General features: G+C 39.2%; 1 protein-coding gene across 1 annotated transcript; it reads right to left on the bottom strand.

Annotated features, from left to right (window-relative positions):
- Positions 1-14,105: 14,105 nt before the first annotated feature.
- On the bottom strand, positions 14,106-59,426 carry Ccnb3 (cyclin B3). The gene is made up of 12 exons (XM_041646159.1): positions 59,400-59,426; positions 56,352-56,435; positions 49,028-49,137; positions 37,714-38,035; positions 35,028-37,601; positions 32,363-32,476; positions 26,414-26,506; positions 23,749-23,886; positions 19,788-19,943; positions 18,275-18,424; positions 14,403-14,533; positions 14,106-14,181 (listed from the first exon to the last, which is right to left on the bottom strand). Exons 1-12 carry the CDS (start codon positions 59,424-59,426, stop codon positions 14,106-14,108), a joined length of 3,975 nt encoding a protein of 1,324 aa, XP_041502093.1.
- Between the last annotated feature and the right edge of the window lie 12,663 nt (positions 59,427-72,089).

The following is a 72,089-nucleotide window of genomic DNA, read 5'->3' as shown; positions in this document are numbered from 1 at the left end:
CTGAACCCCTTCCAGCCCACCTGACTAACAGAGCTGGCCATCCACCACTCTCGCTAACATATATCCTCCATCATATCTCCTTTTCTTATAAAACATTCACATTTTCTTCTCCCACATCTCTCTGTTTTGTTCTGACATAGTCTGACCTCTAGATAAGAGGCTAGTTCTCCACAGCTAACACAGAGCATACATCTAACACAGTCAAATGTCAGAACAAAGGAATTCGTGAAATGTCAGAACAAAGAAATTCGTGAAATGTCAGAACAAAGGAATCGTGGAACCTAACTTGAAAATGCCCTGGTTAGGTCTTGGTGGTGAGGGAGTTCCCCTCTGTCTTGTCTTGAGATTTGCTCGGGTCAGGGACTCCAAAAAAATCCCCCTCCATCTCACCATTAGATGTGCTCAATCAAGAGTTCCAGGAACTTTCCAGGGTCCCATGGTCTCTTGGCTTCAGGAAAGGATGACTTTAGGAATCCTACTCCTACTTTCCAGGCTTGTTTTGTCAATCCCAAACTCAAGGGATACCTCAAAAGTCCTGATTTGGGCCCTATGTCTTTATCTTGATTCCATACCTGCTATGGGTTCCAAACTGTCTATGCTAAGACACTCCTTAAACTGTTTGAGGGATAACTTAAAGGAACTCCAACTAGGAGAATTGAGAATGGCAACTTTGCTTCACCTTTCAATGTAAATCTTGTTGCCTGGAATTCAGAACTTTGTTTTAGTATCTTAATTGATATAGATAGCTTCATAAAACTGGATGGAAAATAGTCTGAAGCCCCTTATGTACATGGTTTGGTGCTCTCTGGACTGACCCTATCTGTGTAATTCTTGCTCTGCTTATCAACTATTCCTCTGCCACTGACTTAGTTGGGGTTTATATTGTTGTGAAGAGACACCATGACCATAGTAACTCTTATAAAGGAAAAATCTTTAATGGGGTCTCTTATAATTTCAGGGGTTTAGTCTATTATTATCATAGTGGGACATGGCGGCATGCAAGCAGACATCATGCTGGGGCAGAAAGTCCTACATCTTGATTGGCAACCAACAGGAAGTGGTCTGTCTCACTGGACATGGCTTGAGCATATATGAGACCTCAAATCTTGCCTCCACAGTGACATACTTCCTCCAACAAGACCACACCTATTCCAACAAGGTCACATCTCCTAATAGGGCTATTCCCTTTGGGGGCTATTTTCTTCCAAACTACCACAGCCACTGAAATCTTGGTTGTAACCACCCCCCTCCAAAATGCCCCTCCCCTCCAGTTCCAACCCTGCATATGATCCTACACCATATGAGCATCCTACAGATCTTCCACCAGTTCCACTGCTCCTTCCCAGTCCCCCATCTCCCTCTTCACTTCCATATCACCTGTACCTACTCCCTCTACTACTTCATGAGAATGTCCTTCTCCACCTCCATTCTTGACTCTCCCTATGTCCCCGGAGGCCTTGGTCCTTTTTCCTCCTACACACTTGGTCAGGACGCATGTCCCCCTTGAGGGAAGTGGTAAGAGGGATGGCTGTTCTGCCTACTTCCTTATTCTGTTCACCATAGCTGAGCTGGCCCACACTGAGGGAGATAGCAGCCCTTCTCAGAAAACCACTTCTCCACAGGCAGAACTGACAGCTCTAACAAGAGCCCTCACCCTAACCAAAAAATGAACAGATCAACATTTATACTGACTCCAAGCATACCTCTAACATTATCCACTCCAACATCCTAATCAGAAAACAGAGGGGCTCCTAACACAAAGAGGAACACCCATTGCCAATAGCACTCAGAAACTCCTAGAGGCAGTCTTGCTACCTACTACAGTCTCAATAGCAACCACCAAAAGGATAGACAATACATCTCTCTAGATAATAATATGGACCATGAAAGCTACTTTCCCACACCTGGATCTCAAGAGGTAGAAAGAACTAGAAACGCAGGCACCCCAAGCTCCTCCCCTTCTTCACAAAGTTTTTACCCACACGTGCTCCCTATTCCACCCAGACTGCTCGCATTCCGCAAACAATACTCTCCAGTCCTGCAACAGGTAAGTAGTTGTCCTGCTACTGGCAATTGTCAACACTTGCCTGACACAGCCCTTTCTGTAGCACCAATCTTGAGACACTTTTGCCTCCCACTGGTGCATGGTTCCACTGGTGGATGGATTAGGACCTCCAATACTGAATTGATAGCCAGAATCCCCTGGATATCTATCAGGATGCAGATCCGAAAAAGCAAGGGATAGTAGGCATAATCAAATTTCAAAACCTTCCAAACTGGGGAAAGCGAACTTGTGGCCTCAGATGGTTAGCTAATGGCAAGGGCCTCCCTCAAAAAGCCACCCTTCACCTGGAACTGAAGGCTGTAGACATTTCTGTTCCCATCCATACCTTAGATCCAAGGTCTCTTGATCCTTCTCCTCGATGATAAAAATATCCCCTCAGAAAAACCAAGCCAGCCAGAATGGGAGAAAATGCATGCCAACTATATATCTGATAGAGGATTAATACACAGAATATAAAAAAAACTAAAAGTCATGAAAAGAAACAATATAATCAAAAATGGGTTGCACAACTGAACAGTTTTAGAAAGAAGAAATATAAATAGATAGTAAAAACTTAAAAAATATTCACCACAATTAGCCATCAGGAAAATGCACATTTAAACTACGTGAGAGTCCATCTCACCCATATCAGAATAGCTGTCATCAAGAAAACAAATAACAACAAATGTAGGCATGGATGTAGGTAAGAAGAACACTTGGTATAACCATTATGGAAATCAAGTAGAGGTTTCTCAAAAAATAAAAAACAGTTGCCACATGATCCTTCTATATAAATCCTGGGCACATACCCAAGGACTCCATAACTTCCTGAACACATTGCTTCTCTATTCATAGTAGCCAGAAAATGGAATCAGCCTGGATGCCTATTAACTGATGAATGGATAATAAATATGTAGTACCTATACATTATGGACTTTTATTCAGTTGTAAAGAAGTATAAATTTATGAGATTTTCAAGAAATGGATAGAATTGCAAGACATACTAATGAGTTAATCCAGGCCCAGAAAGATAAATGTTCCATGTTATCCCTCATATACAAATGCTAGCATTGATTTTCCTTTTTAGATTTGTGTTTAATTTGGAGTGTCTGTAGAGGTTAAAAAGCTAGAAAGGGCCCATTAGCTAAGGTTTTATTAGAGGTGACACAATATCACCTCTCCGAGGCTCCATTCCTGACTACAATTTGGAAGAAGAGTTAGGCTTTATCAGAGGTCAGGTCAGATAGAGGGCCCCAAGGTAAGATGCCCCCTGCCACTGGCTAACACTCCTTAAAACCCGCCCAAGAATCTTAGACTGTACCACACTCCAGGCTCCATATCCCAGTCCACAGCCCCAACAGCTTCACTGGAGGCCAAGTTGGTTCTAGGGAGCCCAGGTAAAGCACCTCCCACTGCCCACTAACATTCCTTAAAGCCTACCCAACAACCCCAGACTGCACTCCCTCTCCTGTGGTCCATAATTCTGTCTACATCTTTGGAAGAAGATTTTGGCTTTACTAGAGGCCAGGCCTAACCTAGGGACCCATGATCCCCAAAGCCCCAGGGGAGATACACTACTGGACCTGAAGACTTGCTAGTCACTAGAACCCTTAGCCACTTAGGCCAGAAGACCAGACAGAAAACAGAAACAAAGGAACAAAATACCCACCCAACAAATACAAATACAAGAAGCAACACCTAGCCCTATAAGCATCACAAATTCAGATGCCTAAACATCAGTGTAAGAACACACACAATCAATAACAGAAAGGGCAATATGGCACCAGCAGAGTCCAGCTATCTTATGACAGCAAGGCAAGGCCTGAATAATCCAACACAGCTAAAACACAAGAAAATGGCCTTAAAAATAACTTTATGAAGGTGATATAGGACGTTAGAGAAGAAATGAAAAAAATGCCTTAAACAAATTGAAGAGAAGACAAACAAAAAATTGGAAGAAATTAATATAAATCCCTTAAAAGAAAGACCTGAAAGCAAAGAAAAAAAAGGTGATAGAAATGGTTCAAAACTTGAAAGTAGAAATAGAAGCAATAAAGAAAACACAGAGTCAGGGAATTATGGAAATGGAAAACCTGGCTAAGCAATCAGGAACTACAGATGCAAGCATCACCAACAGAATGCAAGAGATGGAAGATAGAATTTCAGGCATTGAAGACATGATAGAGGAAATAGAGTCATCAGTCAAAGAAAATGTTAAAACCAAAAAATTCCAAACACAAAATATCCAAGAAATATGAAACAATATGAAAAAAAATCCTAAGAATGATAGGAATTGAAGAAGAATCCCAGATCAAAGGCCCAGGAAATATATTCAACAAAATCATAGAAGAAAAAACTCTAAAACTAAAGAAGGAGATGACTGTAAAGATACATGAAACTTACAGAACACCAAATAGACTGGACCAGAAAAAATGTCCCCTCACCACATAATAATCAGAACACTAAACATACAGAATAAAGAATATTAAGAGCTGCAAAGGAAGAGGGTCAAGTAACATATAAGGGAAGACCTATCAAAATTACACCTGACTTTTCAATAGGGACGCTAAAAGCCAGAAGGGTCTAGATAGATGTTTTATAGTTCTAAGAGACAACAGATGCCAGCCCAGACTACAATATCCAGCAACTTTCAACCACAATAAATGGAAGAAAGAAACATTGTTTCACAACAAAGTAAAATTTAAACAATATCTATCCACAAATCCAATCTTATATAAGGTACTAGAAGGAAGACTCCAACTAAAGATGTTAGCTACATCCACGAAAACACAGGCAATAGAAAATCTCATACCTCACACCAGCAAAACCCAAAGAAGGGTCTCTCTCTCTCTCTCTCTCTCTCTCTCTCTCTCTCTCTCTCTCTCTCTCTCTCTCTCTCTCTCTCTCTCTCTCTCTCCCACCACCACCATCAATGACAACAAAATAACAGAAATTAGCAATAACTGGTCATTAATCTCTCTCAATATCAATGTACTCAGTTTGACAATAAAAAGACAAAGGCTAAGATAATTGATATGAAAAGAGGTTGGAAAAAGGTTTTCCAATCAAACAGACCTAAGAAGCAAGCTGGTGTAGCTATTCTAATATCTAACAAAATAGGCTTCAAGCCAAAATTAATCAAAAGAGATAGAAAAGGATATTTCATCAAAGGAAAAATCCACCAAGATGATGTCTCAATTCTGAACATCTGTTCCCCAAAAGTAACAGAACACATATTTGCAAAAGAAACATTACTAAAGCTTAAATCACACATAGAATCCCACACAATAATAGGGAGAGACTTTTAACACCCACTCTCACCATTAAACAGACTATGCAGACAGAAACTAAATGAACAAATAATGGAACTAACAGATGTTATGGCTTAAATGGACCTAATAGATATCTACAGGATATTTTACCCAAACACAAAAGAATATACTTTCTTCTCAGTGCCTCATGGAACCTTCTCCAAAATTGACCAATATACTCACAAAACAAGTCTCAACAGATACAAAGAATTGAAATAACCCCTTTATCTTATCAGTTTACCATGAATTAAAGCTGGAGTTCAACAACAGAAACTACAGAAAGCCTATAAACTCAAGGAAACTGAACAATTCTTAAAACGGAAATAACATTGTGTCAAGGAAGAAATAAGAAAGAAATTGAAGACTTCCTAGAAGTAATGGAAACCCGTGCACAACATACCTAAATGTATGAGACACAATGAAAGCAGTGCTAAGAGGAAAGTTCACAGCACTAAGGGCCTACCTACATAAAGAATTTGGAGACATCTCACACCAACAACTTAACAGCACACCTGCAAGCTCTAGGAAAAAAAGAAGCAAACTCACTCAAGAGGAGTACATGGCAGAAAATAATCAAACTGAGGGCTGAAATCAATGAAATAGAATCAAAGAGAACAATGCAAATAATAAATAAAACAGAGAGTTGATTCTTTCCAAAAAAATCAACAAAATAGATAAATGCCTATCCAAACTAACTAAAAGGCAGAGAGAGATAATATCCAAATTAACAAAATTAGAAACAAAAAGAGGAACATAACAACAGACATTGAGGAAATACAGAGAGTCATTAGGTCATACTTCAATAAACTATACTCCACAAAATTGGAAAATCTAAAAGGAATAGACATATACCAAAATTAAATCAAGATCAGATGAACAATTTAAATCTACCAAAACTCCTAAGGAAATAGAAGCAGTCATTAAAAGTCTCTCAACCAAAATAAGCCCAGGGCCAGACAGTTTTAACACAGAATTTTATCAGACTGTCAAAGAGGAACAATACTCCTCAAATTATTCCATCCACAAAATAGAAACAGAAAGAACATTGCCAAATTCATTTTATAAGGCCACAGCCACCTTGATACTCAAACTACACAGTGACTCAACAAAGAAAGAGAATTACAATCCAATTTCTCTCATGAACATTGATGTAAAAATGCTCAACAAAATACTGGCAAACTGAATCCAAGAAAACATCAAAAAGATCATCCACCATGACCAATCATGCTTCATAGGCTTCATGCCAGAGATAAATGGATGGCTCAGCATATGAAAATATGTCTATGTAATCTACCATATAAACAAACTGAAAGAAAAAGCCCACATGATCATCGCTTTAAATTCTGAAAAAGTCCTTGACAAAATCTAACATTCCTTCATGATAAGAATCTTGGGGAGATCAGGGATACAAGGGAAATATATAAAATAATAAAAGCAATATATAGCAAGCCAATATCAACAACCAATATCAAATTAAGTGAAGAGAAACAGAGCAATTCCACTAAAATCAGGAATAAGCAAGACCGTCCACTCTCTCCATATCTATTCAATATAGTACTTAAAGTTCTAGTTAGAGAAATAAGACAACTAAAGGAGATTAAAGGGCTACAAATTGGAAAGGAAGACCTCAAAGTTTCACTATTTGCAGATGATATGATAGTATACTAACAATTCTATCAGGGAACTACAGCTGATAAACAGCTTTAGTGAAGTGGCTAGATAGAAAAAATCAGTAGCCCTTTATATACAAACAATAAACGGGCTGAGAAAGAAATCAGGGAAATGATACCTTCACAATATCCACAAACAATATAAAATATCTTGGTGTAACTCTAACCAAACAAGCAAAAGCCCTGTATGACAATAACTTCAAGTCTTTGAAGAAGAAAATTGAAAAATGAAAAAGTTATCAGAAGATGGAAAGATCTCTCGTGCTCATGGATTGGTAAGATTAACAGTAAAAAATGGCCATCCTACTAAAACAATCTACATATTCAATACAATCCCCATCAAAATCATAACACAATTCTTTACAGACCTTGAAAGGACAATACTCAACTTCATATGGAAAAACAAACAAACAAAAACCCCAGGATAGCTAAAACAATCCTGTACAATAAAACAACTCCTGTATTCAATCTCTACTACAGAGCTATAGTAACAAAACAGCATCTTCTTAGCATAAAAACAGACAAGTGGATCAATGGAATTAAATCAAAGTCCATGGCACAAATCCACACACCTATGACTAACTGATTTTTGAAAGAAACCAAAATTATATAATGGCGAAAAAGGAAGCATCTTCAGCAAATGGTGCTGGCATAACTGGATGTCAGAATGTAGAAGAATGCAAATATATCCACATCTATCACCCTGCACAAAACTCAAGTTCAAGTGGGTCAAATACCTCAACATAAATCCAGTTACACTGAACCTGATGGAAGAGAAAGTGGGAAATAGCCTTGAACAGATTGATGCATGAGACAACTTCCTGAATAGAACACCAGTAGCACCAACACTAAGATAAACAGTTAATAAATGGGACCTTATTAAAATGTAAGGCAAAGGACGTTGTCAATAGGACAAAACTGCAGCCTACAGAATGGGAAAGGATCTTCACCAACCCCACATCAGACAGAGGGCTGATTTCCAAAATATATAAAGAACTCAATAAACTAGACATCAACAAACCAAATAATCCAATTAACAACAGAATACAGACCTAAACAGAATTCTCAGTAGTAGAATCTCAAATGGCTGAGAAACACTTAAAGAAGGTGTTCAATATCCTTAGCCATCAGGGAAATGCAAATCAAAATGACTCTGAGATTCCATCCTACACCTGTCAGAATGGCAAAGATTAAAAATACAAATGGCAGCTTATGCTGGAAAAAAATATGGAGCAAGGGGAATATTCCCTCTATTGCATGTGAGCCACTAGAGAAAACAATATGGCAGTCTTTCAGAAATTTGGGGAGAAGGGTACTAAAAGAAATGACTAGAAAGGGGGGCATTTTGGGGTCAGGGAGAAAGCTGGTGCAAGGGAAACTCCCAGGAATCTACAAGGATGACCTGGGCTAAGACTCCTAGAAATAGTGGATAGGTAGCCTGAACTGGCCATCTCTTGTGACCAGGCAAGACTTCCAGTGGAGGGACTGGAACACCAAGTCTGACACACAACCTCTGGCCTACAGTCTATACTGCCTATGGGATGTGCTGGGGTAAAGGTGGTGCAGAGATTGTGGGAGTGGCCAACCAATGACTGGTCCAGCCTGAGACTTATACCAAGAGAGTATCTACACACTGCTTGGAGTACCAGGACCCAGAAGCTGGATGGCCCAGAGACCTAAGAGTGAACTATACATGATTGGAGAATACAATATCAACATAATGATGCCTAATGATATTCTGCTATACTCATAGATTGGTACCTAGCCCAATTCTCTTCAAAGAGACTTCATCCAGCAACTAATAGAAACAGATGCAGGCCTGTTGTGATCTAGCTGCCCTCACTCCCCCTGACTGACAGCGGAACTTCCTTGTGGTCTGTAATTGACAAGGATGCTTGTGTTCTTTCTGGCTGGTGCTTTTCTACAGAAGCAGTAGAGGTATAAAAGGCTTTAGCTTGGGGCAAAATAAAGGTTGCTGTTCTTCCACCTGAAAAGAAGCCTCCATGTCTCAATCCCGGCACCCCCCACCAGTCTTGGCATTCAGGCTGAGAGACAAGTGGAGATTCTAACGAGATCTGGAAAGTGGGGATTTGTGAACAGGGTTGCTCCATCCACTGGCTAAATCAAGGAGTGTATTGGGGAAGGTAATGTGTTTTTTTTTAATCCCCAGAGATAGTCTGAGCAATACCCTCCAAAAGACTAGCAAGTATAAAGAAGAGGTTGGAGGGTGAATTGAAGGCCTCAAAACGTAACTGAAACTCTTAAAGCAACAAAGCACGGAAGTAACAAGGAAGATAGCGGAAGATTTTGTACAAACAATAGCTCAAGTTAGCCCCTGGTTTATTATGGGAGGGGGTTTAAATGTTCCAGACTAGGAACAAGCCAAGCCAGATTAAAAGGAGTGTTTCTTCATCCCAGAGACGCTCTGAGGGATGCCCTCTGAAAGACTGGCCAGTAGGGAAGTAATAAAGAGGAGGCAGGAGGGTGAATTGAGGGCCTCCAAAAGATAGAATATGTACAGATAAATGTATGTTAGTATGTTGATTGTGTTGTCTTTTGTGTTCTGGACTGGAGAAAGACATTTGATTCTGGGAACTGCTAAGAAAGGTATTTTGCCTTTAAAATATGGGGCTAAGGATTTGATGCTTTGGAAGAGGTTCTGCTTTTGTCTCCACAGAGGATGAGAACCTGTGGATTCATTGCAAATTTATGTGGTTTTGATTCACCGAGACCCCTGAAATGTTAATATAAAACACCCCCAAGAATGCAGCACCCCCGCTCAGCAGGAGACAGATTGATGATGCCCAAATTCCCTAAAGGATTGTTAAAGTGGGGCCCCTTCAGTGGTTCAGGATCAGGAGCAGCAAGCCTGCTTCCCTGAGTTCTGCTCTGCTCCACACAGCAGTTTGGACCCAGAGAGAGTGCATCTGGGGCCAGAGGGCAGCTGGAGCAGAGCTTTGATAGGTGGCATCGGTGAAAGGCATGTTGCCCTGGCCCAGTCAGTGCCCAGCCTGGGGGATACCACAGAGGTGTTGGGAGTATCAGCAAATATGGCAACCATAGAGGATAGGCAGAAGAGAGACCCTGGAATCACTGCAACTGTGATTGCCGTTATTGCTATCTCTGCCACGGCAGATACTGCTGCTGGAAATGCTCTCTCCCAGACTGTGCAGACGGCTGAGACTGTCAACTACCTGGCTGAAAGTCAGCAATGCTTTGGACATTCAAAATGATCTTAATGGACATATTCAATTGGGCATATTGACCTTGAACCAACAAGTGGCTCTGGTTCGGGAATAAGTGGACTATCTTTGGACTTTTCAACAGCTGACATGTTCTAGCTTTTATCATGTTATGTGCATTACTCCTGGCACTGTATTGCATGCTTCTGCTACTGTTACGGAACTCAACTGTCATATGAGAGGGCTTTGGAATACTGCTTTTGTTAATGTTACTACCCAGTTAGTGCATGCTAGATGGTTGCAGCACTGGTCTGGCTCATTGGTGCTGTCAGTCCTGGGGATACTTGGCTTAGGGCTATGTGTCTGGATAGCCACGAAAGGGCAATAATTGGGGGCAGGATGCCACCTAAGGCTGGGAATATTAGAAGGCTATTCTTCACGACAGACAAAGTATTCCACCCAAAATAACAAGACAGACACCATTTATTTTATAAAATAAAATGGGGGGAGGGAGTTGTTGTGATTTAGCTGCCCTCACTCCCCCTGACTGACAGTGGAACTTCCTTGTGGTCTGTAATTGACAAGGATGCTTGTGTTCTTTTTGGCCAGTGGTTTTCCACAGAAGCAGTAGAGGTATAAAAGGCTTTAGCTTGGGGCAAAATAAAGGTTGCTGTTCTTCCACCTGAAAAGAAGCCTCCATGTCTCAATCCCGGCACCCTGCCAGTCTCAGCATCCAGGCTGTGCTGGCATGGCACAGGCCCATAGTGAAACAGTAGGCAGAGCTCAGAAATCCTATTGAAGAGTGGGAGGAAGGAGTATATAAGCCAGAGGTGTCAAGGACATAACAAGAAAATCCAAAGAATCAACTAACCTCATAGTTTCTCATAGGAGCTCAGTTGTGTAGATTTGCCTACTTATGGAACTCCTAACAGTGGGAGCAGAAACTGTCCCTGGTATTTTGGCTGGATTTTGTGAACCCATTTTTATACTGGGTTGCCTTGCCCAGTCTTAATACAAGGGAGGTGCTTAGTCTTACTGCAGCTTGATATGCCATGCTTTGTTGATATCCATGGGAGGCCTGCCCCTTTCTGAACAGAAACAGAGGAAGGGGTACATTGGGGATGGCAAAATGGAAGTGGTGGGAGGGACTGGGAAGTGAGGAGGGAGGGAAAACTTTGGCTGGGATATAAAATTAAATAAATTTAATTAAGACAAAATAAAATAAATCATTTCAAAGTCAAAAATAGGTGACATGATAGTAGAACACATGTGATATGAAAGCTGGGATTAATAGTAAAGAGTTAAATGTTTAAATGGAGATTGGTGGTAGGATAGAGGAGAGTAGGAAGTAGGGTTGTTTGGGGCTGCAGATCCCTGGCCCCTTGACTTTCTTTGCCTGCCGGAGTAAATGGAGTAAACAACTTGTTTTCCTTTGCCTGCAGCTGCTCTGAGCACGAGACCCTGATGAGTTCCTGATGGCAGGGAAGTGAATTCTGGTGGGTTTTACAGGTGAAAATTCCAGGATCTGGGGTGTGGCTATCAGTTAAGGATCCCATATAAGCTTCCCTGGAGCACAATAAAGTTGGCGTCCTTGTTTCAAGGATGACCCATGTCCCTATGTCTCTGTGTGTGTATGTGTTTAAATCCCCAGCCCCTTTCCCGGCTTGCCTACCGTCCTGTAGTGCAGACGCCACAGGGTTGGGTTAACTAAACTATGGATGTAGGAAAACCTCTTATGGAAACACACTACTGTGAAAACTAATTTAAAATATAATGGAATGGAGGAGTTTGGAACACATGTTCCCTGTATGGATGGACAGTGCTTGCTCCAGAATATATAAATCATTAAATTAAAATCCCAGTGTCATGTGAAGGATGCCTACCTATGAGTTATTGTTCAGAGAGTCTCCAGAGCTATCTATACCAATACAGGTAATTGCTATCATTCTTGGTTACCTCTCATAACTAGATGTTGAGACTCTTTTGCTTAAGACACAACATACTTCAGTTGCATGGCATAGAGAAATAATTCTGGGACTGATCTGAAAACTTCCTCTCTGTTAGCTAACTTTCATAGTACTGGAAGATGACTAGAAAAGTCATCAATGGTATCACTGCTAAACCCTGAGTGCTACAATATCAACCATCCAGTCAATATGTGCTAACTAGCGCAATAGTGGCGTGACTGTTACCAGAATAAGCAACTACTTTCTGATTAAATTGGAGGTCTGATATACAGGAAGGAACTCACACTTAATATTATAAACCTCGTCAAAATTTCTGAGTGAGGGAGTCATAGTGCCTAGTGGGGAAACTTATTACTGTTACTTTGCTAGGTGTCAAAATGACTTCTAAACATTCATGCTTATAACAATAGTTTAGTGTTGCTCTTAACCTTAGGCAGAGAAGCTTCTTTCTGTCATAGATAGCAGTTCTTGCAGTGACTCACAACTGGTCAAAGTTCTAAGAATAAGTGACCACTAAATGTTCAGCTCTAAATGGGACATCTATCCCAAGTCTCTTAAGGCTCAGGGAACATTGCAGAAGAGAAAGTGAAACAAATATAAGAGCCAGAGGATGGAGAGGAGTGCTATGAGATGCTAACTTCTGAACATGACATGGCCATTACACTCCTGAACTTAGAGCAGCCGTAGTTATCTGCACAAACCTGGACAAAATTGAGCCAATACAATCAGTCAACAGTCCAATAGGCAAGACTAATTGGACTAACTGGGTTACAAAACAGAGAGAAGATATAAAGGTGGGAGGGGGATATGCGAGGACGTGTCTAGTATATATTCTCTAGGATAGGAGAGGGAAGTTGAAGTACTTATGTAGGAAATCAACAAAGCTTAAATAAAGGGCAAACAAAGCATAAAATAAGTGCTAGAAATATAGTTCAATGGTGGCACACTTGCCTGCCTTATATGAAACCTTAGATTCAATGCCTAGTACCACCAAAAAAGGAAAGAAAAAAAGATGAGAGTCCGAGTAGTCGTCTGCTGTGGCAGATACTTCTTGATAGACTTGGGAAAGTCCTAGAGACTGAGAAAAAGGCTCTTGGCATAGGGAGTTTTTAATTCCTTTCCTAGCAAATGAAGTAACTATTTCAGTACACATTACCTCAGAGATAAGGCAAGAGAAAAAAGAACTTCTTGCGGTTTTATGCAACAAAAAAAAAGATTGAAGAACTTGTTGGTGCTTGCATTCATGGAAAATCTTGATTTTATAACTAGAAATGTCTTCTTTTGGTAGACAATAAGGTTCAGAAAAGATTTCAATGAGCCTTACAAGTTGTTTTCATTTTCAAATTTAGACTGTCAAGAGCTGCCTTGCAGGGGGGCTTATTTCTTCATCTTTCACCATTGAAGAAAAAGTAAATAAAGAATCTGAGATTGGAATTGTTAAGAGTTTGTTCTATCTTCCTTATTAGCTGCTCTGGCTCTGCACTGCTGAGGCCTGCCTGGGGGAGAACCGGGGGCCCTTCTTGAACTAGGAGCATCCTGCCATAGACTCATTTATCAGCTTACACCAGATGAATTCCTCTTCTTCTAAGGAGAAAACCTCTAAAAAGACAAGGAAACTGGATAAGTTAGATCCTGAAATAGGCTTCACTGGGAGAACAGCCTTCTTGACACATGTGGGGTATCTCAGCAATGAAAGGGGACATGAGCCATTCTAGAAACCGTTGCATTTTTATTAATTTTTTAAAAAACAAATATAACAGTTTCTTTTCTTTCATAAAAAGCAGTTTAAAACATGTAAATATTCACAACACTATTAGTTCATGAAAATACAAAGAGAGAAAACATTAATGAAATTTTAAACATAAGAGAAACAAATGAATGCAGACTATGCATGTGCCTGCCCCAGCAGCTGCTCCCTGAGGGCTTCAGTTCTATAATGCACACTGTAAAATCTCCTCTAGATAGTTCATGTCCAAAGGAGGTATTTTGGCAACTTCAAAGAAGTTCCTGCAAAAGGAAACGCGGTCTGCTTAGAGGAAAATAAGCCAAAGCAAAAGAGGTTCCACAGAGGAAATGGCACATCAGAGCCCTTGGTTTCCTATCTGGCTTTAACTATAGAGTAGAGAAAGTTTCTGAATCCTCTTTTTTTTAAGTGAGATTTTTCTAGGCCCACTGTTTGAAAGATTTTCATGAATGAGCATAAACTCTAAGTGGAGTTTGGTACTTACTCTTCAGAATACTTCGCATATACATTCTTGAGGCAACAATTGGGTTGGAAAGCCACCAAACTGTTTAGCTTCAGGACCAAGGTGTAAAGTTCCCTAATCTTGTAGTGAGTCTGCTGTTCCAGTAAAGGAATCTGAAAAGAGAAGAATGACCAGCAACTTATATTATTGAAAATATATCCTTGCCTCCAACTATGCTACTCAAGTCCAAGCATCCCAGGGGAGATACTCAAAACATTTCAAAGACGAATGCAGTACAGATACTAATAATTATAGGGTAGCACCTAAAAGATTAGTTTCAAGTTTCAAACACAAACTTTTAAGATGATTATGTCCAAGTATTATCATTTATATGTTAGCCCTAGCTATAGGTGTTCATGTATGCTAAAATCCACTAAAGACCTGAGGAATAGGACTAGTTTTAGAATTTTACCCCAAATACACCGTACTCTTTCCTTTAGTACCTTCACATCTTTTCAGTTACTACTTTGCCCACATCTTAGAGAAATGACAAAGACAATCCAAGATTTGAAAGTAGACTTCAACAAAGACATAAATACTGAAGAAGACCCAAGCTGAAATGAAGATGGAATTGAAAAAACTCAATAAATCCACTAGAAAATTCAAAGGGAAAGCCTTAGAAATACAATGAATAAAGCAGAAAATAAAATATCAGACTTTAAGATAAAGTAGAACATATAGACCAAATAAACAAGGAGTATGAAAAAATACTTTGAACACAGGAAAGGAAGAGACAGAAAATGTGAAACAACATGAAAAATAAGACCTTTGAATTACAGGCATAATAAAGGAGAAGAATCCCAAGTCAATGGCATAGGCCAGCTCTTCAGCAAGATCACAGAAGAAAACACTCCCCAAATAAGGAAATCCATTCTCATATAGATATAAGAAACACACATAACAACAAATAGACAACATCAGAAAAGAAAGTCCTTACAGTTATCATAGCTAAAATACTAAGTATAAAGTACAAAGAATGAATATTAAAAGCTGCAAGGAAAACAAAAACTAAAGTCACATATAAAGGAAAACCCATGAGAGTAACAGCTGACTTCTCAGTGAAAATTTGAAAACAAGAAGAGCCTGGAGTAATACATTGCAATTCCTGAAAGACCATGACCAACCTTGATTAATACACCCAGAAAAAACATCTGCTATAGTTTAAGGAGATTGATAGATTTTCCAAGATATAAGTGTCTTAAATTTTTTTCAACAAACAAAATCTAAAGAAAACCTAGGAAGCAATGCTTTGGGGTGAAGAGAATAATGAGCATAGCCAAGAAACCAAGGAAACAAATAGAAAGGAATAAATAATAAGAAAGATACAAAGTAGCACTTAGAATACAAACAACAATGCCAAAATCAACGACACAATAATCACAATTAACTCATACACATTTCAAAAATAACTTTAAGTATTAATGGCTTCAATTTTCCAATTAAAAGAAACTGGCTTGCTGAACAGAAAAAGAAACTCCACCCATCTGTTGTTTTCAAGAAACACATTTTATATCGAAAGGCAGTCACCACCTTAAAGTAAAGATCGACAAAAGTACTCTAATCAAGTTGGGCCATAAAGCAAGGAGACATCGCTATCCTAATAGCTGAGAAAACAGTCTCCACACTAAAAGTAATCAGAAGAGATAAAGAGGGACAATTCATTCTAATTAAAGGAATAGTTAACTACAAAGGCATTACTTTCCTAAAAATATATGCACCAAACTCTGGGGTGTACAACTTCATTAAAAAATACTATTGGATGTAAAGACACAGATTAACTTCATCCTAATAATAATATGTACCTTCAATATTACACTTTCTCTAATAGACAAATCATCTGGACAAAAATTAAATAGAAAATAATTGGAAATAAGTGACATCACACATCAAAAACAGTTATCTACAGAATACTCTACCCAAACACAAAAGAATATCCATTCTACTTAGCAGCACACGGAAGCTTCTCTGAAATAGCCCACATCCTGAAACACAACACAAATCTTTAAAACTTCAAAAAGACTGAAATCACTCCTTGTAGCCTATCTGATCACAATGGAATAAAACATAAAATTTCCACAGCTCCAGCAGCTTACCGGAGGTCACAGTGGTCCTAGGGACCCCAGGTAAGACACTGCACACCACCTGCTAAACCTCTTTAAGTGGTCCAAGAACCCTAGACTGCACTCCCAATCCTGGGTTCCATATCCCAGGCTACTACTTTGGAAGACTATCAGTGGCCAAGTAGAATCTAGGAACCCTAGGTAAAGGCACCATCCACCACCTTGACCAAAATCTAACTCCAAATGGATCAAAGATCTAAACATGGAACCTAGAACACTGAAACTTCTAGAAGAAAACATACGTAGTACCTTACATGTTATAGGTGTGTAGGAAAGGATTTCCTAAATAGGACTGCATTTGCCAAAGAATTAAGGCCAACAATTGACAAGTGGTGCTTCAGAAAGCTAAAAAGCTTCTGCACAGCTAAAGAAATAATCACCTGAAAGGAGAGGAAGTCTACAGAATGGGAGAGAATCTTTGCCGGCTATACATCTAACAGAAGATTAATATCCAGAATATATAAAGAAGTCAAAAAACAAATAGTCAAAAACAAATGACTCATTCACAAATTGCACTTAGGACCTGAACAGAAGAGTTCTCAAAAGAAGAAAACATGGGTAAGAAATGCTTCCAAAAATGTTCAGCATCCCTAGTCATTAGGAAAATGCACACAAAACTTTGAGATTCCATCTTATCCAAGACAGAATGCAAAAGATCAACATAAACCTGAAATACTAAAACTGCTAGAAAAAATAAACACAAATAGCACAGGTTCACCTAAGTGTCTGTGTGGTACTTCCTCAATATTTAGGTTTGCTCATCAAGATTGGCTCAGAATTTCTAGATAAAGAGGCCTTAGAAATGGTTGTTTAACAAGGGCATTGTTACCACATTGTCTCTAATTTGATTATATGTTACACATCAGTAAGAATTAAATGTTGTCTACAGTTGCTTTTCTCTACACTATCTTACAAAATTGAGAAAAGTATCAAATATGAATTTTAATTATAGGAAACTTCTACTTCAGATGATAGCACTACAGACATGCCCTGTTACACACACAAACATATCCTTTCACTATTCTGTAGTCTCTGGGTCAGGTTTCTCAAACACTATCCAACAAGATCCTTAAGAGGTCACTTCTGCTAAGGAGACTGCAAGGGACAGGAATGGAATGGGGTAAAGGATAGGAAGTGATCCCGCAATAGCACTTATGATAACCAAAGTGACTTCATATTGGTCTGTTTTGCAATTTTGGATTTTCTGGGAGGCTTTCTTTAAAAACAAAAAGTGTTACAGTATTGTGTCTAAGAAAAACTAATCAATCACTGTAGAAAATCTTGTCCATACATTGTGCAAGTCATCAAGAAGCATAGGAACATAGCAATTTTGTTACAAGAACTTCCAACAGTCCTAATTTCCATCTCCACCCATCATGAATATCTACCCCAAGTAGTTTTGGGGTGTGTGCACATTCATGCACATGTGTGTATGTATGTATGTACCTGTACATGTACATGCACAGGCCAGAGGAAAATGTCTGGTTGTCTTGTGCTACCACTGTCTACCTTAGTCTTTGAGACAGAGTTTCTCACTGAACCTAGAGTCAGGTTGGCAGCCAGCAAGTTCCCAATGATTCTCTTGTATTGATAGCTCTGACCTCTCCCAGCCAGTCCACAGACTAGCGGTACAATCAAAAATGTCTATGCGTAGCTTTTTACATGAGTACTGGGGATTTGAACTTAGAACATCATGCTCTTAGCAACTGAGCAACCCCATCCCCATCCATTTACACAATTGTCGAGATTCCGCATATAGAGGGCCAAGGCAAGGCAGGCTGCAGCTAGCTTTGATGGCTTCTCTTTGATAAATTCGTATTCTGGTAGGGTTATCTCACAGATGAAGCGGGACAAAGTTAGTGTCTTCATGCTAGCATGGGCACACTAAAGGAAATAAGAAGATGGGTTAACAATCAATTCAGAAAAACAGTATCAGGCAGAAGAATCCCTTTCAAGCTATCTCATCCCTAATCCATATGGTTCTCTGCTTAAACAAAGTACTTCTTCTGCTTTCATGACCCCTTTTTTACAGACTCCTGCCTGTAAGCCCCTTGAGGCATGCAAGTAGCCAGGTCCCTCCCTTGAGGACCTCCAACTGCCAGGTCCTAACCCACAGAACACTCTTAATTGCCCTAATAGCCAGTCTCAGCCCCCGCACTATGAAGTAAAAAACCCAAGCTCTGTACTTGAAAACCCACCAATACCCACCCTGGAAAACTTCCCCTGACCAAGAAACGTTATATAAACCCTACCTTCTGCTCCATTTGCTGCTGCTTCTCACCTGAGTAGAGGCGGCCACCCTCTTGGGTTTTTCCCTCCCAATAAATCTCTTGTGTGAGGTTTGTTGTATGGTGTGACTTTGCAGTATTCCTTGGCTCCAGACTGCCAGGATACCTTTTCCTTCAAAACTGTAACACTTTGAGGAAAACCTTCCCCCACTAGAGCAGAGCTCTCACTGAGGAAGCCTTTCCCCTCAGAGCTCTAACACTTCTACTGCCTACAAAAGTGCAGGCACTCTGAGAGAAGATTATGATACTGGCATGGAGAATGGCTATCTTTAGGTCACCAAAGACCTAAAGTCATTCTAACTCACCATGCGTGTACCCTTTGACTCTTCACTGGAGTAATCATCCTTGGAAGGGTCAAAGTCTCCCAACTGTGAGCTGCACATAGTCATAGTCCTACTCTAGGAGATGCTTCATGTTCCAAAACATTCCCTTCTTTCTTTCTTTTTTTTTTTCCGAGACAGGGTTTCTCTGTAGCTTTTTGGTTCCTGTCCTGGAACTAGCTCTTGTAGACCAGGCTGGCCTCGAACTCACAGAGATCCGCCTGCCTCTGCCTCCTGAGTGCTGGGATTAAAGGCGTGCGCCACCACCGCCCGGCCATTCCCTTCTTTCTTATGTTCAACAATTTAACTTAAAACACACATAAAACATATACAAAACAATTGTAGGGAACAATGAATGATTAAAAGGTGATTTCCAGCATAATCATAACTAAGAAAAAGAATATTTGACATTTCCCCAAAGCATATGCATCTTCTCCTGATCAAAGAATATTTTTACCTCATCCCTACATTGCTCTTATCCCAAAATCTTAAAGGTAATCCACAGAAATTTATAACTTGTCCCACCTCAGGTATCTAATAAACAACCTTTCACCAAGAAGTCTGTCAGCTACTCTGGATAAAAGATTAATCTAGAAGTTAAAATAACTAAGCTTTGTTCCTCCACCCCAGTCCTGTTACCGTAGTATATCTACGCAGAAAATGATATGCAGTGGGAATATTGATGTCAAAGTTGAGAGTTTTTAGGATCTTCATTTCCAAGGAAGTCATATCACGCGGTTCATAAGGATCTTCACAAATATAAAGGAACTCTCGCAGAGGAGGTGGATAGGATTCCTGTGAATAAAAAGGAAACACGATCATCCATGTAGACATCTGTTTCATCTCTGCTTATGATAAAAGGATGGTGGGGAGGAAAGTGAAAGAAGGAGAAGTAGGAGTCAGCCACATTTCCAGACAGAGACTTTCAGGGCAGATCTGAGAGTCAGTGTTAGTTTATTTGAATTTCTCAACAGAAAGAAAAAACAAAATAGAAAAAGAATAGTTGCTTGTCCCTAAACTGTATCAACATCAGGCAGATGAAGGGTCTAAATGTTTTGATCTCTTACAATGCAAAAAGCAGCCTAACATGACACAACTTCTGAGATCAGGATGGGTGGGAATCTGGAATGAGAATAGAGATATCTAAACCTTGCTATGGGAAAGGAACAGAAGGAAGTCAAAGAAAAATGAGCTAGAGCTAGAGAAAATATTCATAGTAGGATGGAGAAGAGCTGAGAGTTCGAAATGCTGTGCTTGGAATATTTCACGCCATCTCTGGAGGAATACCTCCCGTCCTCTGTTCTCTGAAGGTTGAACAATGGTTTGGGAAATCATGAGTATATAGAAAGACCCTTCAAAGCTTTTACTTAACCTAGAGCTCACTGTCCACTCCAGACATACTATCCTCTTTACCTCCTTACTGTCCTTCCCTCCTGTTTTTCTCCCATTCCCTCTATTCCTCCTCCACTTATGACTTCATCAGGTTCGCATATTCCCATGTCACTTGTCCCTTTTATCCACAACAATCTCATTCCCACATCTCCCTTAAAAACTCCTTCAGGTCACCTGTATTGTGATATTCCCCACTCTAGTTCCCTCCTCCCATGGTCAATTTTTACATTCCTGATTTTTGCAGTTACTCCAGGATATACTCACAGTTGAAGATTTGGAGCTGAAACTCACAAATCAGAGAATATGTGGCATTTATCTCTCTTGGTGTGGGTTACCTCACTCAGTTTACTATTTTCTAATCCCATCTATTTACCTTCAAATTTCACAATTTCATTTTTTCAATACAGCTGAATAGTATTCCATTGTGTATACATGCTATATTTTCAATACTTATTCATCTATTGAAAGACTTTTGGTTGCTTCCATTTCTTAACTATTGTGAATAGAGACACAATATATGTTGCGGAACACATTATTTGTGAAGTAGGAATGTAAATTTCTTTGGATATATGCCAAGGAGCATTATAGATGGGTCGTATGGTTCATTTATTTTTAGCGATTTGAGGATTGTCCCAGCTTAATTCTAGAATGGTTGTACTAGTTTGCCTTCTCATTAACAGTGAACTGGGGTTCCCCTTTCCCACATCCTCACTAGTATTTATTGTTAGTTGTTTTGTAATGCTCCCCTGACAGCCACAGACTATCTAGCAAATCTCCCAGAACCACCTTTCATGAAGCTGTTGGCCAGGGTAATCCAGGAAACTCCCAAGTCAACACAAGCTACTTCTGTTAAGCTTGGCCACCTCCCAGAGACTGAAATAACGTCCCTGTTGCTGAAGACACCACATACCTTGGACAAAGACTTGAAGGAAGGATTCAAGCTGGGCCTGAACTGAAAGCTTTCTTCCCCATGTCTAGCTTTCCTGGTACTAAAAAGTGTCATGAAAACTGCCAAAGGAGGGAAGCACCCAACAGTCTACCCAGCTAGGATTTCTGTAAACCAAAACAACAACCAGCATGGCACGAGATCCCTAAAAGTACAATAGTGACAGTCCTATCTTCATGGTAAGCAACAGCTGTCTAATTAGACTTAAGGCCCTTCAACAGGAAGAACATAATGTCTGCTACTGGAAAGCCAGCCAACTTCCAAGAGCTAGTGAGGTTACTGATCTTAAAGAAGAACCTAAGAACCTATGCTGCTTTACTAGACTGGCATAATTCCTAACTGCACTCTAAAACTTATCCTTATGCCCACAGATCAGTGTAATTATCACCTTTCATCTAAGAAGCTTCTCTTTGCAGCATGTGGACAGCATCAGAGAAAACCATAAATGGTCAAGATGCAGAAATCAAATGATCACAGGGTGCCTACCCCCAGCTGATATATATAGCACAAAGCTGTATATCCTGCACATAAGGTTTGGGGAATATTGTGGGAGGAGGGAAGAAAAGACTGTAAGAGACAGAGGACCAGGAAAGCTGCTGTGAGATGTGTCTCCTAGAAATGACAGGAAATCTGTGTCCATGAAATCTCAACAGTGTGGCTGCCTCAACAAAACCTGAACGATGGCAATGCCAACAGACATGCGAATGTGGAAGGGGAATCTCACAAGCCCCACTCCTACACAAAGAACTACAGGCAATTACTAACTGCTGAGAGAGGGAGAATTCGTCTTTCTCAGAGATGAGCCCAATTGGTTATCCAATACCAAGTGGTCAGCTCTGAAATCACGTACATACAAGCAATATTAAATGGAATTAGCAGGCTGTATTTTTATATTTATGCATATATGCATATCAAGAATAATAATAAAAGGAAAAGAGACCATGAATTTGAAATGAAGTAAAGGGGTTTGGAGGGATTAAGGAAGAAAAGGGAGTGGATAAATAATGTTACAATTGAATTCAATTTTTATAATTGAAAACACTTTCAGGGGGTTGAAAAAAATGGCCCAGTAGTAAAGAGTGCCTACTGCTATTCCAGAAGACCGAGGTTTGGTTCTTAGTATTCACATCAACCAGCTCACAGCTGCCTGTAAACTCAGTTCCCAAGACATACGACACCATTGATTCCATAGATTCCTACCTCACATGTGCAGCCTCCCATACAGACATATACAGATTATTAGGAAATAGAAATAAATCCTTTTTAAAAATCTTTCAATATTTCTAAATGCTGTAAGAGAAAGACACCCTTCTTCCATTGGCCTTAGTCGATGCCTTCTGTTCTGACAACAAGAAGAGGGGTACTTAGGCTTCCAAAGCTTGGTAAAGTAAGCCGCTCCCCTTTGCCTTTCCCCTCAGACCTTACTCTACCTAGGCCCAGGCTTTGAAAATAAGGTACAGGACAGTATCTCTAATGATAATTACTAAGGGGTGCTTACAGCAGGAAAGAAAAAAGATAGGGAGGGAGGGACAGAGAAGGTAGAAAAGGAAGTAGGTAGCTAGGAAAATGGAGGAGAGGGAGCAGATGCACAAAAATGAAAGGGGGGCAAATGACACATCGAAAGAAAAAATAGTTCCAAAGTTTTTGAACCTTTTAACATAAATTGCTACCTCCTAAATGAAAGAATTAGTGAGGTTAACTAGATGTATTATGGTCATGAAGAAAAGGCCAGTTGTCTTTATACTGTTACTTCAAAAATAACTATTTCACCTAAACCATTTTAGACTCACTATAATCTATACCAAACCATTTTACATTTATTGCCTCCTAGACTAGTCTAATAAAACTCTACTTTGTTTTATTAGAGATGCAGATAGATTTCCTTAGACAAGGATATAGCTGGTGGAACAAGAAAAGCTTGGGAAGAGGGTAGAAAATCATAATTGAGCAGGAAGTTTGTAACAGAACTATCTATCAAATTAGGCACCTGTGCCCATAAGGTATCTTTAAAGCCTAAACAAGTGAATCTTGCTGCTCCCAGGGCAAATATACCACCAGAGACAACTAAGAACTTTCCAGAGTTGAGGAAATAGACAAACATTTGGTAAGAAAAGTATCTGCACACATACATACATATATTTATATACACATATAAATAAATTTATAGAGATGCATATGCACAAGTTTACATATATATACTCATTCTTTGTTTAGGATAGATATTTGACAAGTTCCCCTCAGACCTTAAGGATTCAGAGTCACCTCAAATTTGGCTGCAATCATGTAGACAGTGGAACCAAGGAACTGTAGGTTATCCTTCTTGCATTGTGCCTTCATTAGGTAGCAATCCATTAGCTTCACTGCCAAATGCAGGGTCTCATTACTCATCTGAAAGGATGACTGAAGGAACAAATAAGATAGAATTTGCATATTTTCCAAACAAACAGCCATCTCCAGATAGAGCTAGAAACCTTGACTGTCTGGAGCATCAAGGATAGCCCTAGCCAGTTTGTACTCTGCTAGGAATGTGGAAACTACTTCAGAAAGGTACTGAAATATACTGCTGTCTAACCTCTTTAAGGACCTTGCAATTATCCTTCAAACAGATAATAAACCTTACAAGCTAGACAGTGGTTGTGAGTGTCTTGACTCCATATACCCTCTTCCTCCTTGATCTCTAATACAAATACAGGGCTAAAAGTCAAGTTTGTAACAGGTCTATCTTTCTTTCTAGAAGTTCTAGTAAAGAATATATTGTCTTTCTTTTTTAGTTTGTAGAGGCAACTCATAACTTTTGGTCTGTTGCCCCCTTTATCTCCCAAACCTATGAATAACCAGACAAATCTTTCTCATATTATATCACCCAATCTCCCTGTTCCACATTTAAGGATGCCTGAAAATACATTTGGTTCACTCTAATAATCTGAGATCATTGGCCTATCTTAAATTCAGCTGATTAGCAACTTTAACATTTTCACATATTCTAGGCATTCTGACATGGGTATTTTATTTTGCTATTCACAGTATCTAAATGAATGTCTTAAGATAGGTATGGGAAGAGCTCATCTAGGTGAAAAGAAATGGCTACAATCTTAAGTAGCAAATTGAAACCAGATAGTCATAAATAAATAAATGATGACAGAAATGGGAAGCATTATCTAAGGATAATGTCTCTGTGAGAAAAAGGCACAGCCAATGCTTCCCTGCGTACACACCTGTCCCTGCATGCTGGTATTAAATGGTAACAAATAAATACATGGGTAATATATGAATGATAGTCCTATGTGTTTTCACATATATGCATGAGTGCACATGTAGAGGTCAGAGGTCAACCTCAGGTATTGTCCTCAGGTGCCATCTACCTTAGTCTTTCAAACAATCTCTCCATGGGATTTGCAGCTCACTGATTCTGCTAGGCCAGGTAACCAGTGAGCTACAGAGATCTGTCATTCCTCACCCTTTCGGTACTGGGATTACAGACATACTATCGTGCTCAGCCTTTTGTGTGCAGGCTGGGGTTCCACTGGGATGCTCACGTTTGGATTTACTAGCCTTCTATACCAGGAAATGGGGTGCAACAGAAGGTAAAAGCAAGTTCTTTCCTGCTCCATTCCTGCTGGCTCCACCATGAAACCTAGTGCTAAGCCATTTGCAGATAATCTGCTTCTGAGAGAGTTTAATAGGTAGCAGAGCTGATTGCTTTCTTCAGCCTCTTCAAAGTCAGCCATTTATGCAAGGTTTTTAAACAAGAAAGCAAAAGAAAAAAGGTAGAAAAAAGACAAAAATTCTTGGAGCCAACAAGTAAAAATTTAGATTTAAAGGTCTTGCAATATTACAAGATAATTATAGAAATCAGAGCTACACAGAGACTTTTTAATTCAAAAGTAATACAACACACTAGATAAGACTAATATAGACCTAAACGTTTAGATTTTTAAAATTAGAAGCAGAAAGAAGTGAATTGAAACATATTAACTATTTAATCCTATCTTAGGGGAAGTTATTAGACCAGTTATGCTAAAAGGCTAGTTAGCTAAATCAAGATTTTATACTGATGAGAGAATCATAGAGCCTTTAAAAAGAGCACTATATATATATATATATATATATATATATATATATATATATATATGAAAACATTATTTGGATTAAGTGTGTGTGTGTGTGTGTGTGTGTGTGTGTGTGTGTGTGTGTGTAACTGTTTTGAGGTGGGGTTTCGTATAGCCCACACTGACTTCAAACTTGCTGTGAAGCTGAAGATGACATTACTCTCTTGATCTGCTGCCTCCACCTCCCAAATATAGGGACTACAGGCTTGTACCACAACATTCATCGTGGGATCTGCTTGTTTTTAAGAAACACAGGTGTATACATAGTAGCACAGGCCTGTGATCTCAATATTCAGAAAGCTGAGGCAGAAGAATTTAAGGTTTAAGGTTGGATGTGTATTATTGACATAAACAAGAGACAGCAGAACCTTAACCACAAAATATACAGAAAATGGTCTAGAAAGATACACTTCAAATAACATATACTTGTTACCCCTAGAGAATACTGAAACAAAGTAATTGGCCTTAATCCATCCTCTGTATTTGAACAAGTTTAGCTAAAGCAGACTCTCTGTATAGTGAACTACAACCTGTAAATGTTGCAACCCCACCTTGTAACCAAATGACTGAGTATCAGTCAATCAAAGATGCTGAATTTACAGTCAATCAGATGCTGATCTACCAAATACTAGTAGCAGCCATCAGATTTTATATTGTATTTACTTGTCTGTGTCTTATTTTGCATCCACATAATAAATTTCTAGAACTCAGTAACTATGGTTTCTTCAGCTCTACAGATCCAGTAAGTTTTTAGCATGTTTGATTTGAACTGAAAAAAGAGAACAACAGCTTCTCAAGGCAGCAGCTACCAGGCGTACCTGTACTTCCACCAGCCAGTCCACAACAATGGCTCTCATCGTACTGGTGAGCTCCAACTGCCGCTCCATGTATTTCCCAACTATGAACTTGTCCTGGCATTGTTGAAAAAATGTTAATAAACTATTCTTATATTTCAAAATTTTAACAATTAACTCCTTTTCATGATTCTAATGTACTACTTTCAACTGGTATCAGATGTGAGCACATTAGAGTGTTCTTTTCTGAACAAGTTCAAACTATCTTTGGGAAATGGACATATAAGATATTTAAGTGTCTAGCACATTAAGTCAAGGCAGGACCCCCCCCCCCCCCGCATTAAGGCTGAGCATGGCATTCCACCATAGGGAATGGGCTCCAACAGGCTAGTTCATGCACTAGGAATAGTTCCTGGTCCTACTGCCAGGAGCCCCTCAGACAGTCCAAGCTTCACCACCCATGGGAGCCCTTACCTGTTGGGAGGAGTGGATGGGGATGGGTGGGAGGAGAAGTAGGAGGGATAACTGTGGTTGGAATGTAAAATAAAGAAAAAATAAAATAAAATAAAAAGATATTAAGTGTCAGAAGAGATAAAGGGGAACCCACCCTTGGTTGCCAAGGAATATTAAAAGAGTTGCAATACTTCTTTGCAATTCAGTCTAAAACACAATACCATGTCGTGCAGACCAATGCTTTTCAACTTTGATATACATATGTAGGATTCACTCAAATGTCTTGTAAAGCTTCATATTTTAATTTAGAAAACTAAGCTTGGTGTCTACATTTATGTCAAAATTTCCAATGAGAGCCACCAGAGCCAGTCTACCTACCTGCCTGACCCCTCAGCTACCCCAATGGCAATTCTGTGGACTAGGTGGTACCCTATGAGCTCAAACTCAGGCATGAAACACAGAGCTAGTCTATGAGTCACCCTACCTACTGTGCTACCTAGAGATCTCATGGCCCCTGTGAGTACAGCCCCAGGTATAGAACTTCAGTTCAGCCTACATCTTACCCACCACCACCCAAAATGGCATAACATTCTGTGCCCTACCTTCAAGGAGCACCTTCCACTCCCATTGAGATTCCAGTTTCTGCTACCCAAGGACAACATGTAGAACTGGATGAGTGAGCTCTCATAGACTTCTAAAGATCAGCGATAAGAATCTTCTAGCTACAGATGGTCTTCTCCTGGGCTCAGAAGTTGTACCTACTCTACTTTAAATGGGACTGCTTATGACATCTCATTTAAACATCAACAGAGTTGCCCCAATACTGAGTTCCAAACACCACTCAGCTGAACCAAAACCTGATAAATTGTAGTAGCAATAAATACTCACACAACAAAGATAAGAGCCCGTATCTATACCAAGAAAAACCACCAACATTTAATTCCAGATACCTAGGTCACATCACAAAAACACAAAAACAAACAAACAAACAAAAAACCTCACACCGTAATAATAGAAGATGAAAAAAATCGTGACCTTAAAGCTTCATCTCTACTGGCCAGCTTTCCTAGTTCTGGAAAGTGGTGTGCCTATTACCAGGGAAGAAAATTATTCATCAGTCTTACCCAACTGAGAACCTTGCAGGCCATAATAATAACAGCAAGATATTTCGCCTGGCCCCATAGTGGACTGGATGTTATGGAAGTAACCAAACATGCTCTGATTGGTTTTAAGGCCTGCTCCACAAGTCAGAAGCCATACTTGGCAACATTATTTGGGGCCAAAAACCAGGGAATGGACTTACTACTATATCCATAGATTACATACATCTCTCAACCTTCATCAGAGAAGTTTCTTCCTTTAGTAGGAAGCAATTAACTGAAACCCACAACTGGTCAATGTGCCCAAAATAAGACACCGTGGAATACTCAGTCCCAAATGGCTCAGAGATACTTGGTGAAAAGGGGGTAGAAGCCAGGTGGTGGCGGCGCACGCCTTTAATTCCTGCACTTAGGAGGCAGAGGCAGGAAGATCTCTATGTGTTCGAGGACTGCCTGGTCTACAAGGACAGGCTCCAAAAACTACAGAGAAACCCTGTCTCGAGAAAGAAAGAAAGAAAGAAAGAAAGAAAGAAAGAAAGAAAGAAAGAAAGAAAGAAAGAAAGAAAGAAAGAAAGAAAGAAAGAAAGAAAGAAAGAAAGGAAGGAAGGAAGGAAGGAAGGAAGGAAGGAAGGAAGGAAGGAAGGAAGGAAGGAAGGAAGGAAGGAAGGAAGGAAGGAAGGAAGGAAGGAAGGAAGGAAGGAAGGAAGGAAGGAAGGAAGGAAGGAAGGAAGGAAGGAAGGAAGGAAGGAAGGAAGGAAAAGAGGGTAGAAAGACTGTAAGAGTCAGGGATGATTGAAACACTGTTTTCCAGGCTTAATAGCTAGTGGTTTTGGTGGCATGCAGAAGGCCTGCGCAAACTCTACCCAGATAAAATCCCAGCATGGAGGCAGAAAATGGGCATGAAATTCCACCTCGGCTGAGGAACTATTGACAACCTATAGCATCTGGGAGAGGGAATGCCAATTTTCTTAAGAATGTGATTCTTGGTATATCAACTACGCTCCACGAGTGGCCAAGAAATAATATTAGGGCAACACATATGGGGCTTGATGGGCTCAGAAAAAGAAGACACAAAGTTGGTGCTTATGGAGGTAGGGACGGATCTAGGAGGAGCTGGGAAGAGTGTAAATATGATCAAAACGCACTGACTGACTCTGGACTGACAGCGGGGAACCTTGCATAGGACCCAACTAGGCCCTTTGAATGTGGGTGACAGTTGTGTGGCTTAGGCAGTCTGTAGGGCCACACTGGCAGTGGGACCATTTATCCCTAGTGCTTGAACTGGCTTTTTGGAGCCCATTCTCTCTGGGCTCCAAATATAGGAAGGAGGGTCTCGGTTCTGCCTCAAAGTGATGTACCAGACTTTGTTGACTCCCCATGGGAAGCCTTACCCTCTCTGAGGAGTGGATGGATGTGTGGTGGGGAGAAAGTGGGGGGAATGGGAGGAGGTGAGGGGAAACTGAGATTGGTATGTAAAATGAGAAAAGATTGTTTTAAAAAATGCATTATAGCATGCATGGAATTCTGAAATAATAAAAACCTTTAAAACAGAAAAAAGAAATTCTCAAATAGTTAATAAAATATATGAAATTAAAAAAAATCCAGAGAAAGAGAAAGAAGGCATGGAGTTGGTAGGGAGGCAGGAAGGACCTGGGAGTAAATGATGAAGGGAAAACCATGACTAGAATATACTGTATGAAGTATGATTGACATGGTAAAGTAGTCCATGATGCCAGGAACATATAGCAGCCTGGAAGCACAAACAGCCAAGGAGCTATGGTCCCAAAATGCCCTCTACAAGCATTCTTTTGATAATCAAATCTCATCTTTTTTATCTTAGAATACTTATTGTCCCTCAATCTCAGAATAACATACTAAGAATTTGAAAACACCGAGAAATTTGTACTTTTTTTCACTGCATCATAATTCTAAAATGAATCATCATTGCTAAGTGTTCTTTTTTTAAAAAAAAAGTTTATGAGTTGTATAAAGAGCAGAAAATGTAACCAATGGATTTTTTAATGGTATGTATGATTTTTTACAATTAGGAACAATGAAAAGATAGTACAATAACAGGTTCTGATAACAGCCTACAGCAATATCCAATGAAACAAACAACAGGCAGTTTATATCTTGAGGTTGGAGCTATTGTCAGTGGTTAAGAACAATTATTACTCTTGCAGAAGACTCAGGTTCCATTCTCAGCACCTGCGTGATGGTGGCTCACAATCCAATAAATAAGTCTAGCTCCAAGGGATCCAACGCCTGCTTCTGGCTTGGCAGACACTGCACACACATGTTTTGCATGCATGCAAAACAGTTACACCAGCAAAACAAAAATAAAAAATAATTATAAATAATGCACATCTCCCAATTGGATAACAGCCCCTCATGGAATGAAATGTGGAAACTGACCATTAAAGGACAGGAAAGTGTGTTATAACTAGAGAGATCATTCCGAGACTTACATAGAGTATACTGTATCTATCTTAGCCACTGTCTGTGGCCAGTGTCATAGCAGTAACATCATCATACCACACAGCATTAGTATCATGCCCAGTCCTTTCCTTTATGCTTTAGTCTTTAGGATTTTTCTTGACTTCCATCCATCCTATTCCCTTTGCAAGGATGCTTTCCTCCCCCTCAGTTTCACCAGTCAGGTCTTACTAATGTCTTCATTTTTACTTAGCTTCATAAGCCTTAGATACATGAAAATGGGGCTCATTCAACAAACATTTGCTCAGCAACACAATATGCTGGGCCCTATCACAGAGAACAAAAATAAGACAGACTTTTTATTGCTGTCATAGAACCTACAGGGTCTCAGCAAAAACTGACAAAGCAACAGCAAAGTGACATCTGTGTTCTTTTGCATCATGGAGCAAGTTTCCCATAAGAGGAGGCATTTGTGTTAGACACTGAATCTCATCTTAAAATGAATCTCCTAAAGGTTATGCTACCTCACAGTATCATTTCAAGTTAGGAACTGAACCTTTGTGGAACATTCTAGATCCAATTAAAAGTATGAGAAATCCTGGGAAATGTGAAATTTGTTATCAAATGGGTAGAAATATGGGCATCCTGCACACCTTGTCTATGTTTGACTATGGAGTTGGTGCATTACTGTGTAAATGAGCCCTTTATCTGAGGCAGCTGATATGAAATTTGGGGGCTCTGTGTCAGAATCTAACCAAACTGTTGAGTAGTTGTGTTAGAGAAATGGGCAATTGCTGCTTTGCAAAATGTTATACCAGCTTTGGATGAAAAAAATCAACTCTAATTCCTAAAGAAATAAAAATTACAACTTATATTACTTTAAAAAGACTATAATGTATGAAAAATTTATTTTCAAAAAAAGTAGGAAACGGGAAAAAATTCAGATTTCATCTGATACTGCTAAGTTAAGACTCAACTTAAAAAACAACAACAGAGCTATCTCTTGGTTTCTCTGAGGAACAGATGGTTCTGAATTATTTCAACTTAATTTTTATACTTTATGTTAGATGGAAAGCAACACACATTCAGTTGAAACACAATTACTGGTTCTTAATTTTGATCTTTTTCAAGGCTAAAAATATGTAATACAAACTTCTCTCTCTCTCCCTCCACCCCTCTGTATCTCTCTCTCAGTATTGGGTAGCTTTATCAATCTACATTTTACATTGAACATTGTGGCTGGGAGTTTATATTTCAATTTACAGTGAGTTTACTTAGATGCTATCTTCTTCATATGTCAAGAGGTATCTGCATATTAGAAAAGGCATGGACTCAGATAATCAATTCTCTCTAGAGAGAGTTTGAGATATTCATTCACCATCATATAAAGAGTCTGCTCAAACTTCTATTTGGTATATAATCTTGTCATTACCTATTTCATTGAAAAAGAGAAGAAAATTTGGAACTAATGAATATTTAAAGCAGGCTTTCATTTTCAAAGGCGAAGAATACTGCACCAAATTGAAAAGTTGAAACAAGGGGTGTGATTATGACATATAATGTCAGAAGCACAGAAAAACAAGGAAAAACGATCTCTTACAGAACTTACTCAGAGATAAGCTAAGTCTAAGATTTTTATCTTAGACTGTCTGATCAGCAGTTAGATGTTGCAAGGTCATGGTCTTCATGGTAATCAGACATTTGTTTCTATTTCAATTCTACTATGTAATATGGATGACTCTGAGTTGTTTCTCTTAAATTTTTAAAAGGAGATAATAATCTGTACCATCAAGAAATTTTAGAAGAGTTAAGATGATGTGTACAAATTCTTTACTGTAATGATCAACTTACAATAAGCTACCAATAGATGTTATTCACAGATATTGTCATTTTCAACATCATTATCAGCCCCCACTTCAATTTATATTCTGAAGGAAAAGAGAAAAAGAAATCACTGTCCACCTCCAGCAGCCTACAGACCTACCTCTCTCTTCTTCAAGTAAGAGAAGATTTCCTTGATATATACAGAGTTGCATGCGGGATTCCTGTCTTCCCTTTCAATCCTTTCCAATGAGTCACTGTCATCCAGTGTTATTATCTATTAGAAGAAAAGACAATCATTTTGAGCACATGTTCTATGGTTCCATCTATCAGGCATTCAACCATGATTATTTTGGCAGGAGACTAAAAAGGGTCAGAGGGAACTTTCTAGGGGTAGATAGTGAAAATGTTTTGTGCATGTTAATGTATTTGTTTGTATTAATGATTTGTGCATTTTTACTCTATACCAATTTTAGCTTAAAAAATTCTCTCCTTCATCCCTGCCTACAAGATGTGCTGGAGTAAAGATGGCACAGAAATTGTGGGAGTGACTAACCAGTGACTGGTTCAGCCTGAGACCCATGCCATGAGAGGGAACCCACCCCTGATACTGCCCTGAGTGCCAGGACCAAGAGGCTGGGTGGCCTCTAGAATCAAACATGACTAGAAAAAATGTCAATGTAATGACGCCTAACTATATTCTGCTATACTCGTAGATTGGTGCCTAGCCCAGTTGTCATCAGAGAGGCTTCACCCAGCAACTAATGGAAACAGAAGCAGAGATTCACAGCCAAACACTAGGCAGAGCTGGGGGGAAATCCTGCAGAAGAGTGGAGGAAGGATTATGGGAGCCAGAGGGATCAAGGACATCACAAGAGAACCCACAGAATCAACTAACCTGGGCTCACAGAGACTGAACCAACAACCAGGGAGCCTGTGTGGGTCTGACCTAGGCCCTCTGCACATGTTACAGTTGTGTACCTTGGTCTTCTTGTGGGACTCCTAACAGTGGAAGCAGGGGCTGTCTCTGACTCTTTTGCCTGCTTTTGGGACCCTTCCTTTCTACTGTGTTGCCTTGTTCAGCCTCAACAGGAGACAAGGTGCCTAGTTGACATGCAACATGATATAACATGTCTGGTTGATATTCTTGGGAGGCCTGACATTTTCTGAATAGAAACTGAGGAGGAGTGGATGAGGGGGCATAGGGAGGGTGGGGGCAGAAACTGGGAGGAAAGAAGGGAGAGGAGACAGCAGTTAGGGTAGAAATAATAATAATAATAAATAATTTTTAAAAAGAAGAAGAAATTAGCTAAAGGACATTAGGAAAGAGTTAAAAGAAAGCTTAGTTCATACATACTCATTTTGCTTCACTGTCTTCTACCATTGTTCCCCAAGTTTCAAGTGTTTTGGACTATTAAAGATCATGTCTTAGCCCTACAATCTGCATACTGTCCAGCAATCAATATTTGCCTAGTATATGCCTGTTCTATTTACATATGGCTTTGAGTCTCTCTTTTATTTATTTTATATCTGGGTGTTTTGCCTGAATGCTGTGTATGTGCACCATGTACATGCAGTGTCTGTGGAGGCCAGAAGGCATTAGATCTCCCTGGAAGATCTAATTCAGTTGAAGAAGCCATGTAGGTGCTGGGAACCAAACTTGAGTCCTCTACAGAAGCAGCAAGTATTCTTAACTATTGAACCAACTCTCTAGCCCCAATGCAAGCCTCTCTTATGACAGTTTTACTTTGTTATTTCTGCTATGTCAACTGCTTTCTAACATCTCATGTTATGCCCCAATACTTTGATCTGCTCTGCCTCATCTTAGTAGCTTTTTTCCTGCATCTAAACCTTTATCTAAGTTGCTTTGCTTCTAAATAGGGGATGTTTCTCCATCAACTTTCTTTCTTATAATTTATAACTTAAATATTTCCCTCCTTGGGATATATATTTCAATATTCTTGGTCTTAATAAGCATAAATACTTTCTTACTGATAAGCTTCATAACTATAAAATTGGAAATTAAAGATATTCTACAATATCAATTTGATATAAGAGGAGAATTTCAAAGCGCCCAGTAATTTTTCCCATTTCGTGAGAAACCTCAGGGTATGAAAGATGAGAAATAGATTATGTATTACCTCTCATTAAATAAAATCAGAAGGTAATCAAAGAAATATCATCTCTCACTGAGTGGAGGCTCCTTTCCCAACACAGTACAACACTGCTTAGCTGCTTAAGCAGCACATAAAAAGAAGACTTTTGAGGTATTTGAATGATGGCTCAGTGGTTAAAAGCACCCACTGCTCTTGCAAAGAACCCGAGTTCAGTTCCCAGCACCCATTCTTGGCAGCTCACAACTGACTATAACTCCAACTCGAGGTGTTTTCAATGCTTCTGGCTTATACAGGCAAGTGAGCTCACATGCATAGACAGGCAGACAGACACATACACACACATACACTTTATTAGAATATTTCTTAAATAATCCCTTTGGGGGTTAGGGCTGTGAACTTATGCTTTGCCCTAGTTTCAATATCCAACACCAGCCGGGCGGTGGTGGCGCACGCCTTTAATCCCAGCACTCAGGAGGCAGAGACAGGCGGATCTCTGTGAGTTCGGGGCCAGCCTGGTCTACAAGAGCTAGTTCTAGGACAGGAACCAAAAAGCTACAGAGAAACCCTGTCTCGAAAAATCAAAAAAAAAATATCCAACACCAAATAAAAAACTATCTTTCAAAAAGATAGTTTTTCTCAAATTATATAAGGCACCTTACCTAAATTAGATAAAATACCGTATCTAATTTAAGGAAATAGAGAAGTAAATACCTCAGGAAGTCTTATGCCCTGAGTTGACTGAGAGTCATATGAGTCAGAGTCATATGGACTAGAACTCATGAGAGGACCGAAGTTTTCTACACAGGGCATGGCAGCACTGGAATTGTCTGGTTTGGATGCTAAAGCATTGCTGGACACATTAGGGTTAGTCTCAGGTGGAAAGATAAGGAATGATTTGGAAAAATCCTCGCCGTCAATAACAGTAGTGTCTTCCAAAGGTGGTAGACCTGAGAAGGACAATTGGTCTGCAGCAGTGAGTCCCTCATTCAATGCTAGTGTCACTGTGGACTCCTCAACAGTTAGTGTCTTTCTGGTTACATCATCCTTCTCAATGTCAGCCTTATGATCAAAGGTCAAAGACTCCTTGCAGCTTGCCTTCTCAGGGCTGGGATTCTCTTTCAAGGCCAATGCTTCCTTCAGGCTAGCCTCTGTTTTAGTGCTAGGGTTCTCCTGCAAGACCAAGGGCTCCTCCAGAGTAGATTCTTTCGCAGTAGGTTTCTCCACCAATTCCAATACTTCATTCAAGAGATCCTCTACATTACTGAGTTGTTTCTCCTGAGAGGTCAAGGTTATCTTCTCTACACTGGGATTCTTCACAACGACTAGTAGCTCCTTCAGAACAGTCACCAACTCAGCTCTGGGCTTCTCCTGTGAAGCTATGAGCTCTTTTAGAGTTTCCTCCTCAATGCTGGTTGTCTCCTGCAAGGTCAAGAACTTTTTGGACTGAGTTTCTGTGTCAGTGGTGTGTATCTTGATGGCAGCCTCTTTAATAGAATTACCTTGTGTAATCGTTGACTCCATACAGACAGCCATCTTCTCTGGAATGTTTAAAGGTTCCTCCGAGGCCTCTTCCTTAGTGTTGGAGTAGTTTTGAAAGCACGGTGGCTGATGACTAAGAGACTCGTTATTGTCACCACTGCTGCTCTCATCCAACACTTTTCTTAAGACAAACTCCTGCTCTAGAGCAGCAGCCTTCTCTTGGCTCGATTCCACAGAGGAAGGGTATCTGTCCTTACAAAAGAGCTTTCTTAAAAACAACTCTTCATCGGAAACATTGTCCTGGGAGGCAGGCAGGTTTGTGTGTGTGCCATTTTTTCTATCAGTCTTTTCTTGAAAGTCCAAAGACTTCTGGAATTTCAATGTATCTTCATCAGCAGAACTATAAGGAGAAAATAGCTCTGGAGAGAAGAGTTCCTTGTCATCATTTAAAGTCACTGATTCATTACTATATGCCCCTTCTTGACTGGTGGTCTTCTCCTCTGAGACAGATGGCATTGCAGGGGGTGGTTTCTGAGGAATGGAATATTTTTCATGCGATGAAGATGGATTCTGTTGGAACCTAGTTATGGTTTCATTCCTAAGTGATCCAGGCTTTTTAGAGAGAAAGTTCCTAGTTTCATCAATTTTTTCCAGCCATTCTGACTGTGCTGGCCAGAGGGGGATTATATGAGTAGCACACTTTTTTTTCGGTAAAGCTGTATTTCCTTTCTTAAAGGGCGGTGGCTCCTTTCTTAGTGACCCTGCTCTTGAAATGTCTGTCAATAGTACTCGTGGGTTTAGAAAATGGAACACTGTCCCTTGAGTAAAAGTCTGCTGCATCTCTGAAGTTAAAGGCTTCAGAGTGGAGGCTGGTTCCTTAAAAGCTGATGCTAACTGAACATGTGACTTCTCCTTAATATGCCGCTTTTGTGGACCATAGAGCTTCTTCGACTTGGACAATACCTCAGGACTACTGTGCCTCTTTTGCAATGCAGATGGCCCCTGGAAAGGGGGTTCTTTCTTAGTGGTAGACGTCTTGAAGGACAGTGGCTCACTTGTGACTGGCTCTTGTACTACAGGGCTATTGAACAAACATCTCCTTTTACTGAGACACTGCTTCTTCTTTAAAGGTGAAGGCTTCTTCAAGTAAGTGGCCTCTTCCATGCTCCGGCACTTCTTCAAAGCTGGAGCTACATGAATATGCTGCACCTCTTCCTCAGTGGTAGGCTTTGGCACAGCCAAGGACTGTTCCACAGCCGATACCTTCACGTGAGCAGTGCACTTGCCTGGCAATACAGACGGCCCCTGGAAATGCGAATCTTTCTTGGTGTTGGAGTTCTTATAGGACAATGGCTCATGTTCACGGGTGCCTTTCCCCTGAGTGTCACGGTTATTTTTAAAAGAGGATAGCTTTTTTGTGTGGGTTGCTTCTTTGGTACTATGTTTCCTCTTAGAAGTAACTGGCTCTGCTAAAGCGTCATCTTTATTATTTGTATTCTCTTGCAACACCCGTGGCTTCTTCAAGATGCTTGCCTCCCCTTGAACGTTCCATTTCTCTTGCAGTAAAGATGGCTCCTGTAACAAAGACTTCATTTCAGTGGTAGGATTCTTTTTCTTAAAAAATGGCTTTCCAATTACTGACTTCTCTCTAGTAGCTGGCACCTTTAATCCTAATGATTTCTTCCTGACTAAACTCTTCCCCTGAACAGTATACTTCTCTTCTTGTATAATATATTTATTCTTTAAAGGCAATGGACTCAAGGTGACAGTCAACTTCCTGATGAAAGGCATCTTTAAATCAATCATCTATGAAAATAAATAGGAGAATTTTAGTCTTTCCTAAACAATACCTTCTGGTGAAGATGCATTTCTGAAAATACTTATCACAAAAAAATATCTGATTCCCTAAGGATACTACCTTCTCAGTGATGTCTGCTTCTTCTGGCTTCTTCTTCCTTTTAGAAGTCATCATGGGCTCTGCATCAAACTCATTGTAGTCTTCACTCTCCTCCAGCAAGATTAGTGGCTTCTCCACTAGAAATGTCTTCTGATGGCATGCACGGCTCTGTAATGTCTTCTTCAAAAGTCTTGTCTCCTTCGTAGCAGGTTCCTTATTTAAAACTAATGTCTTTTGAAAGACAGATGGTTCCTTAGTAGTTAGTGTTTTAGACTTGTTGGGTATATCCAGAATAAACTGTTTCCCCACATTTGACAGTGAGGTGACAAGTCCAACCTTGGAACTGTAAAGGAAACAAAGTGTGGGTAAGAAGAATGCAACTCCTAAATCCTCACACATCATTCCATTCTGCTGCCCCATTAACTAAAGAAAGACAAAGACATTCAACCCCAAGATAGCACAGAGGATAACAAAAAGATGCACACCATACGAAATCAAGTCAGTAGCACACCATATATTTTCTATGCCTACACTCCTACACTTTTCTACTTTTCCCATAAGATCCATGTCATATTTTCTCACATATGATTTACTATCATTATTCATGTACAAAGTTTCTATTATAATACTTATTGGATGAGTTACCTGCACACACATTGATCACTCTCACTAGAAACAGTTATTTCTCTTTGTCTGTCAGCACCATGCCTTTGACAAAATGCAGGTTGAAATTATTTTTGTTTGAAGGCTAATGAGAGATGAAAGCTTGTAATTAACATTGATGATATCTAACAACATTCTCTGTGCCAAGGAGTATTCAGAAGATGTTTTCTCAAAGAAGGGAATAGTAAGATCAAAACAGAAACATGTCACGGATGTCAGATCTAAAGCTCTGCTTTGAATAGGGCTTCATGATTAATGACAGTGATTAACTCAGCATAATCAAGTCATTCAAAGAATACAAGTAAAAATAAGAACTAAAGGGAGGTAAAACCACCATCCTGAACACCAGATATAAATGCCTCCAAAGATTACATATCATACAATTCAATTCACATGAAACAGGATTCTAGGGTGTAGGGCAGTGATTCTCAACTCAACAATCATTTGACAGGGGGCACCTAAGACCATCAGAAAACACAGATATTTACATTATTATTCATAACAGTAACAAAATTACAGTTATAGAGTAGCAACAAAACAATTGCATGGTTAGGGGTGCCCACAACATGAGGAACTGTATTAAATTGTCACGGCATTAGGAAGGCTGCAAACCACCGGTGTAGGAAGAGTTAGAAAGTAAACTCCTAGATATTGTTTGTCTTGAAGGTGTTGACACCTTTTAAAGTTACAAAGAGGTAATAGCTCTAGAATCATTTTTTAAACAACTGTATTATAAAAGATAACAATTAATTAAAAGGAAATATCTTATAAGATTCTGTTTGACAAAACAGGTTTTCATGCTGGGAAGTGGTGGCACATGCCTTTTAATCCCAGCACTCGGGAGGCAGAGGTAGGTGGATCTCTGTGGGTTCAAGGCCAGCCTGGCCTACAGAGTGAGTTCCAGGACAGTTAGGGCTGTTAAACAGAGAAACCTGTCTCAAAAAAACAAAATAAAACAAAAACAGGCTTTCCTGATGAGGACATTTAGAAGTTATCTCCAGGTCTTCAGATAATCTAGGTACAATAAGAACATACATTGTCAGGAGCTAGTTTGTCAAGATTCAAATCCTGTATCCTCATTTAGAACCTAGGTAATCTTGGGCAAATTAATTCAGTGTTTTAGGTTTCCTACCTATAATATGAAGATAAAAGTAATATCTCTTTAATAAGCTTGTTGTGAAGATTTGACAAAATAGTATGCTAATGACACTTAGAGGAATGTTAAGAACAGCTCAAAAGAATTACATAACAGATCACTGGAATTATATAATTTAGATAAAATGAATAAATTTGTAGAAAGTTATAAACTATCAAAGTTCATTAAAGAAGAAAATAAAAACTTAATTAGACTTCTATCACGTAAAGGAATTGAATTAGCAACTAAATAAACTAACCACAAAAAAAGAGTTCAGGCTCAGATGGCTTCCCTGGTGAATTCTAAAAAAAAAACTTAAAGAGAGATGAAAACCAGTTCCTCATAAACTCTCTTAAAAAATAAGAAAGGTGGAAACAAGTTTCCAACTCACACTTTAAGGGCAGAGGTATTATGACACCCAAAGAACAATAGTATTGCAGGACAAGAAAACTATAAACTATTACCTTTTATGGCTATAGATGTAAAAATCCCCAACAAAATACTAGAATAATAAATACAAAAATGCATTTTAAAGGATGATCCATCATAATCAAGTAGATACCCTAGTAGTGCAAAGTTATTTTAACATCCAAAATTCAAATATACTGTACTACTAGTACAAAAACAATGATATTATTATCAATAGACCCATAAAAATCATTTGACAAAACTCAACACTTTTTCATAATAAAAACCATTCCGCAAACTGTAAATAGAAATGAGATTCTTGAGCTGGCAAGATGGCTAAGCAGGTAAAGGTGCTTGCTTCTCAGCCTGATGACCTGAGTTCGATCCCTGGGATGAGTATATACACACATACATACATACTTGTGCAAATGTGAAAAAAATTAAAGGAAAGAGCAAACACTAATTGGAATCAAAAGGTTTTTGTGTACAATTGTTTGTGTGTGTTTATGTGTGTGTTTATCTAGACAAACATAGGGAAAGATAGACTGACCAATAGTCACAGACTGAGAGAAGACATATGGACAGATGGATGGACCAATGATTATATGGATAGATAGATAGATAACAGAAAGACAAATAAAAAGATCATGATTCTAGATGGTTGGGAAGATGGGATTCATAAGGACTTTGATAGGAGAGAAAGGCTACAAAAGATGCAGATATGGTGCACTTATGCATTAAATTCTCAAAAATACATTTAAAAGAGGAAATGAGATTCTTGAACCTGATAAAAGACAAATATAAACTCTAAAGTTATCATATTTAATAGTGACAGAATAATGACTTCCCCCTAACATTGGTCACAATGGCAATATTGACCAACTCTTATTTTACCAGTATCCTAGCTAAGACAATTATATATCAAATTAAATAAAGATATCCCTATTAGAAACAAATTATCAAAATTATTAACACAAAAGTGATAACTAATAGATAAGTTAAGCGAGATTTCAGGACAATACATAAAGATTAGAGAACTTATCATTCCAGATATGAAGATCTATTGTACAGCTACAGTGCTACAAATAATATGGTACTGGCACAAAAAGTGACATGTAGATCAGTGGAACAAAACAGAAAACCCAAACATGAGTACATGCTATTAGAGTCATTTGGTATTAGACAAAAAGGCCAAAATTATACATTGCATCTTCAAGAAAATGGCTCGGGAAAAACTGGATGCCCACATGAAGAAAAATAAAATTAGACCTATATCTATCACACTGAACAAAAATTAGACCCAAGTATACCAACGGCTTCAGTTTGAAACCTAAAACTGCTAAAAGAAACATATGCTGTACCTTATAAGATATAGAGGTAGGAAATGACTTTCTAAATAGGACTACATTTGCTCAGGAATTAAAACTAACAATTGAAAAGTAGAACTTTATAAAACTTAAGGCTTTTGCACAGCTAATGAAACAATCAAGGAAAGATAAGGCTAACAGAGCAGCAGACACTCTATCAGCTCCACATTTGACAGAGTATTAATATCCAGAATACATAAAGAGCTAAAAAAAAAAGTCAAGATACAAATAAAGGGTTCTCAAGTAAAAAAATTAGCTAAGAAATATCTCCAAAAGGGTTCTTCATCTGTAGCAATTAGGGGAATACAAATTAAAAAACTTGGAGATTTCGTCCCATCCTAGTCAGAAAGGCTAAGATAAATAAAAAAACATCTGACAATAAATTCTGGTTAAATGTGGAGAAAGAGGAACCCTCATTCATTATTGATAGGAATGTAAACTAGAAAAGCCAATATATAAATCAGTATAGAGAATCTTTAAAAAGTTAAGAATAAGTACACCATATAACCCAGTTACACCACTCCTTTGTCCAAAGGACTCAACATTCTACTGCACAGATCTTTCTCAGTTATGTTTGTTGTCCTCAGTTCACAATAAGTAGGAAATACAAGCAACTTAAATGCCTTTCAACAAATGAATGAATGATGAAAATATAGTACATGTATATAATGGTACAGAAAATTTGAAAGTAAATGGACAAGACTGGAAAATATTATGATGATTGAGGTATCTCAGACACATAAAGAACAATGCTGTATCTTTTCTATCATCTGTGCTTCGTGTCTCTAAATAATCAGATGTGATATATAACCTGAAGTAACCACAGAAACAAAAGGGAGAAAATCCCATTGGTGGTGAGGTTAAAGAGGGGAATATCAGGATACAGGTGATATGAAGGAGATAAAGGAAAAATGGGTAGGGGTCTTGAGTTTGGGAGTGGAGAAGGAGATCAATACAGAAGAGAAAGGGGGAAGAGAGGCAAATGCCACTAAGGATATTTACAAAAGCCTTGAGGAGTCATATTATTTTATATTTACCTAAAATTTCTATTTACTTAAAGTTATGCCACTTGGGCTAATGATGTTCCCCTCCTCCATGAAAAAGCTGTAGACTATCTAACAACAACCACAAACCCACACAGAACCAGGTATGAGAAACCTTCTTTCAAGATGTTAGTCAGGGTAGTTGCAGAGATGCCCCCAAACAATATAAGCTATTGCTCTTACCCTTAGCTGCCTACCAGAGGTTGATGGTAAGTCCCTATTGCTGAATGTAATGGTTTTTCTGTCTCTTTAAGAGATAAGCTATGCCCATTCCCTCTCTGCTTGCAGCCTTGGTCTCTCTTCTCCATCTTTGTCTGGAGGAGGCAGCTTCTGACTCTCCACACTTCCATCTTCTCCCTATAACCCACCTAATAAATGTTCAACTTCACTCTGCATGGTGTGCCTATCTGTCTGTCTCTCATCTGCCCACCACCCACATGGCTAGCCACTTGGGACCAGCCACCTTCGGAGACCTGCCGTGTGGTCTCGTGCCTGGGACGGGATGCTCTCGGGACCCACTACCCCCTGCCTGCAGGGGATCCCACAGCAAGCTACTCGGGGATCCACAGCAATTTTTAATAATCATTACATTAGTGCCACAAGACTCAGGAAGCTCTCCTGACTTAAACCCCTTCCCAGGGTCAGGATCCTTAACCAGGTATTTTTCTTTCTCCACAACCACATGTTCCATATGCCTGAGTGAGATTTCTACAGTGTGATTTCTACTCACACCACCAGCTTCGATTGCTGAGTTTCCCCCATTCTGCTATGCTTCTCTTAGCTAAAACTGTGTTTGGACTGACCTGGGGGGTCAGTCTGCTCGTGCTAGACTGGGGCCCAAGTCCCTCAGATTCTTCTTTTTCCATTTCTTTTCTTTTCTTTTTTCTTTTTTTCCCTTCCCGTAAAAGGTTGCTTGGAATGGCCTCTGGCCTCTCTGGCTTCTGAGTCACCCCGACCAGATCCAGCCAGGCCATAGCACCCCACCTGGGGTCAGGGGACGCCCGGCCATGGGTCCTGCAGTGTTCATACCGATTTGCACCCTGCCTATAGGGGGACATGTCCCATTATAAACCTTGTGGTGTTTGGCAGGTTTTCACAATTTCAGCTAAGTAGCAAGCCATCTATGTCTGTCTCCCCTGAGATGGAAGCCTTTTAGAGGCCCAAAACCCCCAAGCCTACTTCTTTAGCTGTTACCCTCACTCCGCTGGTGTCTTGCCAGCTCCACTTTTATGGGAGCTTTCTGACTACTGTCAGTGGGAGCTTTCTAACTACTTCAGCACACAGGCAAACAGACCCTGCCATGATTACTGCTGCCAACAAGGTTGGTCGGATCCACCAGGCGGCTTTATTCAATTTCAGCTTTTTGCTCCCAACCTTGGCTTGTGGCATGGTGCAGCTTTTTCAGTTCTAGCCTTTTGGTCCCCTCTGTGGCTTTTGGCATGGCAGCTCAGCAACAGGGTGGATCACGCCTCTAGGTTTCTACTTATTAAGCTTAAAATCCCTTCAGCTCAAAAATTGTGGCTTTTTCATACAACATGTGACCACTGCCATTTTGACTGGGGTCAGGTGACTTCACCACCATCTTGGCTGAGAGAGAGGTCAGGTAACTAAGTTCCACCATCTTTACTGAGGTATTCCCTGCCTGGTTCTCCAGTGTTAACTCTGTTACATGGGTGACCTTACTGCCAAGCCAGGTCAGGTGACCAGGTTCTCCCATCTTTACTGAAGTATACCCTGCCTTGTCCCCCAGTTTTCATTAAATTCCTCTTATTGGCTTAGTTGCATGTGTTTTGTTCAGTGGCATGCCTTTGGTAGGGCCCACCAAGAGCATCCACTTTGCCCAATTCCTGTTCACTCTCTGTGTGTTCATACATGTAACTTAAATGCACCTGTGTTTAATGTTATAATTGTTCATTGCATCTCAGTTCAGACTACAAAAACAATAAGTCTCATGTTTTAAACTGGTATGTACTTTTAAGTTTCTTGCAAAAATACTTTATATTTAATCCAACCCTCATTTAGAATATATTAAGCTGTTCTCTGCTATTGTTAGTTCTGCCATTAACCTTTTATTGCAAACAGATTTTTCTTCTTTCTGTCTTTTTATGAGTGTAAACCTTACCTGTTAAGTTGAGAGCCAGTATGGTCAAACTTAGACCCAGCTCTCCAGGCAGATTCTATACTGTATCTGTACCTGATAAACAGCACTCAACTGCTCAGAGATCTGGGGAATATGGCATTTAGATATTTAATCATTAAAAACTTTTCATAAAAAAAAAGAGACAGGTTGGCTTCTAGCAGCAGCACTCTATTTCCTTCAAAGAAGATAGAAGACAAATGTGATGTGGGAAGGTCATTTGTCAATCTGTTGTTTCATTGGTTAATCAATAAAGAAAACTGCTTGGTCTGATAGGTCAGAAAATTAGGTAGGTGGAGTAGACAGAACAGAATGTTGGGAAGAAGGGAAGTGAGCCAGACGCCATGCCTCTCCTCTCTGGGGCAGACGTGATGAAGCTCCAGCCCAGGATGGACATATACTAGAATTCTTTCCGGTAAGCCACTACTTAGGAGTTCTACACAGATTACTAAATATGGGTTAAGCAAGATATGAGAGTTAGCTAAGAAGAGGCTAGATATAATGGGCCAAGCAGTGTTTAAAAGAATACAATTTTGTGTGTTGTTATTTCGGGTCATAAGCTAGCCAGGCGGCCGGGAACTGGGTGGCAGGAACACAGCCCGCTGCTCCTTCAACACAAATGGTCACAGAAAAACATCCATCTGCAATTCACTGCAACTGCCAAGTGCTGACCACTGGGAAAAAACTGCTTTTTATCTAAACTAAAGATCGCCTGACATGGACAGAATCACTGAAACTGACAGCCTAGCTGCTCAGGTCAAGGTAGGCTTGTCTTCCTACAGATTTCTCAGCCCACAGGATCTTCTAGAGCCTGGCAGGCCCTGCACTGAACAGCACAAGGCAAATGCGACCTTCAGCAGCCATGGAGGACCCGGAGGAGTAGCTCTTGGTGCCAACCAAGTAAATTCTCTGTCATTTTTTAAATAAGTAACTCAGGTAAAATTTTATCCTTCTCAAAGATCTCTGATGCAGTTTGACAGCTGAGAGGTTCTATCAGTTTAAAAGGACAACCTCACCAAACAAATTTCAGTAAAATATAAATACAAGACCTGTAAGTTATAAAGGTATGAGGGCAAATACAAGTTATCAAACTTCTTTCTCATGCTGCCTTCCATAGTCTTAAAAATATTTTCATTGTGCAAAAAATAATCTGTCACAGTCATTCTGACATAAACATGCCACTGTTTATACAATGTGTATGTGTAAAACTTCCGTTTTCACAAACTCAAAGAATTCTTGTGAGTTCCAGGGAGCTGAATTGAAGGATCCACCTTAAACAGGTCAGATACATCCCCTCAATTCCCTAATCCTAAAAAAATTTTTTCCCTTAACTTTGTCCTCTGTTCTGCCAATATCTTAAATAGGTGTAAGAGACACCAGACATTTTCATACCACAAACACTGGACAGGAGCAAAGAGAACAACTATGCTAGGATGTGACCAGAACCCAGCCTTCTCAGGTTCCCCCCAAAGATGACACCCACAAATAAGCAGGAAGAAGCCTTGAGAATCTGCTGCCCCAATTCCTTTAACCTGTGGTGCCTTTGTATTATAAAAAAGAGATGGGAATGTAATCGTTGTTTTGTCTCTTTAAGAGGCAAGCCACGCCCACCCTTCACTGCTTGCAGCCTTGGTCTCTCTTCTCCATCTTCCTCTAGAGGAGTCAGCTTCTGCCTCTCTCTCTCCCCTTCCCCCCTTCTCTCCTCTTCTCCCCCTTTCTCTTCTCTTCCCCTCCATAACCCATCTAATAAATGTCCAACTTCACTCTGCATGGTGTGCCTATCTGTCTGTCTCTCACCTGCCTGCTGCCCACATGGCTAGCACTGGGAATGCTGCCAGGGACCAACCACCTTTGGAGACCTGTTGTGTGGTCTCATGCCCCAGTCCTGCCTGGGACTGGCTGCTCTCAGGACCTGCTGCCCCCTGCCTGCAGGGGATCCTGCAGCAAGCTACTCGGGGATCCACAGCAATTTTTAATAATCATTACACTGAAGACACCACATACCTTGGACAAAGACTTGAAGGAAGGATTCAAGCTGGGCCTGAACTGAAAGCTTTCTTCCCCATGTCTAGCTTTCCTGGTACTAAAAAGTGTCATGAAAACTGCCAAAGGAGGGAAGCACCCAACAGTCTACCCAGCTAGGATTTCTGTAAACCAAAACAACAACCAGCATGGCACGAGATCCCTAAAAGTACAATAGTGACAGTCCTATCTTCATGGTAAGCAACAGCTGTCTAATTAGACTTAAGGCCCTTCAACAGGGAGAACATAATGTCTGCTACTGGAAAGCCAGCCAACTTCCCAGAGCTAGTGAGGTTACTGATCTTAGAGAAGAACCTAAGAACCTATGCTGCTTTACTAGACTGGCATAATTCCTAACTGCACTCTAAAACTTATCCTTATGCCCACAGATCAGTGTAATTATCACCTTTCATCTAAGAAGCTTCTCTTTGCAGCATGTGGACAGCATCAGAGAAAACCATAAATGGTCAAGATGCAGAAATCAAATGATCACAGGGTGCCTACCCCCAGCTGATATATATAGCACAAAGCTGTATATCCTGCACATAAGGTTTGGGGAATATTGTGGGAGGAGGGAAGGAAAGACTGTAAGAGACAGAGGACCAGGAAAGCTGCTGTGAGATGTGTCTCCTAGAAATGACAGGAAATCTGTGTCCATGAAATCTCAACAGTGTGGCTGCCTCAACAAAACCTGAACGATGGCAATGCCAACAGACATGCGAATGTGGAAGGGGAATCTCACAAGCCCCACTCCTACACAAAGAACTACAGGCAATTACTAACCACTGAGAGAGGAAGAATTTGTCTTTCTCAGAGATGAGCCCCCTAATTGGTTATCCAATACCAAGTGGTCAGCCCTCAAACTACATACACATAAGCAACACTAAATGGGTTCAGCGTATATGTAACAATACTAATCAAAGAAAAATAGGATATGAATTTAAGAAAAGGTGGAGCATAGAAAGGTTTTGGGGAGAGAAAGAAGGAAATGATATAATTATATTCTACTTAAAATAAAAAAATTAAAGACATAGAATGCTATGTGATTATAGTGAAGTCTCAGCAAATGGTAGGTATTACTCATTCTAGTATCATTATTGGGTCTGTTCCACTAGCCCCTGAAGAAAACGAAGAATGTTTGTTTCCTGGTAAAGTTGAAATACTAAAAGATAGTCAAAAGAAAATGACATAATGAATTTAGGTCAAATATAGTAGGCACACCCAAGGAATTTAATTTAAGCCACAAACTAAGTAAGAATAAATGTGAATCTTTTAGTTTTATTTCTCCCTACTGGTTAAATGACAATGTGCCCATGTGTTATGCTGGTTAATTTCTGGAATGTCCAACTTTTTACCTTACTCATTAGAAGTTATGCGTAGCTCTGTTTCAGTCCTCTGTCTAATTTAATTAAGTCCATATTTGTCAAGCCCTAAAGATGCAATTAGAATAAAGAGAAACACTTAAAGGAGAGGGAAGGAAAGAAAGGGTAATAGATACATGTGACATGAAAGCAGAAGGGGAGACCTACTTGGTTAGGGAAAGAAGCAGCCTGAAACCACATGAGACACAAAGGAAGGTAATGGGTAAGGATGATGAATTAGACCAAAATATACTCGCATAGGCATAAATAAACCATAGGAAATCTTATTACTTTGTATGTTTACTTAAAAAATAAAATTAAAAAAAAACAGTGAAATGATAACTGTAAGTTCCCAACTACATTTGAAGATTTAGGAGAGAGCAAGAACAAATAATTCTGATAGGAAGGAGTCAACACTTTTTCTGTAAAGTAACAAACAAACAAACAAGTGTGGCATTGCCAACATATGAGAGGCTGAAGCAGGAGGATCATGATTTCAAGGCCAGTGTGGGCAACATAGTAAAACCCAAGTTTCAAAGAAAAGTTGATAAATAAACTCTGTCCTGGAAGTATAAACAAAACAACATACATTGTATAAAGTCAGGAGTAGAGATATGTGTTTAATAAATTTTTATTGCTAGCTACATTAAGAAGGACTGAGAAGAAAATGTAGAAAGGCCTCACAGTAACTTTTCAATGTTCTTTGAGTCAAAGCTTTCCTAAGAGTAAATTATTTTTTCTAATCTAGCTGTAAAACCTCTAATAGCTGGAAGACACAGGTTTGGGGTGCAAGGAGATAGTAATTTCCCTCCAGTAGCAAGAGGAATATCTCCCAAAGTTTCTAATTGTATAAGTGAACTTATGTGCTATTAGCTAGCTGCTTAGATTTCAGGAAAAGTTACGCTGATTCCATGCTCCCCCCACAGAGACTATCTCAAACAGGGGCTAAATCAAATATGTGATTTTAATCAATTCTGCAATGATGATAGCATTTTCAATTTATGCACTAACACACACAATCCATGGAAAAAGAAAGAGAGAAGAGGCCTATAACTCCATCAACCACAGATGGTCTTCCACCAGCACCAAGAGGTAATGTGGTAGTCACCAATGTGCCTCACTAAAAATATTCTTAATGGAGAGAAAATGATGTCACAGTCTCTCCTTTATAATATGAGACAACGCCAGTTGAATCTTACCTTTTTCTCAGAGAAATTTTAGCAGCTCCCTTGCTTGTCCTCTTGGAAGCATGGCTCCTATGCTCTGTATCATCTTCCTTCTTTGACTGCACAGTTTGACTTTGAGAAGTCTACAAAAAAGACAGCAAATTAAGAGAATCACATATCATCCAATAATTGATTTTTATAAGAAACTCAAGGCAGGTTCACCATCCTAGACAGCTTATTTGGATATTCGCAGAAGTCAAAACCTAAAATTTTCATAAAACATATGGCACCGGACCAACCAACCACAGTGGGAGCTACAATAAGTACAATAATACTGGTACACATAAAAAATAGCAGCCCCAAGTGTTCCCAAGAGATGTAGGACACAATTTTAATTTCCATGCCAGGCATACTGGCTCATGAATAACTAACAAGATAGTTTAGTTTGTCTTATGTTTTGACTTAAAATGCATAGAGGACACAAGAAATACAACTAATTTTATTGTCTAGTTTTGCCAAGAACAACTAGCTACTCAGGCTAGATCTTTAAGACACATCTACTTAAAATACCACCATTCTATTTTGTCAAGTGGTATTTATTTAATATTTGTCTCTCAAGAATATGCCCTTCACTAATCTTGACTACTCTATTAAACAGTAGGAGAAATCATTAATCTGAATAATGTCAATAAAAAGTCAACTTAAAGGTTATACCTTTAAAATAAGTGCTGTGGGATAATGCTCTTGTACACAGTAAAGATTTGTCACTCAAATTGGTTTAATAAAACCCCTATTGGCCAGTAGCCAGGCAGGAAATATAGGTGGAGCAACAAGACTAGAAAAATTCTAGGAAGAGGATAGGCAGAGAAGCAGATGCATTCAGAGGAAGTAAGATGTGAATGCCTGACTGAGAAAAGGTACCAAGCCACATGGTTGAACATATATAAGAATTATGAGTTAATTTGAGTTGTAAGAGCTACTTAATAATAAGTCTGAGCAACAGGCCAAACAGTTTATAAATATAAGACTCTTGTATTAATGAGTTTATTTAGGACTGAATGGCTGTGGGACCAGGCAGGACAGAAACTTCCATCTACAAATGAGCCTAATTATATTTCAAATAAATACTATTATTATAATTACATTAAATGAAAAAACAAAAAAATACAAGAATCAACTAATCTAAGTAATTTATAAGTACATTACTTGACTGTATATCCTCAGTCAGGATGGATATCCAAGGAATGGATATAGTGAATAAATATGAAACACTGTTTATTAGCTTTGTTTTGTGACATAAATATGAAAGTGCTGCTTTGAAACTGCTGCATTACAATGTTGAGTAAATGTCTTGATGATCTGGGATTAGTGCCCTTATTTGTGATACCAAAGGGAATTTTCTTGCCTTTCTACTATACGAGGACACAGATAGAAAATAGCATCTATGAGGAATAGTCCCCAACCCAATGCCAAATCTACTGGCATCTTCATTTTGGATTTCCTAGCTTCTAGAACTGTACATAATGAATTTCTAATGTTGGGGCTGGAGAGATGGATTAGTGAGTAAAAACATATGTTGCTCTCCAGAGCACCTGGGTTAGATCCTCAGCACCCACATGGCAGCTCATACTGTTTGAACTTCAGTTCCAGGGTATGTGACCTCTTCTGGCCTCTGTAGGCACCACATAACCATGAAAATGAAACACCTATACACTGTTGTAAAAAGAGCAGCAGTCTGCTTCCAGCTGCCCTGCTTCCTGCTAGCTTTTCCCAAAATAATTACAAGGAAACTATATTCATTTAAACACTGCCTGGCCCATTATATCCAGCCTCTTCTTGGCTAACTCTCACATCTTAATTAACCCATTTCTAATAATCTGTATATCACCACATTACTGTGGCTTACTGGGATGAGCCTAACCTACATCTGTCTCAGAGAGAAGAGCCATGGCATCTCCCTGACTCTGCTTTCTTTCTCCCAGTTCTGTCTACTCCACCTATCTAAGCTGCTGTCCTATCAAAAGGCCTAGGCAGTTTCTTTATTTAACCGATGAAAGTAACACATAGACAGAAAACCCTTCTACTCCATTTCCCCTTTTTCTGTTTAAACAAAAAAAGGCTTTAACATAGTAAAATTACATATAGCAAGACAGTTAAAAAGCAAGAATTACAGTTACAATATTTCTATTTTATCTTAATCATAACAAAGGAAATCTATAACTAACCATTCTTCAACTCCATCAAAGACTCCAGAAGGATATAATATTACCTAAGTAAACAAGAAGTAAGCAACTTCCAAAACTCCAGAAATGACAGAGACATCTCACTACCTGTACAGTCACCTAAAGTTCTTTTGTACTGTTGGGGCATCCATCTTCAGAATGGCACCCACATGGATAACTGCATCCACAAAAAGCCTGATAAAGCTTGGGAAAGAACAGAGTAAAGCATGTTTTCTTGGTAGCAGAAATTTCTTGGGTCTGCTCTGCTTGCTAGAGGCAAGCAAGCACTCTCATCTAAGAGAGGCTTCCTGACTCAGCTTTAGTTGCAAAACCTTGCAGCTCTTTTTAGAGGTCCTGCCAAGAAACACTTAAATAGTGTTGAAGAAAAGCTGACCATATGCTTTTCGGGTTTCAGCCATAGCAGGAAAAAAAAGCTGCGCCGTTTTAAAATGCCAGCTTTCTGGGCTGTCCTGCCAGGGCAAACTCTGACTCTTTCAGGCAAGCAGTCCGACTGAGTGTGGTCTGTGAGCAGAATGCTGCAGCTTGTTTGCTGTCAGGGACCTTGAAACACTGTAGAGTTGTGGCAATAAACACGGCTCTGGCCTGTACCTCAGCCACAAGGCTGGAATAGCAGAAAGCTAAGGAATGGGCTGGATCCAGCCGGCAAAGCCATGGCTTTAATCCTACCCATATTGCTTAGTTAGTTAAAGACTCATGTGGTCAGAAAAAGAGAGAGATATACAGTAAAGATAGATTCAGAGAAGAAAAACACCTCTAAATGGTTTACAGTGTGTTAAAAATATATACAGGCTAAAGGTTAAAGTCTTTAAAAAAAAAACAAGAGTAGTTGGGTGTGGTGGTACACACCTTTAATCCCAATGCCTGAGAGGCAGAGGCAGACAGACATCTGTAAATTCAAGTTGTGGTGGCAGACACCTTTAATCCCAGCACTGGGGTGGCAGAGACAGAGGGACCTCTGTGAGTTCAAGGACAGCCTGATCTATAGAGTGAATTCCAGGACAAAGATACACAGAGAACCTGTCTCAAAAAGCCAAAAGTTAAAAGTAAAAATAAAAGAAACAGAGGTTAAAGTAAAGCCACATAAAGATGAAAAATACACAGAGAATTTTGATACTATATGCTATTATTCTCTTTTTGAATTGTTTGAGTGCTGAGGAAGGAGCAACAGCTGCTAAAAGATATTTGCTTATAAATGCTGCTGAATTAATCTAAGATAGGTATTTTGAAAATACCTTGACTTCAAAATTGAAGTAAAAAAGTATGTTACTTTGGAGAAGAGATTTTGCTTTTGTTTACACAGGAAATGAGAGGCTGTGGGTTCGTTCTGAGTTAAGAAAAATCAGGTTTGATCAAGGAAGACCACCTGAGAAATCTCTGGTAGGAACAGATGGCCCGATATCAGAGTTCTACATCCAAAACAGATTCAAGACTGCTGCCTGAGGTGATCAAGACTCACTGGATACTCCAGTCAGTACTTGATAATTCTGAATTTTCTTTAGGTCCCCATAAGATTATCAGTGCCCCCAACCAGCTGGAAGTAGCTTGGAATAATACTAACTATAAGTCTCCATGTATTTATTTGGGAGTTGAGCAGTGAGCCCCCAAAGAGCAAAGAGAAAAAAACAACTACATTGTCCCATTCCACACATTCCCATTAGGGATTCTGAATGAAAAGGACCAAGGGAAGTTAAACTAAGACAGACCGCTTTTCTAATTTGTGTACCTACCTTGTTTCAGCCAAATTCCTAGAGCCATTATTTAACAGGATACCAGTCTCAATGGCAAGAAAATGGCACACTGGATTTCTAAATTCTCACAGACTGTGACAATTTCTACCATGGAACAAGCAGATGGTCTGAAATAATTTATCTCTAAATCTTCTTTGTTTCCCCCTCTCCTCTCTCCTTCTGATCACTGGGTTCAGTGTTACAGAGATGCAAATGCCTTTGGGGTATGGGTAATATTGAAATAGTTTCACATGCTGTTTTACTCTACTAAAAAGCTGGCTGTGGGAATGGGATTTGGCCCGCACACTTTAGACAAGCATGTTTGTCTCCAAGGCCTGCCTGTCCTGGGTCAGGCTGCCCTCTGACCCTGTGACAGGGAAAAGAACCACAACAGGACAGACCAGGAAAGAGATACTATGTGCTTGAGAATAGCTAAAAAAAAACTATATTCAGCAGATGTTACTGTTGTTTATCCCATGGTATTTAAATGTTTTACTCAAGAGAACTTTATTTATAAAATTAATATGGTTAAATGTAATCACATGTTTAGCTCTCGAATACCACTCCCCCCTTCTTGGTTTTGTTTAAAATGTTCTGCAAAGTCATGGATATCTTTGAAGCTTCTGCAGAAATGTAAGCTTTCTTTGTCCTGGGATCTGTAAGATCATTGGGAGTATGGTTTTAAAAGTCTGTAAAATCCCAGCAGAGCAAAAGGTATCTTAAATCTTGTAACAAAAAGGGTTGGTAATTAAAAATCTATGTATAGGTATTCTTAATTTGCTATACCATACCACAGATGTTACTTAGACTCAACTTTTATTTAGGAAAATTGATTTTTAAATTAGACTAAGGAGGCAATACCAGGCCTCCAAGATGGTTTGTTTTTATTTTATTTTCCTTAGGTTAAGGAGGCAACACCAGGTTCTAAGATATTTTGCATAAGGATGAATCTTTTAGGATTTTTTTTGAGACAGGGTTTCTCTATGTAACCCTGGCTGTCCTGGAACTTGTTCTGTAGACCAGGCTAGCCTTGAACTCAGAGATCCCTCTGCCTCCAAAGTTCCAGTATTAAAGGCGTGCACCACCATCACCCAGCTAAGGATGAACTTTGTATGATGATTTTTGTCCTAAGAGTGGAAAACAACACATGAGGACAAAACCATGAACTAGAGTTACAGAAAATATGATTTAGGAACAACATATGTTTGATGATTAAGGTTTATAATTTTCTAAGAGTATAATGGTCTATTCAGTTTAACAGAAACTGATTTAAAACATACATCTAATCACTTATCTCTTTGCTAACTTTGTTAGGCTTTAGCTATTTAGAAAAACCATGTCATAAAAAAACTGCAATATTTTGTAAATATACATTATAAAAGGATCAGGAAAACAAGGTTCTTAGTCTCTCTTTGAAATGTATTTATTGTTTAAAGTTTATTTTCATACTAAAGGACCTTCATTTTAAAATGTTATAAATTTTAAAGCTAAAACTTGATAAAGAAAAGATTATGAAATCCTAATCTTATAAAATATACATATTGTAAACTGTCAAAGATAATTAAAACATACAAATTAATGATCAATCACCTTATAAATGATCAAATTCTTTTTTTAATTTTTATTATGTATATAGTATTCTGCCTGCATATATGCCAGATCTCATTACAGATGGTTGTGAGCCACCATATGGTTGCTGAGAATTGAACTCAGGACCTCTGGAAGAGCAGACAGTGCTCTTAACCATTGAGCCATCTCTCCAGCCCAATGATCAAATTCTTTAATGCGCTCAAAACCATGTTTGTAGTCATGCTAAACACAAACGTAATTTGTTTACAATCACAAGCATGGAGGGAGAAACCAATTTTTATCTCCCATTATATAATCTTCTGTATATATATTGTCAAAGTTAAGCCTGAAACAAGTAACTGAAATCAAGTTTAAAATAAATTTAAAATTTTTTAAATGGTCCTCAAACCTCCCAGAGATCTGCTAAACATGGCATTTAAGGTGTTTAATGAAAGGAGGGAGCAAGAAAGACCCCAAAAGCTTCCAATGATAGATGGAAATAACTGCTTGTGGAAGCAGCCCTGAGGCCACTTCTAAAAAAACTGGGCACCAGCAGACTTCACCCAAAACCTGGTTCAAATGTGGCAACACCAGTCACTGGATGAAGAATGGCACCTCACTTCACCCTCCGCCAGAACCCTCCCCAATCTGTGGACATGCAGGACACTGTCTCCCTTTGTCTCATCAAAGTAGGTTAGTCCTCCAAGCTCCTCCTCCGCTGGAAGATCTCTCAGGTTTTCTGGGCCTGGTGGCTGAAAACTGGTAATGCCCTGGGATCTTAGCCCCCAACAAAATCATCAAAATTACCATGGAGGAGCCTAGGGTAACTGGTTAGATAGTGGGCTGTGGGTATATATTGTTTATATTCTAACAAATATAAAGCTTGCTTGAAGATCAAAAGACAGAGCTAGCCACTAGTTAACCATAAAGGTCTGGAGGTCTGTACAGACAGAAAGTGATATGGCTGGGCAGAGAGAGGAATATAAAGTGGGAGGAGACAGTAGTTTGGCCCTTTTTCGGCTGGGGAGTTAGCAAGGTAAGAGTTAGCTGTGGCTTGCTCCTTCCTCTCTCTAATCTTCCAGCATTTACCTTGATATCTGGCTCCAGGTTTTTATTATTAAGACCAATTAGAACTCATGCAACAGTGGACAAGACTCATTTTAATTGCTATGGAGGCCGTTTGGTCCATACTTCCCATTTCCTCCAGTAAGTTATCCCCCTCATATCTCTGTGATGGGTATTGATGGCTGGCTCCACCAGTCTGCAGCTACAGGTCTGACCCTTTGAAGTTTGATAGACATGAGGTAATTTTGATTGTCACTATGACTAGGCTAATTATAGAATTTAAATCCTGGGATACAGAAGTGATGGGTGAGGTCAACTTTACAGAAAAGAAAAAATGGTCTTACCCAAAACTCTTATAGTGCTTGAATTTGTAAAGCTACTCTGAACTACGATTATTCTATTATAACATTTCCAAAGTCGAGGGAGCCATCTCTGGATCTTAGGTAAACATAATCTCCCATAGTTTTGATAGTTATTTACAATTCATATACTAGTCACTGCTTAATGTCTCCAGGGAACATATAAATTGACCTAAATGGTATGTTCCAGTAAAAAGAGCTTCTATAGTTTGTGAAATTGTGTCACTGTATGTCCAAATAAATTCTGCTGTCAACATTCTGAGAGTGTCAAGGTCTGCTGGTAAACAAGAAAGATTGCTCAAGATAAAGATAAAAAATATGTATTTTATGTAAACATGTAATTTTATGTAAAAATATGTAAAACTACAGAAAAGAATGGGAATAGCATACTCACATTAGTGAGGTCTTCAAAAGCTGATCTCTTTTTTTCTGTGTCTGGAGATGAAGGTGAAAATGTTGTATAGTCATCCTCCTCACTCTGTAAAAATAAGAGGCAAAAGAGCATGGCCAAGTGTATATAATCCCTTTGGAACTTTAGGTCATATTCAGGGCTTGAATAAACTCCACAATATGTATACTAAATCTTATGATGTACAATGAAAGTTTATTTTGGGTACCTGAAGATGTTTACAGTCACTGAAGAATATAGTCTTTGATGATAGGGACAAACGACGAAGAGACTAGATGAGCCTCAGCACAAATTTCAAAATGGGTAAAACAGCTTGGTGAACCTAATTTATTCTCTTTCTCTTCCCGAAGTTATGGTTATACAATTCAAGTTTAACTATCAACACTACTAAGTGATTCTTTCAAAAGGGCTACCTCCAGGTAAGTTAGTTAAATAAACCAAGTAAGTGCCTCTTATACTAAATGCACTTGTTTAATATTTATTCAATAAGGACAATAGTGTACAATCAGCTCTCTACTACATATTGACCTTGGAAGAGTCATTCAATCTGTGAGACTCAATTTTCTTATCAATGAAATTAGAATGATAACCCAAATTACAGAGACTTTATGGATTACAAAAGAGAACATACTTTTGAAAGTGTTTTGCTATAACTGTGCTAAAGATGAAACCCAGAGTCCTGTATATCATAAGTAAATTTTCTATAATAAAATACATTTTTTAGTCTGTATAAATTGTAAATAGAAAGAAATATCACTTTAAAACCATGTAGTTCTAGTCTACAAGTGAAGGGGCACCAGCCCACTTGAACGTGTGACTCTGCAGGCCTTGCCCTAATCCCCATTCCCTCTACCTTGCTATATCTATTTGATTATTTTCCTAAAGCTAGCCACCGAGGTCTATTCCCTTATTTGGCCACTTCCTCCTCCTGAGGCCTACCAAAGTACAGCAATCAAAAGTCCCCTTTGGCTCACCTAATTAACACGCTCAATTAAATACCTCATCCTAACACGGGCTTTCCTCCTTTACCTTTATAAACCACCTTTTGCCTATGTGCCATGTCTGTCTCCCCTCTGTCCAGAGGCAGTCCTTTGTCCTCTGAGACAAATACTCCTTCTCCCTTTCCCTTGTGCCCTTCCCCTTCTCCCTCATCCCTATCTCCTTTACCACAGTGTCCTGGCCCTTGTAACACAGACCTCCCCTTCTTCTCCTCTTAAAATTCCACCTGCAAGGCCATTTGCTGCTCTTTTCTGCCTGAGTCAGAAAGCAGCCACTTTTTAACTTCTCTTCCCTGCTTAATTAGGGATCTCTCTGTGAAAACAGGTGTTTGTTTGGGTGTGGTTTGTGCCTAATCCCGGGTCCAGGAGGAAGCCCCTGTTGTGTGGGTGTCCCCTTAAATATGGAGTTAGAAGTTGAGAGAAATTATTCTTGCAGCAATTTTTTCTCTCCTTTAACAGTTCCTATTTGGTGAATATCTCTCAAATGTCAGATTTCTCTCTTAAAATTCTAAGAACAAACTCCGTCTTACCCATAGAAGAAATTTCTTACAATTATTAAACAGAACACTGGGATAGGACCACTTGCTTTGTGCTAGCTACATCATTAACAGTATATGATGCTATAAGTGCTCAAAACCTTGGATAATTGTATTCATGACACAACACACTATTCCAGAAAAAGACTGCAAGTCTAGGGGAGCTAAGAATTACTTCAGTTAAAAAGTAAACCACTCATCTTTATCTTATTTGTGATAAATAATCCTAGTACAAATAATTAGCAAATAATAAAACAGTACTTTTCTTTCAAGCTTTTTTTTTAAATTGTCAGTTTATCTTCTAGTTCTTACTTAGTATTACTGTTAGAAATTATCTCCTCCATATAAAATTAACAATGGATACTGAACTCAATAAAACTCATCCTTACAAAGTGTGGCCAAAGAAAGTTGGGGTTGGAAAAAATAATAGCCATAAAAGAAAACATACAATGTCATAACTACAATCAGAACATTTGATACAAATGAAAGCTCAATCAAGGTATTAAATCTTTTCTGATAAGTTAACATGAGAAAAATCCATGATTCCCTCCATGAAAATCATTTTACTCAAAGTAAAAATTAATAGAAACGATGCCCATCTATGCACCGTCATACATTTCCCCAGCTGGGCAAGGGGCTGGAGATTGAAACACACAAACACACACAGACAGAGACACAGATCATCCTTGAAACAGGAATGCCCCAAGAATGCCCCCTTTATTGTGTTCCAGGGCAGCTTATATAGGGATCCTTAACTGATAGCCACGCCCCAGCCAAACCCACCAGCAATCACCCTCCTGCCATCAGGAACTTCTGAGGGCCTCGTGCTCAGAGCAGCTGTAGGCACTCAGATGAGGGGAAAACAAGTTGTTTCAGGATCTGGGGGTTCACTGCTCCCAACACTGCACAGAACACCAGAGTCTGCAGTGCTAGAGGTTGAACACAGAAAAGCACAGGCACAGTCAAAGAAAGCATAAGGCCTAATGCTGTCTGCTTCAAGAAACTCAATGTAAATTTACGACTGTTAATATAACTCTTGTTAAAATATATGGTGATGAATATAGCACACAATAGGGTCAGAATGTCAATGTTAAATCAGGAAAATTTAAGTGTACCAGTACATTCTTAAAATTTAAAGTGGTTGAGTATTCTATATCTAACATGTTTGGGACTAGCTGTTTCTTGGTTTTCAGTTTTTTCACATTTGAAATATTGACATATACGTAATTAAATATCTTCAGGATGGGACCCAGGGATATTTATTTTTAATTCTTTTTTGAAACATTTATTACTACTTTAATTATGTATATGTATTACATATGCTTTGGTATGGGCACATGACTACATGTGCCCATGTAGACCAGAGGCATGGGATTCCACGAAGCAAGTTGCTCAGGCGAGGATGAGCAAGAGGCAGGAGGAGATGTGACCATGAGACATGCACAATGAGGCTGAGGCTCAGATGTGTGCCCTGGGAGGACAACCCCCTGTGGTCTCACCCACACAAGTGACAAAGTCACGGTCATCTCCATTCACACAGATATACGTCCCACCCTGTCCCACCCGGACCCACCCGGGTGCTGTAAATTGAACATGGATCATCTGGAAAAGCAACACACCCTCTAAAAATCCAAGCAATCTTTTCAGTATCAAAATTTATTTTAATTATGTGCATGTGTGTGCTCCTGCATGTGGGTATGTGCACATAAATGTGGGTACCCACAGAAGCCAGACGAGGGCTTCAGATACCCTGGAGCTGGAGCTGGAGCTGGAGCTTCAAGCTGTTGGAAGCCACCAGATATGGGTTCTGGATTGAACTTCAATCCTCTCGAAGAGCAGCAAAAGCTCTCAACCACAGAGTTACTTCTCCAGTCTTTCTTTTTAAAGAATCTCACTAGCATATATTCACTGTTCAAAGCAATTAGTTTCATATTGATATTTTGTTCAAGTATATCATATACTTGAATATATTTTATTCCTCCATTACTCTCCCCTCCCCCTATTGCCCAAATTTCAGATTTGTATTATATATACACATTATAAAAGTAAAGCTTGAAGCCAAGCAGTGGTGGTGTACACCTTTAATCCCAGTACTCGGGAGGCAGAGGCAGAAGCCAGAAGAGGGCTTCAGATACCCTGGAGCTGGAGCTACAAGTTGTTGTAAGCCACCAGATATGGGTGGCTTACAGATATTGAGTTCGAGGCCAGCCTGGGCTACAGAGTGAGTACCAGAACAGGCTCAGAGCTACACAAAGAAACCCTGTCTCGAAAAAAAAAAATACCTTGAAGGCAATTTATACATTATTTTTAGTGGATCTGAATTTTTGTATGTATGTTGTTTGCATGCATGCATATATATGCAGGTTTGCATATGCGTGAGTATACATATGTGTGCAAGTGTGTACATGTGCAAATGTGTGCCTTGCATGTGGAAGTCTAAGGCTGATATCAGAGATCTCTTTCTCTTGCTCTCACGTTATTCACTGAGGCAGTGTTACTCAGCTGAATCTAGAGTTTGCCTATACAGCCGGTGTGACTAGCCAGCCTGCTCCATGGATCCTGTTTTTGCCTTCTGAGCACTAGAATTACTGGCAAGCTGTCATACCCACTCAGCATTTACATGAATGCTAGGTCTTCAAACTGGTCCTTGTGCTTGTAACTCCTTCCATCACTGCACAATCTCGCTTCCATTAGTATGCCTGCAGTCTGACTGTAAACTCCATTGATTGAGACTAAATATGGGACTTTCTGCTTGCAGAATTAGGTCAGCACTCAAAGAGTTTAAAGACTTTGAAAATTTTTAATATTGGATTTTCAAATTAGGGATACTCAATCTGAATATTTAAAAAGTATGATAATATTCTTACTGACAAAATGTACTACCAAGAATGTACTACAGCCTCCTGGAGCTTTCTAAAAGAATATAAAAGTATAGACATGATCATTAACGAGAACTCACTATTGTTTGGCTTTGAAAGATGTAGAAAATGGCCTTGACTTCATCCATACATATTGAAGTATGAGTAGAATCTATACCTTTTGCTCAAGTTACTTAGGGTTGATGGCTGGGACAGAACCTAAGGCCTTGCACACGTTAGGCAAGGGCTCAACCCTGAACCAAATTTTAATTCCTAGCCCCATGTCCCAACTTCTGGTATTCTTCAGCTACAAAGATTGATAGAAATACCCACTTTCTCAGAATAATACAAGCACCATAAATATTCAGAGGTCAGGATAAGCACCAAAGCAATGCCTAAAGAGACTACATAAGACACAATTGGAAGAGATAATTTGCTTTAACCTCTTCAGGTTGGTCTTCCTTGCTGGGCATGATCATGCTAGCCTGGGCTTTCTTAGTCTCCAGTCTGGAGCTTTTGGGTAGTGGTGGTCGTGGCATCTTAGTGCAGATTCAGCAGTGTTTCATCCACGGCAGAGCTGCAATCAGAAGAAAAAATTCTTTATATCACTCACCAGAGTACCACAAAATTTTTTTAGATACTCGTAAGAAAACTTTGTTTTTTTCTATAGCCATCTCCAGGAAAACGTATACCTTACGATTGAGTAGATCTGGGTAGAAAGCTTGGTTCTACCGCAATTAACCCTGAGGAAATGACTTAACCTGGGCTTCAGCTGCTTTGCTTATAAAAGATGCAATTATACTTATTTCTAGCTACAGGATCTTTTAACTGAGACATGCCACCCTCTATAAGTGCCACAGCTGTGGCTTAGTCCCTAATTTAGATTCAGAAATACTAAACACAAATTTACATAAGAGTTGCACACTGAAACAATCAAATACATGACAGCTCATACAGCATAGTTACTACATGGTGGACTTGATATTTTTAAAGTCTTGGCCACAGAAATTATGACACTACTCAAAAATACAGGAGAATGACTACATATAGCCATGTATGCATGACAGGCAGGACTGTAGCCAAAGCTGGCATTTAATTAGAAGAGACAATAATCTAACTCTGTATCTAGGTATCTTGTCTAGAACCTAGGTGAGAAAATAAATAGAAAAGATAAGAGCAAAAGGAAATGGATTATTGGAAATAATTTGTGATAAGAATTTAACAGTCCCTTAGGAGAGTTCTAGCTTTGCCAATATCAGTATGGGATTTTAGTTTATAGTCTAGAAGGTTCTTTTAGTTTGTGAATCCTCAGTAGTTACGATACACATAAGCTGGGCAATGGTGGCACACATCTTTAATCTCAGTACTAGGGAGGCAGAGGCAGGCAAATCTCTGAGTTCAAGGCCAGCCTGGTCTACAGAGTGAGTTCCAGAACAGCCAGGGCTACACAGAGAAACCCTGTATCAATTTTAAAAAACAGATACACATATGAACCTTACAAGTGGCTACATTATTATTAAAATTAATTGTTACTTTGCTACACAAGAGATCCTTTCTACTCTGACAGAGCTGCCCTAGTAAACCCATTCACATTCAATTTCCATTTTACAGTACCAAATGAGTTAAGTGAATTACTACCCCCAAGGAAAATATTAAGTAACACAAATTACCAAGCACTTTCTAAAGTACTATATAGTCTTTCTGATCATGTTTAAAAAAACATTTCAAAAATTGAAAGGTTGCAGTATTAAAGAGGGAGAACAGACACAGGTTTTAGAGTTTGAGTAATCAGGCTCAGGGACCTCATTTGCAAAACATCTATAATGCTACTTACATAAAGGGGAGTCATGCAGCTCAAATAGAAATCCATACGTATAAAACATGAATGGTAGGTGCTCGATAAATGTTAAATCCTACTCTCTTCTCAAATCTAAATCAATTTTTTTATCTCAACCCCCCCAAAATACTCAGCCACGCAGCAATAAAGTTATATTGGATGCACCTATTATTCAGTATGCTGTATGAAATCACTTATACCACTATCATCATTCTTGTTTCAAATACATTATTTATCACGTAGAAGAGACCTATGATATGAAACCTTTACCCTTCAAAAGGAAAGAAGACACAGGGAGTCAAGAGACTAAAAAATTCTCAGTTGATGAGTACACACTAAACCCCGGGGAAAATAAAACTATTCATTATCTGAATACAAAGCATCTGCTTTGAGGGCTATATACATGCACTTAAGTAAACTAATTCCCCAGCCACAAGAGACAGAGAAAGAGTGACCAACACTCTCTAAAACATTCTTTTATAAATGGATGCTTTGGGGCTAGGGAGATACTTCAGTGGGTAAAGGGCTTGCTCTACAAGTATCAAGACCTGAGTTTGGATCCACATTACTCATGAAAAAGCCTGGCATAATGGCACGTGCCCATAACCCCATAACTGGAAGAGAAGGGTGGAGACAGATAGAGCCTAGGCACTCCTTGGCCATTCAGTCTAAACAGTCTGTGAGTTCCACGTTCAGTAGCTTGTTGCAAAAAATAAAGCGGAGATCACTTAAGGAAGGCACTTGATCTCTGTTCTTACTCGTGTGTGTGTGTGTACAGAAAATAAAATAAAAAACCATGAAAGGGTACTCTTGATTTCTACCACCTACAAAACCTCAAACCTTCTTTAGAGGAAAATAAAATCGAATACTTTCCCCTTTCCAGATTTTCCATCTCCCCAATTTTATGCTGCTAATTGTTGGATTCTATACAGTACATTCTAACCTACAAAGGGGAGCAGAATTAATCTGATCCAAACAGTTTACAGGAATGAGTATCAGCATCATTTCACATAAAAGGTGGCTGGATGCAGCAAAACACTGAAAAGGGCATAGTACCAGTGAAAGCAGCACTGGGGTAGAAAAATGCTGAATGTAGCTTTGACCCTGTCAGTATCTGTTCGGATGACACTGGGCAATCTGAACTTTGGTTTTCCAACTCATAAAATAAGGTAACAGGACCACGGCTATCTCCTTATTCAAAGTGTCATCGATGGCATGCAGCATTAATCAAACCTGGGAGAGTTACAAAATCCCAGTATGCAACTAAGCATCTCCAGGTGTCGTGCATGCATTTTAAAGTTTAAGAGCTACTACTCTGCAGTTCCTGGGCCTCTCACCTTCAAAGACTCTAAGTGAATCTCAGCAGAAGATATCCATAGGAAAACCAGTGTTGAAGAGGACTGAGGAAGAGGCAGTACCAGGCAAGTTCTGCCCTGTAATCTGTAATTCCAAACACGTTTTCAAGAATCATTCTGTCTTAGGAATCCAGTAGATCTCACAGCACTTGTGCATGAAATCAACCTCACTTGGGAAAGGCCCCATGTGAAAGTACTCTGGCTACGGCCATGTGTAATGGATCATCCAAATTGGAACCCACTACCATTAGCTTTTCTACCTACTTCCCCATTAAACATTCCTTACCCAACTTTGTGCAGGGTTCACTCCAAAGAGTTTTAACTGACAGGAGACCAATATTTCCTTGCAGGGATACTGTACATTCCAACAAGAGAAGACAGGGTGTAACAAGTAGAGTAGCAGGTAACAGTGCGAGATACTTGAGTTGACAGTGGAAACCAAAGGTATCTATCTCACACAAAGATTAAGACAGAGCAAGAAGGACCACGAAAAAATAATAAAGAGCCAGGCAGTGGTGGTGCAAACCTTTGATCCCAGCACTCAGGAGGCAGAGGAGGCAGAGGCAGGCAGATCTCTGAGTTTGAGACCAACCTTGTCTACAGAGCAAGTTCCAGGACAGGCTTCAAAGCTACAGAGAAACCCTGTCTCAAAAAAAAAAAAAAACAAGATAAAAAATAAAACAAAAGAAGACTAGAAAGAATAAAGATAAGTGTCCTTACCTACCCAGCCTGTCTCAACCAGTCCTGAGCTTTCCCTTAATAGGGCCTACCTAGAGTTTGCGTCAGGAGGAAAGAAAATGCTGATTGGTTAACAGGGTGCTAATCAGCATACTCAGCTACTATGATTCCCTGGAAACAAGAACTCCTGGGCTAATGGACCTGTCATTGGGTTGTGGTTTTGTGTTAGATCAAGCTTGGGGAGTAGTAATGTGTCTCTGCAAAGACATATTTCAGTCCTCCTGGATGATGGGGAAAGAACTACTGAATAGTGTAGTGTCATGGCAATTCAAACACTTAACAAGCCTTACAGAGTGCAGTATTAAAGTCCTGAGGCTTTACAAATGACTCTGTAGGAGAAACAGGACATAAAGTGCGTCCCCTATTTTATGAACGAGCACCTGAAGTGCAGAAAGCTAATAGAAATTAAAATTAATTCAGTCCTAGTGCTATACCAGCTAGAAAAATTTTAATTGCTTTAAATACTGGACAAAAAGATAGGTCCTTTTATTATTCCCATTTTACAGATGACAAAATGCAGCTTGCTAAGTGCCCAGTATCACAAAGCTACACTGAGGCATGGCAACTCTATAATACAGATGTTCTCATTTATTTCATTTATATATTAATGTAGTTGTTTAACAAATTACTTAAAGAGCAGGGACTTAGTTCCCCAAACTGGAAAGTATGGAGGAGGAACTGACAGAAAGTTTATGGAATTTATCATCTGCCTAATCCTCTGAGGAGACAAAGAGAAAACAGGGATGCTAGGGTCAAATCTTGACTTCACCTGCATACAGGAAGTACACTACCACAGAACCACATCCCTACCCTCATTAGTATTCCTGACAGTCTCTCTCAGTGTCTACATTAGAGATATCAATATGATCCCAGGCCCTCTCCTTTTCATAATCTCCCATCCATATGACAGATCGCAAGCGTCATCACTGTGCATAACCGTGTCCCACAAGGATTAAAAATTCATATGAGTCACTGTTCTTCAGTCACCGGAAGAAAAGGCTCACCAATCAAAAGCAACATAAAAATCACAAAAGAAGTAATTCAGGTTTACCTATTGCCTTCTAGCTCATCATAAGACAAGACAAAACAAACAGTAACTTAGTAAAAGGTGTTTTTAAAATATCATTTTGGTTTTGATATAAAACTTCACTATAAAGCCTGAGCTGGCTTCAAATTCAAGATTTGAATACCTCATTTTACAACGAAAATGGAATGAACCACCATGATTGACTCTTTCTGAAACTTAAAAATTAATTTTTCTCTTAGCCTCATGCCTCAAGTTCATTTAACCTTCCCTTAGGGGAGTAAGCAAAAAGAACATGGAGGAAGAGGCGATATCCTTTAACTCCCTTGTCTTCCAATAGATCACTCCCAGGCACACAATATGAACTATCCTTTCTTTCCCTCCCTACACCCTATATTAAACCCCAGTAGAAAAAGCTATTATCTATCTCACATTAAAATGTATTCTGGATGGATCCACGACTTAAATGTGAAAATGAAGCCAGGGGAGTATAGATAAAAATGAAAGAATATTTTTATAACTTTAGAGAAAAATTCAAAAATTAACAGCAAAGAATCCCCTTGAGAGCTGCAAAGAAGAAATAGCACCCTCCAAGTGGGAGTAAAAATTTGTGAATGACCATGGATTTCTCATCAGGTACCACGAGGCCAGAAGGAGTAACACAGCATTTTCCAATAACTGAAGGTAGAGGTCTGCCAGTTTAGAAATATATAGGCAGAGACAATCTACTTTAGGAGTAAGGGAGGAAATCAAGTGTTTCTCAGAGTATGGGAAACCAATAATCTACAAACAGAGTGTTCATAGAATAGCAAAACAAATAAACAAACAATTTTTAAAACAAGAAAGGTAATAGTGAGAGTACTGGAACACCAAGAAAAACAATGATAAGAGTGAGCACTAATGCAGGGCTAGGGAGCTAACTTGGCAGTTAAGGGCGCTTACTATTCTCGCAAAGGACCTGGGTTCAGTTCCTAGCACACGGGCTCATGGCAGTTCACAGCTGCTTGCAACTCCAGTTCCAGGGCGCCTGACAATGAAAAGGAAAACAAAAACAAATTAGTAAAAAATATACAGCAAAAAAGGTGAACTTCAATAGTTGAAACATTTGACAAGCTCTAGCAAGACAGACAAGGAAGAAAGGGGAATTAGTATTTAAAAAGACACAGAGGCAAGCTAGAGAGATGGTGCAGAAGTTAGAAGCACCTGTTGCTCTCACAGAGAACTCACACTCAGTTTCCAGCCCCTACTCACAACGCCCGTAATTCCAGTTACAAGGGATTCATCCCTCTTTTGGACTCCAGGGTATTCACATGGCATACATGCAATGCACACGTGTGCACTCTCACACTTAATAAAAATAAGAGACAAGCATAAATTATAGAGGTATTCTATACAACAGTGACTAGAATCAATAATGTGGTAGATATTGCTAACTTCCAAATTTAACAAAGTAGATCTCAGTGGCCCAGGGTATGGTGGCATACACTTATAATGAATAGTTAGTTCAAAGCCAGCCTGGGCTACATATACAGCCCCCTGTCTCAAAAAATAAACAAGGGGTTGGGGGAAAGAGATAAAGACAAAATAAATAAAAACATCAAGAATAAAAAGAATACCTAAATTGCAGTGATGTTATAACAGATATTACATATAACTAAAATCATCAAATAATGCATATTAAATATTTGAAGGTTCTACATTTTAATTATGTTTTAATAAAACTATTTAAAATGGGATACCAAACAGAGCATATCACCACAGTCTCTACTGACATCAAAAGTATCAGTGAATACTTGCAAACAATCTGTCAACTTAAATAAAACATAGCAATTCCTTGGAAATCACAAATATCCATAGTATACCCAATATGAAACAATTTGAATGAAGTTTTAAAAACAATTTTCCTTTTGAAAATTTCAATACATTTATACAATGTTTTAGTATCAGATCAGCCTGTCAATACCTCCTTCCAACTCTCCCCAGTGTCTTTCTAACTCTTATCCCTCCAAGTTCCAAATCCTGTTTTTAAATTTTATTATTAATAACTCCCTGAGTCCAATTACTGCTGCCTATGTTAACATTAGTTCTATGCCTATCTAAAAGAAAAAAAAAACACCCTCAGGAAGTAACATGGCAATTCAGGGATACAAAAACCACCCAAAGACAAGCACAAAATAGGAAAACTTCAGGCCAACATCACTCATACAATAGAAACAAATATTTAATGTATACACAGGGCTGTAAGCCCAAGTTAAAAATTAAAATTTTAATTTATAATTACTCTAAGAATTAATCTTCAGACTCAGGTACTTTAAATTGAGAGGTAAACTAAGCATTTAAAGAATATTTAATGTTAGTTCTATGCTTATCTCAAAAAAAAAAAAACAAAACCTCAGGAGGTAACACCCCAACTTGGTGATACTGAAACAATTCAAAGACAACACACAAAAGAAAATTACAGGCCAACATGTGATTGAAGAAAAATCCCTAAGATACTAGCAAATATATTTTAGCAATATATTTAAAAAATACCACTGGCCAGGCAGTGGTGGCACTCACCTTTAATCCCAGCACTCTGGAGGCAGAGGCAGGTGATCTCTGTGAGTTCAGGCCGGCCTGGTCTGCAAAGTGAGTTCCAGGACAGCCAGGACTGTTAAACAGAGAAACCCTGTCTCAAAAAATACAACAACAAAAATACCACTAACAAATGAGGTTATTGCAAGGACATGAGACTTATTCCAAAAATTAAATATATATAAACTATTACATATACAGATAGGTTAAAAAGAAAGTTTAAGGTTTTGGGATACAATAACAACAAACACATCAATTAAACGTCTAAACGTCTATACCCTTACAGGGAATTATCTGAAAATTAAATTAAGAAAAAAAAATCTATTTACAATGGCATCATTAAGAATCAACTTGGCCAAAGAAGTGCATTCAAAGCTTACCATAAGGAATCGCTGGGGGAATAAGGGTGCGCTAAATCCGATTACAAAGCTGGATAAGTTATGCCTTCACTCAACCATCTGTATTTTTAAAAAATGAAAACTAAGAAAATTTAGCAAATACAACATTTACGGTTTTCTGAATGGGGAATATTATTAGGAAGGAATTACCAAATTCCCTGTCAAGGAATGTACTCTTTGAGGAAACATTTTTCTAAAAGCTGCTATCTCTAGTAACCATATAGGTCTCTACCCAGGACCCTGATTTGTGGACGCCAAACACTGGCGGTCTGTGGCTGACAGGTCACCTTGCCGTTGGAGTGCCAGTCAAGGCCTGAGGCAAGCTGGAGGCCATCTTCTGGGCCTAGGTTCCACGGAGCCTGGCCAAAGTACTGGGGGGGGGGGAGGGGCGCAAAAACGCTTTACCGTTGCTTAAGGCTAACAAAGATGACATTATGTAAACTGAAAATAAAGGTTTTAACACCAAGTAATAGCACATCTAAGTACTTTAAAAACCTTTTTCTCCTATCAGGTGTTTAAATTTGATGGTTTGACAGAAAAAACGTACCCATGAAATCGCTAGTTCTGTCAGCCCAAATCTCCTCCAGCATCTTTATCCCTCATACCAAAATATACTCATAAAAATGTGAGGCAAAGGGGATTTTAACAGACAATAAAACAAGTATTTGTACTAAGGTAAAGAACCATAAATCGCTGGAACGCTGGGAACGTTCCAATCTGTGTGTGTGTGGGGGGGGGGGGGGGGGACCCACGTCATCTACAAATTGAAAATGGCGGGAGCGAACCCTCAACCGGAATTAAAATAAAAATACGTTGGGGGCCTACCTGGACAGGGAGAATCACTGCCTCGAAGACCTTCCGGTACCAATGGCGGCACCGGCGAACCGCTACCAACTGTCAGCAACTGCTAAAAGGCGGGAAGAACAACTGCCGACTACCCGCCATTTTCAGCGCCCTGGACGCGGGGGTGGGGGGGACGCGGAGTCCGCGCTCCCCTCACAGGGCTTTAAACCAAGCGATGGGGTCAAAAGATGGCAGCAGGGAGTTTTTAAAGTTTGGCCAAATTATTTCTGGCCCGAATCTCCAAAGTCTAGAGGAAATAAAAGACTTACGAATCTCCAAATGCACCAGTACACCCCTGTCAGCTTCAACACAATGGACTCGTCCAGAAACTCGTGCTAGCCCTCGAGTTTTAAAATGGAGGTTAAGGTTCTGATGACGTAACTCCAGGAGAGATGTGGGTTCGAATTCCAACATTACCAAAAGACTATATTTCAGAATAAAATAATACCTGTTTTAGCCAATTTACAATTAGGAAGAATATGAATCATAGCATGATATTGAGTAAGAGGGCGACTACAAGAGATGATTTTTCGGAACAATTGCGTGACTAGATGAGACAGCTTGTCAAGACCGTTCGGGAGTGGGTTTTTTTTTTTTAAATGACATTTATTTTTTTCAAGGCAAGGTCTTCCTAAATATCTCAGGATGGTCTGCAACTAGCCCATAACCTTAGGGTAGCAGAAGACTTTTCTTTTTTCTTTCTTATAAGGAGTTTATTACTTTATTAATGGTCTAAACCTCAATTTATTTGAGATTATAATATAATTACAACATTTTCCTTTGCCTTTCCTCCCTGCAAACCTTGTCGTATACTCCTCGCCACTCTTTTTCAAATTCTACTGCCAAACAAAATCTGCCTCTCCAAAATAGTTGTAAGTCTACAAGGGAATACAGCAGTCCTTAGTTGTTTAATTGAGCCTCTGACTGTGGAGAATTTATGTTTATCTTTAACAGTTTCCCTATAAAATTGAAACAATAAATGAGAATGTTTAGAGATATTGAAATGACCCATGCTGGATAGTTACTGACAACCATGCTAATTAAGTCAATTAAGAGTATAAGAGCCCTTTAATAGTGACCAGACCAAGAGTAGGTCAATGCTCGGAGCATTTGAAAAGACAAAAACAAAACAAAAACTTTAAGAGCACAATTACATTAGTGTTCCAGGGGGCTGGAGCAAACTTGTGACATCTGTCTTTTTGCAGAGATTAGCAATATTTTCCAGACACAGCATGACAATTATTTTTGATTTATGTTTTCTCTAATTATTTTTATGTTCTGTTTTAGCTCACACAAGCATTAATTACTTTGGTTAACATGGAAGGACCATAACCAGGGTCCTAGACAGTCTCAAAATCCTTACAAAGGTGGATGTGGCTACTGGGGGATGGGAGACCTAGATGTGTCTAAGTAGACACAAAATAAAGTCAGAACACGGTGGTAATACCTTAGTCACTTCAATATTTAAGTCTTTATTTTTTCCTTCAACTCTTGATCATGGAAAAGGACATGTGTATATAATATATAACATGATAACATACATTCTTTTTTACTAATTGTTATTGCATACATATAAGTATTTGTGTATACATATATATTTCTAAATAGAAACTTGTTCGATACCTATAGTTCTGCCTGAATGCATGTTTTCAGAGCTGATGGTCTGGTACTTGATAACCAATCGGTGTGCTACTCTTCCCTGGGGAAGACCACTTCTCCTGCTCCCAGCTCCTCAGTTGCCTAGAGTTCTTTGTGTATGGTTGAGGCCTCCTGGGCTTTTCCTCATCCAGTTTGCCATGCTCATTGGTGGCATCCTTATTCAGCCTACATTTGGCGCTCATGTTGGTGAGACTCTATAGATGTAGCTTCTGCTATCACTAGGAGACATACTCTCACAGCAAACTTCCTGACCTTTCAGCTCTTGCAATCTTTCCAGACCCTCTTCCACAGTGTTTTCTGAACCTTAGGTGCATGAATGTTTTGTAGATGTTACAAGCCTATTTTTAAAAATTAGAAAGCCAGGAATGGAGCTCAAATATCTTGTTCTAAGTGGCTGCCAGATGACTCGCATATGCCCTAAAGTATGACAATCATTGTTCTGGAAACAATTTTTCCCACTTGGGTAAATGAACAAACTTTATTTTATCACTTTTTGCAGATCCCATGACTCTGTGGCTTCTCAATTATGCTTCCTGACTAAATTTCAAAACTGGTGTTTATTTCTTGACCCTCAATTGTATGCCTATAATTGTGGTACATACAAGGAAGACAACACAAACAATTTGATTTCCAGACTTGCAATATAGATGTATTATTTAAGTATATATTGCCCACATGTATTCATTCATTAACACAGCATAGTCTTTATTTTTAGTCTTTGAATAGATCTCCTCTCCTTCTGTACCCACCCCATCGTCAGTAAAAGCCATTTTGAGAACTTAAGCAACTCAGACAAAGAAGAAGCAGTAGTTGCATTGATTCTTTTCCTACCCTTTCATTATTGGTCTCATATTCAAATACTGTTACTGTCTGTTTCTAGTTAGACTCCAGGATGACAGATTC

This window comes from Microtus oregoni, unplaced genomic scaffold (assembly GCF_018167655.1).
Source record: "Microtus oregoni isolate MIOR12 unplaced genomic scaffold, Mior012 000121F_001, whole genome shotgun sequence".
Classification (NCBI taxonomy): Eukaryota; Metazoa; Chordata; class Mammalia; order Rodentia; family Cricetidae; genus Microtus; species Microtus oregoni.
Note: the sequence above shows the minus strand (reverse complement) of the source record. Positions and strands in the feature narration are given on the sequence as shown.

What these genes read in the sequence shown, in the direction of transcription:
- Ccnb3 (XM_041646159.1), bottom strand. Translation starts at nt 59,426, where the DNA reads ATGACCGTGACTTTGTCACTTGTGTGG. An exon ending in TGCGGAATCTCGACAATTGT is followed by an intron (nt 14,534 to 18,274) that starts GTAAATGGATGG and finishes TTCTCTTTTCAG; the next exon opens with ATTCCTTTACTGGAACAGCA. An exon ending in TATGCGAAGTATTCTGAAGA is followed by an intron (nt 14,182 to 14,402) that starts GTAAGTACCAAA and finishes TTCCTTTTGCAG; the next exon opens with GAACTTCTTTGAAGTTGCCA.